Below are 72,089 nucleotides of genomic sequence, written 5' to 3' on the forward strand. Positions count from 1 at the left end.
GACTTTGTCATGCTTGTTATGTGGAGCATGTTCCAAAAAATGCAGCTCCACGTATGGTCTTCAAATTGCAACAGGACTATTTGGAGGTTGAAACAGTTGTGATTTTGTCATTTTGGCCCTCGTGTACCCAGTCTGTGAAACGCAAACAAAAAAGTCTAACACGATATGCTTTTGTAATGAAGATCACTGATGATGAGTAAAGAGAATATACGAGTTCAAGTTTATTCAATATTTTATATCATTCATTATATTATTCAACATTTTATGTCAAGTTTATACAACATCAAGTTTATTCAAGTTCAAGATTTATTTCTTGCACTTATGCGTTTCAGGATACAATGAACGTGCAGGGAGGTCGCAAAAGGCTACATTTATTGTTTTGTGACCTTGCTACAATGGCAATATATATTTTAGGAATGACAATGGTCAGGTACGCTCTCTAAATTTGTAGCACTCAATTTTAGGTTGGAATGAGCAATGAATAGCAACTTCCCCACTGATATTTTCTCATATATGCTAAATTTTAAATTTAATGTGATCGAATATGTGATATAATAATAATATATAAGAACATAATATGTGATAAATGAATGTGATCAACAGTAGATGTAAACAACATGAGTAGCCAGAGAAGTGCATTCTCAATAAATAACTGTCTTCTTATAGCGTATATGTGTATGCCTATTAACTGAAACAATTATCACAGTTCCCTGACAAGTTTTAATTTCTGAGAGTGTACTGTAGAAGCTGCTTAGATCTACAACAGTTCATACAAGGTATTATATACTGTGAATGTCTTTAAAAATCCAATGTGACACATATCCCTTTACTTTCTGGAGGTGCTGTGGTAGTTTGCGGGCATTACGCAGGTCCTGCACCCATTTCTTGAGTATGTCGAGGCAGCTGTGAAGTAACCTGCATTGATGATGATTATTCCAACTTTTATGGTGCATCGACAACAAAGGAAATAATACATCAGAACATTAGTTTGGGTGCAACCAGTTAAAAATGAATATGTTGTTTAATAAATGCATTGGACAAATGTTAAAACATCAGTTTAAAACATGGTTTACGATCCCTGTGTCTTCTAATAATTAAAAAGATTAAAAACTATTCTAAAAAGAATATGGGGAACTCTTCTAAAAAGAATTATAATATCTAATTATTATATTGCTGGGTGAACGAGCCTAAAGTTTAAGGTGTGTTTCTGATGTGAACATGTAAGAAAATATGCAAAACTGAGAGAGGCTAACCACAGTGCGTGCACTGAGGTTGTTCCTTCCTGTAAAGTAGAAACCAGTGGATGAGGAACGTGATACTTACCTGTACACCCAGCCGTATCACACTGCACAGATTATTCACTGGGTAGCCCTCATGACGAAACCTGTATTGAGAGACCACTTTTGCCTTAAAAACTGCTACAAATAGCACGACACGCTACAAATTATTACTATCGTAACAAGCTGACGATACAGCTCAGACACAAAGGCGTTATTCAAGTCGCGCCACACCACCGTTACGTTGGATTCTTTGTCACAAATCAAACCAAGGCACAAAACAATACCAATACATGAAAAAATGTGACAATCGTGGTCTCCTTATGACGTAATACCGAACTTGTGCGCGAAGGTAATTCAAAGAAATGAATGTGGCACTTGCTTCCGCAGAGAACACCGTGTACCATGCTAGCAATGCATGCAAAAAAGCGCTCGAGTGCTCGCACATATATTGATGACAACACTACCTGTGTAGTGTAACATCTTCTTTCAAGTATATTATGCACTCAAACTGTATTTGCCGCCGGGTAAAATGCAAGTGTGCTCGATTGAACGTCGGAAGAGCGATCAAGCAACCTGCATCCAGTGCTCGTTTTGAAAAAAAAAAACACTTCATAATGGTCAAATAAATGTACAGAATGGACGCCTATTTATTCCTTGATGAAGAGTGACTCACCTGTATAAGTTTAGGCCCTGTATCCTTGCCAGTACGGTTGGTACGACCGTAATTGCAAGAAGTTGCCATGATCGCTGCGGCGGCTGTTGTGGGCACCGTAAGATGGCGGCCGGTTTCTTCACGCTCGCGCTCCCTATCCGCGATCCAGCCTTTTACAATCGAGATCAGTGGGCTATCCCCTTTGTATCGGGTGGACTGCGTAGCGCATAGAAATCATAAGGAGAGGCTAGAAGCAAAGGTGGCGCTAGCTCTGCGTCAAAACGAGGGATGCGCCATATTGTGGCGGCCAGTGTTGCCATGTGCCAGTGCTGTCTGCGCGCTGTCCTTGGCAGCTCGGTTTCGATGGTGAATATTGTTACTGTAATCAATTTACGAGGAAATAACTATGCAGTAAGCATAAAATAAACATGAAGTAAGTAATACTGCGGCCTTCCCGTGCTGTAATCACCTGTTCAAGAAAGAAAAGGCGGCCTTGAGTGCAAGGGGAAGCTAGCAGAGTTTCGGTTCCGGAATTGCCGACAGCCGGCCGCGGTTATCGGCTAAAGCTAATTACGCCGAGTGCGACTTGGACGCTCACTGCATCACAAGGAACAATGCGGCTGAAAGAATTAACTGACCAGACATCCTTGACTAGAACGTTAGAACAGGATGAATTAGGAGAAACTCCGACGGAGTAATAAAACGATTGAAAGACTGGTTTGACCCTGGGGATGGTAATTCTGACGTTCCCTCCTTTGTGGGGCAGCCGCGGAGCCGCCACAGCCGAAAAATATTTGTCTTCCCGGAAGAGCCTCGTAAGCGCACAAACAAACATACCGCCTCAGGTGCATTCTGTCGTCGCTAAAGACATGGGGCCCTGACACCATAGAAATCATAAGGATGATTCCTCATGATTTCTGTGCCCGTCACTCTTAGGTTAAACTTTTGGGTGCGACGACTTGTTTTCTTTTCTTTTTACACAATTAATACATATTGAAAAGACAACATATGAAAAGAGGAGTGTCACTGGAATAGCAAAGACAGCAGAAAGATTACATAATGTGAATTGGAATGATTTACGGGTTCGGCGCCCCCGGGGAAGAGGTGGTACCTCACAGCACAAGCTCGCCGAGAATTCTTCGGGGCTCTGACTTCCTTTCTTTTTAATGTAATGGCCTGCTTCCTGGAGATGGGGATTACAGTTTTGAAGTTAGTGCAAGGAAGCTTCCCAGGCCGCAGGATCGTGGTGAATATTGTTCTTCAATGTACACCGGCAATACCCACTATTCCCACTGTTGTTGTCATGTCAGCATTTCTTCATTTGTAATAAGGTGTTTGGTGTTGGCTGGTGGACTTGCGAATCTTGCTGCACTGTATCTGGAGTTTTGCTTCCCGAATTGTGTTTGTGCTTAGGGCACAAGTCATGCCCATGTCATGCGCGCTTCCAAGGTGTCACACAAGACATTCTGCCATATCTGGAGTATCTTTCCATAAGTCAGTGTCATTATTCACTAACATTCCCTAACCCCTTTATTGGAGACATAGAAATAATCAAATCATTGTTTCTATTCATAGGTGATGGGAATTGTTGAGGTGCCATAGGTCGTACTTCTGTCAATATTACAGGCTTCCCCACCGTGACCCCATACTTTTGAGACAGTGGTTTCAAAGTGTATCTGAGCAGTCTTTTCACCCTTCTCAGACTCAAAGGATATGTTCCAAACACTTCGAGCCCTCATGCTTTTACTTTAGCCACAACAAGAAATGGCTGAAGCGAGGTGCTATCCCCACTATTTTCTCCTGGAAACAGGACAGCAGCACGGTAGTATATTAATTTCATTTTGTGATGCAGAAAGTTCAATACACACTTCGGGGTATTGGCAGCGTTTGCAACTGGTCGGGGCCCCATGATGTTCATTCTACACTTGTCCATGAAATATGCAGGAATGACACTCGAACAAGATGTGGTACATTACAATTTATTTCATATGCAAAAAGTGGTATGGCCTTTGAATAACAGGACAGCCTGTTATGAAAGCTCGACAGCCTGAAATCCCTGTCAAGAAAATAATTACTTACACTTGTTTTCTTACTTACTTACATAATTACATCTTGTCAACTCTGGCAGGAGTAGGAAGTAATAATCAAGATTTTTATTATAGTACAAGTAAGTAACAGTTCCAGAAAAGTACCAATGTCAGAGATATGCAATAGCTATGATTGTGGTGTAACTAACGTGCAAGTTCAAAATCAATACCTCAGTTTCAAGCATTATACAGTGAATGCTCTTTTAGTCAAACGTCACATTAGCTGAAACTTATGGTCAACTCAAACACACCATGGTGCACAGGGATATTCACTCTGTTGTAGAGTGCAGTCCACTAGTCGAATTACTGCTTTGCTCAAACAAGAAGTGCTGGATACTGGCTGTTGCAGTTACTAAATGTTTACTGTAGCACACAGTAAAGTGCACCTAAGAAATGGGTATTACAATGAATAAGCAAATACTGAAAACTGTTTAGTTGTACTGTGGTACAAAGCTTTACTATTAATGCTTGGCTCCACACTCTGGCGATACCTTCTTCTGAAGGTGATGAAGCGCTTTCACCTGTTTGCGAGCAGATGACTGCAGTGTCCACAGCCTGTGAAATCAGGATTTAAAAAAATTGTGAAAATGAGAGCGCGCAAGCAACAGATTTGAAAACACAGTCTCAACATGCATATACGTGCGGTGAAATTCCTTCAAGTCAAAATGAATTGAGCAGAAGCCTGTTTTGGTTAATCACATTGTCATGAACAATGTAGATAACTCTACCATAAAGTCCACTACATACATCAAGAACATTTATTGGACCAGTACAGCGCTGAGCACAAACATATCATCTCACTGGTGAAAGTGATCATGAAGCGGTTCCTGCTGTTGAGGCTGCACGAACTATCCCGCAAGATAACAGAGAAATCCCAGAAGGCCTACATCCATGAGCAAGCTGACAAAACAAGTGCTCTTCATGAACCAGTGAGGCGGAGGTCACGACAAGACCAATGAACGAGTTCAACCAGTCATTTTCGTTACATGTGCAAATTCTCATTTAATATGTAGGCGCCAAGCGTCCTACGTTTACTCAAAATTTATGCTACAGCTCGTTGAGTTTCAATAAGTGACGATACATCAGACCTTGCACGACAATATTGAACTTCTGCTCAGAACTGGTAGAAGAAAATAATTGCGTTGCCGTGGTAGTTGAACATATCATAGGGTAAGATTTTATGTACTTTCCATTTCAGATATGTGTAATTTCAACAAATCCGATACGAACGTGCGAATTTCAATGAATCGTGCGATATAGACCGCTTGTATATGATAATTTGATCTCGCTGCTTTCTTGATGAATGCAATGGCCATTGCAATGGTAGTAGTAAGTATTCAACCCAATTTCTACACAGAAAATTCACGGCAAATATTGCGCTTTTTACTTTAAATTTTTTTAAAATTTAAATTTTTAAATACTGCAAAATCTAACTCAATGCAATACTTGCCGTGGATTTTCTAGAAAAAATAACTAAACAGTAAGGGAGCAGACAGAGAGAAATAATTTATTTTAAGATCAAAGACGCCATCTTGAAGAAAGTGGTCAGGAACGGTCGCTGACCATCGCTGGGCAACAGAGCACAGAGGCAGGCTGCAAAGCATCACAGCTGTGGCCACCAGTTCCGGACATCCTGTGACGTCAGCTGTGACGTCATCATGGTGTCTGGGCAGGTTAGGACAGCTCTGGACATGCGAGGAGAAAAACACTCCTAATACAGAGCAAGAGTAAATATGCTAACCATCAATAGCTAACCACAAAAAGAATTAGTTACACAACAAATGACCCCAACACAACAGCAGTCACGGGGAGCAGTGCGATTGCTCCATCCGACAGCCAGGCAGAGAACTGACTCGTAATGGTTTTTTCTCCTGTATAAAGTCACGCATCTGCACCCCCCTAGCGATTACTTTCTCAACTAATTTCATGAGAAAATTATTAAGAATCACGCCAGCACTACTCTCGTTCCCAAGGCAGAAGAATATAGAAAATGGCGGGGATGCATAGACAACAGCAACCAGCGCCCGACGTGCACGGGTATGAAAATCGCAAACAAAGCGGGGATAAAGTTGGCGAAAGAATTAGTTACAAAACACATCAGTCACGAGGAACGCAGAACGATAAGTCCATTCCGTCCGACACTCAGGCGCAGAACTGAATCGTAATGCTTTTTACTCCTCTGTCGGGTACCCCTTTATAAAGTCACGCATCTGTCCCTCTTGCGGTTGATTTCTGACCTAATTTAAACGCAAAATTATTAAGAATTGTTCTAGCACTATTCCCATTCAGGGCAGCACTAGCGTCATCGTCAAAACAAGAATGTTCCTTGTCAAAAAGAAAAAATACAAAGCGTCAACAGAGGAAAGCATGCATGTCGGGGCATGTCAGGAGCGCTATTACACAAGGACAAATCGCACGACGGCTGGGCAACAGAGGAAAGCAAACACTTGAACAGAGTGAAAAGACACTCACCATCATCAGACACGTACACTACATTCCCTCATTGTAAATCCGCTCGTCACAAAATCCACGATTCACCAGTGACGAACCACACATCCGCACCCCATCAGAGGCAGATGGAACCCCACCGAAGCTACGCTCTTCCACTAACGGCCAACGCAATTGCTAGGAACAGAATTAACCCGTCCACACCCGAAAGTGTCCACGAGAGAAGTGAATCCTTGCGCCCCCTGCAGGCTTTGCTCGTGACGTCATCCTATTGTCTCAGGGCTACACTGTTTTTTTCCACTAATGTCCAACCCATCGCCTCTGGACAAGGTCCACCTGAAACAATAGAGCTGCGGTATGACGTCATCATGCAGCTGCGTGGCTCAAGGACGCGTACGCTCTAGACAGGGGACCTGTTATTTATTGAATCACTATCCCAAGATTATTTCCTTTATTCTAGTCTAATACGATTGCATAGGGAACTACTGCAGAAAAACACCATACATGAGAGGTGATTGTAGGAATTAAGCATTTCATTCGCAAAGTCTTACTAAATGAGACTTATGAGTACAGGAAAAAACAAAATAATGGTTCAGCAAAACATGTCCATCGCATCCGAGAGCCAGGCAGCTAATTGAATAATGACGCTTTGTTCCTCCTGAATAAAGTCGCTCACCTGTCCCCCTTGCAGTTACTCTCTGAACTAAATGAATCACAAACTTATTAAGAATCGTTCTAGCTCTACTCCCATTCAAGGCAGCACTATCGACATCGTCAAGAATGTTTCTTTTCAAAAAGAAAAAAAAACTACATATAGAGGGAAAGCATGTCAGAGCAGGTCTGGGCATGTCAGCGCATGTTTGTCAGACAACAAGGGGGAAAAAAGCGAAAAGAAACACTTGAAAAAAGCAGAAAACCAGCATCAAACTATTTCTAAGCACACGCACTCCTCTTATTCAAAAACAGTGCTCATCATAAATCCGTCCAGGACAATCACACCATTTTTCTATTGCTACACTTTTTTCCAGTAACGATCAATGCATTGCTACAGACTGCGTCATCTGACATCAGACATACGTCATCACATCCTGTCTGAAGAAGACAGCGGCAAAGACAAACACTCCTATTATTTATTGAATTGCATGGTTATTTCCTTTGTCCGACTCTTAATGACGTTCACTTTTACAATACAATTCAACAAAAAAGCACCGTGCATGAATCTTGATCTTAGCGATTTTCACCCCAAAGACTCATCATGATCATTAGAACCACAACACCAGTAAACTACCACTGCTCTTTTAAAATAATAAGTGAGACCACTCAACATCATCACCAGGCTTATGTAATACATGACCCTTTCTATGCTCGTATACTCGTTGTCTGAGGCTACATCTGCGAGCATAAAGGCACGAAATCCTGGGGGCAAAGTTCCATTCGCGCACGGCAAAGCACAAGACAGAACGCCTTTACGGGAACAGATATATGATGTGATTGCATTCCCACTATGTTAATGATTTCCTATCTTGCACTGCAGTTTAGAAAAACTACTACAAAACTATAATTTTAGGAGCCTATTAAAATTCTACTTTCTATGGAAACTATAATTGCCCTGTTACTTGGATCGCTATTAATCAAGCGCTCCAGTTTTTTCTCTCTTTCCATTTCAGGCTACCGGGTCTTGTCATGCAGTGAAGCAGACTCACATCCAAAATAATTAATTTACCCTGAGAGTGCCGTGCTTCAGGAATTCCTATCCTGCGCTCAGATGCAAGCGTTTCTGCACGAATACCTATAACAGCTTACTACTTCAACATACTGAGCTCCTAACAACATCTAACAAACAAGCAGAGAAACCCACTTCTCATGAATTCAGCTTTACCATGCGACTTTCTTCTGCGCAAAAGCAGTGATTTGAGGAAAGAGCAGCAAAAGTTGCGCGCACTTGTCCTGGAATTGCTATGGCTTCAAAAACTGAAGCATATGCTAATAAACTAACAAAAAGATACTCATACCTGGTATCAGATAATTCTTGCATAATGCTACATACACAGCCGCATTGTCTCTTCGTAAAGAAAGCACCACCATTTTTACCATTTAACATCTTACCATGACTTATGGTAGCGAGTACAAAATCTGTCCATCTCTTCAATGTAGAGCAATTGTCTCTTCTGTTTTCAAGTGCGCGTCTACACTTAATTAAAAGCATATCTATGCTCATTTTTAATTAAAATTTTATTATCTGGTTCAGAATGCTATAATATCCACCCGTCGAAGAATTATGGAAATTGATTTACAAAACGACATGATGAGCAAGAAAAAACGTGTGCTTTCAATGATTCTGTATTCACGCTGCTTGCTTAGAAATGATTTGTCTGAATTAATTATTGTTTTGACTTTTAGCGTCCTCGATAAACTTGCTCCGGAATTGCCCCGAAACCACAGTGGTGCGTGGTGCTCTACACTGGCGGTGCCCTGGGCGGAGGCATTATCGAACATGAAACTGCACTGCACTGGTTGATCTGATGGATACTAGCATGCGCCACCTAGAGATCTGTGCTCGTTGTGGCTCGTAGGCTGCGTGACCCGTAGCGAGAGGCACCTGGCGAGCGGCACCGATCGAATGCCATGCTGACGATGGCTGTCTGTTGCTACTTGCCCGGCTACACCTGGCTACTTGCCGCTTCCGCCTTCCTCCTGCTTCCTGCAATCGCGATGCTTCTTGGGATTGCACTCTGGCGCTCGGCCGATTTTCTCGGTGTGGGTTCGGGGCAACTCAGTGCTGCACTGAATGGGTGCATTCCTTTAATCGAGGACGTTCAGTGCGCACCAGTGCAGTTTATCGAGGATGGCAAGCCGCACCAGGTCGCACCGGTGCGCACCGGTGCAGTTTATCGAGGACGCTATTTGTTTCAAGTATTCACTCGACTGATATTCTATGAGTTGTGAAGTTACTACCTGAAATAATTATTATCTTCTTTTATTTCAATTGGTTCACTCGATTGACATATAGCGTCCTCGATAAACTGCACCGGTGCGCACCGGTGCGACCTGGTGCGGCTTGCCATCCTCGATAAACTGCACTGGTGCGCACTGAACGTCCTCGATTAAAGGAATGCACCCATTCAGTGCAGCACTGAGTTGCCCCGAACCCACACCGAGAAAATCGGCCGAGCGCCAGAGTGCAATCCCAAGAAGCATCGCGATTGCAGGAAGCAGGAGGAAGGCGGAAGCGGCAAGTAGCCAGGTGTAGCCGGGCAAGTAGCAACAGACAGCCATCGTCAGCATGGCATTCGATCGGTGCCGCTCGCCAGGTGCCTCTCGCTACGGGTCACGCAGCCTACTAGCCACAACGAGCACAGATCTCTAGGTGGCGCATGCTAGTATCCATCAGATCAACCAGTGCAGTGCAGTTTCATGTTCGATAATGCCTCCGCCCAGGGCACCGCCAGTGTAGAGCACCACGCACCACTGTGGTTTCGGGGCAATTCCGGAGCAAGTTTATCGAGGACGCTATTAAGTAAAAATAATCTCTAAGATGGGAATGCCTTATATCTCTTGAGTTGCATTTCACATTTGATATTTCTGTGTGGTTCATCTATAAAGAACTTTCTTTTGCAAGATATTACAAAAATTGATGCAATTAAATTTTTTTCTCGTTTTCGATTGAGTATTTTTGCTATCCTTTAATAATTTAGACTTTCTCTACATGTTCAGTAAAAATATCGCATCTGTACAAACTTAGCCGACTTGTCATCCACTTTGACGAAAGACTTCCGTTTCAAGAAAAGGATACGAAAAGGTAATAATCCCCAGCGAATAATATCGGCATCTATTTGCGCTGCACAATAAAATATATCGCCTTTGAACTATCTTATCTGACCTCTAGAGTGCCCTGTTTGCTGGAGGAAAAGGAATATAGCCCCAAATCCTTTGAGTGATAAAGCATGGGAGTTGCTTCGTTTTGATCATATAGATAGAGACATAAAGTCTCCCGGCTTTGAGCAAAAAGAGTGAAAACCGAGATAAAAACAATGCATATTTTCTATGTCTTGGATACCTCCATCAAGGTTTGTAGCGTTTGTTAGAATGAAAATTGTATTGTGTTCAATTAGATTAAGTCACGAAGATGATTTTATGACGGTTCAATGATAGATTATTTTCCTCTGTTGTTGTTGTTTACGTGGCGCCGCTTAGAGTGTTACTCTGTTCTTCAGTGTTAAGTCTGTGCTATTCACAGTATTAGATTGTAATGTTTCTTGTTTTGATAGATTGTTTCGCTATTATATTTCTGCATGTATCTGTTGTTTACATGTTGGCTAGGAGCTGATGCGATGATTTTATGATAGTTAAATTGATAGATTATTCTCCTCCTCTGTTGTTTTGATTAAGAATATCTTCTTTGATTAAATGTGGTGTTATAGATTTTATTTCCTCTTGTCTTCGTGTCGTTCTTGTTGTTCGTGTCCCATGGTCTTCCAGGGTCTCTTCTGTTCACAATTAATTACATACATGTATCGAAACTTGTAATTAAAATCCTGCTATTGCAATGATGGTGGTGATGATTGTTGATATTAAAATGTACTTTTTCCAGATTATCCAATGTGGCCTCAGTATTGTATGTATTATTAAAAGTAGAATATGATAATACAGGAGATTTTCTTTCAGATTATTGGGGTCCACTGCTGCTGCAGCCGCTGCAACGTATGTATTATTGAAAGTAGAATATTAAATGAGATTCTCTTTCAGATTATCGTTGGTATAATGGAAGTATGATTGTTGATATTAAAATGTGTCTTTTTCAGATTATCCACTGTGGCCGCAGTATTGAATGTATTATTGAATGCGAATGTAGTTTCCTATAATAGTAAGTAATCTTTGAGGTCGTGGGTGCGGGCCTTCGTAATTGAACAATTGGTAAGCAGTGTGATGAATGTTGATATTATGTTTTCTTTCAGAATCTGATGACTTGAAATATTAATAGCGAATAAATTATGTATATTCGTTACACGTACTGTCCTGCGTTTTGTTTGTTCTATTTCAGGTCGTGAAGGTTTTTCGCTGGGTTTTTCTCATTCACCTGATTGGCATCACAATTGGCAGCACTATTGGCATTACAACTGGCAAAATTCCTGGCATTATTGACTTTCATAAATATATTTTCAATTGTACTTTTCTGTATGGCTATCCTCTGCATGTCTATACTTGGATGTAAACCGCCTACCACACGACTGTTGTAGCGAAAAAATATGAATGAAGTCAGTCCAGGTTGAAAAATGTGCGAGGGTAAGCGCACGCAAGCCCTCCCCCAGCCAGTAAGCGCGCGGACAACCCTTCGCACACGCGCGATAAGCGGGAAAACGTTCGCGAACGAAGTCGGCCCAGGGTGAAAAATGCACAACGATAAGGTCACGCTCAGCCCTTCGGCCCGCTGGTATGCACCCGGACAGCCCCTCACCTGCGCGCCACCCACCGCGCGCCGGGAAAAATTCGCGAGAGAAGTCAGCCCAGGTTGAAAAAATGTCTGACGGTAAACGAATGCACAACAGAACTTACCTATTGTTCTTGAAGTTACGCACATCTATTAGAACTTTGCAATTAAAACTCCACTATGGTGCTCACGTATAATAATGTGAGACTTTTTATAATAAAACTTGTAATTTTGATTGTAATCATATTGATTAAAAATATCTTCTTTGATTAAAATGTGCTACCCCATTTTAAGTCTGATTAATTGAAAACTTGCGTGATTACCATTAATAAAAATATTGTGTATGATGTGTGACACCCCTTGAATGCTATAGCATCATACATGTAATAAGTATAACCTTTGTTACATGTATCGTATTGTGTTTTTCTGCTTCAGGTTTTTTGCTGGGTTTTTCACCTTCACACTGAGTCACAACATAATTCCCGACACTAATGACTTCATTAAATATATTTTCACTTGTACTTTTTTGTATTCCTTTGCATGTCTATACTTGCATGTAAACCGCCTACTGCACATCTATTGTAGCGGGGAAAAATTTGCGATTGAAGTCGGCACAGATGGAAAAAATGACGAAAGAAGTCGGCCCAGGCTGAAGAATGTGCGAGGGTAAGCGCGCACGCAGCCCTCCGGCCACCGATAAGCGCGCGAGCAGCCCTTCACCCGGGAGCCGCCTGTCGGGCACGGGAAAAAACCGCGAAAAAAGTCGGAGCAGACGCGACGGTGGCGCTGCCCTGGCGGCAATGTCGTCAAATGGACACCTATGAATACTACTATGGACGAAACTGGATTTTTCTTCAAGCTGGGCCCAAGAAATACACCGGCAACAAATCCTGCAGCAGGGACCAAGCGCATCAAAGACCCTATTACTGTTGCGTTCTTGATGAACGCAAGTGGCGCTGACAAACGGAAACCCATCATCATCGGGAAAGCAGCGCGACCCAGATCATTCGGAAAGGTATTTGGTCCAAGCATGTATTGCCACTACTATCACAACAAGAAGGCGTGGATGACGAGCAGCATCTTTAACGACGTCCTTGCTACTTTTGGCGACACTGTTCAGAAGGAAAAGAACAACAACAACAACTACATGAATGATTATGGGATGAGGTGATTCACCGCAACAGTTGCGGTACCATACCTCAGTGAGGAAAAGAACGCGCGCTGTTGATTGTGGACAACGCTGGGTGCCACATAGTGGATCGATAAAGCTATAGAAACCTGAAAGTTGAAGTCCTGCCGGCGAACACTGCGGCTAGGCTTCAGCCCCTTGATCATTACGTTGGTTCCGCGTCTTCCTCGGGTGATGACTTGGATGATGAATTTCGACTGTATATACGGTGGTTTCGGCGCAATATCATCGGGCGCGGCCATGACGCACCCACAGTGCTGTAACGGCGACCGGGTGACGTCAGGCAAAATAGCTCCTCTCGAGGGAACTGCGGTATTGGTTGCGGCGCATATCAGTGGGCGCGGCTATGACGCCCCCACACTGCCGTAATGGTTGCAGCGCATATCAGTGGGCGCGGTCATGACGCCCCCACTCTGCTATAATGGCAACCAGGTGACGTCAAGCAAGATGGCTGCTCTCCAGGAAACTGCCGTATAGACCTACACGTGAAATTCGATAATAGAATACGTCTAACGGCGCCGAGTTTGTTTTGCGAATATTTGTTTAAACCACTTTTGTTGCGTGCTAATCTAGAGAAGAGTTGTTAGAACAGGCATTTGTTGGGTTGGCCACGACAGCTTCGGGGCCCCCAAATTTATTGCTTCCAGATGTTTTGTCAGACGCGTTGAAGGGTCAGTCCGAGTGTACGTCCTCGACCCCTGCGGCGAGACTAGGCATTGCATTTTCGGGTCGTTCGGGCCGTTTACCCAGACTTTTGGAGGGTTAAGAGTAAATTATCGTTTTTACGTAAAGGTGCCAGCCGTGTTTTGTGACGGAGGCGTGGTGGCCATTTTCCCGCCCAAGAAAAGAGGGATGCTCCGTGGAGTGACTTGTGGGAACCCCATTTAACGAGGTTTTATAAGGGATGGTTGGATGAGATTGAGAGACTCGTCCCGTGGTTGGCCTGGAAGACGAGAGAATGTAAGCGCAAAGGGGTTAGCCGCGGTTTCCTGCCGGGGCAGTTTGGGAAGAGCGGCGGCGGCGGCAATAGAAGTAACGGTAGGACTCGACGATCGGTATGAAGTGTCAAGTGCAGGTTGCTGCACAGGCAGTTATTTTATTTTTGTGACATGTGCAACTGTTGTGTGGTGTGACGTCGAGGAAAACCCCAGAAGACACCCCGCCGACAAGAAGACATCTCAGGCCTCTTCGAAGAATCTTCAGACTTCCTCACTCCTATAGCTAAGTGATTTCGACGAGACTGACGAAAACAATTGTTTAGTTACGTAGCCTGTGTGGTAATTTTGAGTTTAAGAATTTGTGCAACTTGTTAGGTAGCTGTGTGGAATTTTACTGTTGGATGAAGATTTGTTTAGCGTAAACGGGAGTAGTCTATTCATCACGAGATGGCAACCTATGTTTTGAGTGAAAGTGAATATGTTGTTGATTTTAGGTCTGTGTATGAGTCCAATCGTTCAGCCGCTGACCGTAATCCTCTTGACCCGCTGAGTCCGAATCTTGATTAGCCACTGAGTTCCAGACTTTACCTAACATTGCCCTGTCGCCCGTGACACAACACAAGATTTTACACATCAATGTCGTCTTTCGTTTGTGTGTGTTTTCTTTTGTGTGTGTGTGGGGGGGAGGGGGGATTGCGGTTTCAATAGGCCTAACGCCAGCGACGAACCATGTCAATTTCGCGCAAATAATGATAGCCGAGCGAAAGTTGATGATGATCATGAAGATTGCATGATGACATATAATCACAGAATAAAATTAAAGCAGGAAGGAACTGCTTGCCGTAGTCGGCCCCGCTAAAGCAGAGTCACAACCATTGCAGGGGGCATGCGTCTTCGGCTGACGTCACAAGGAACAGTGCCGACATTTGTCTTAAAGCGTCTGAGGAAAGCTCTGGGAAAACACCCAGATGCACAGCCTGCGCCCGGATTCAACTCGGGTCACCTCCCAGCCTCGCCGATGAATGCCATCATCATAGCCACTAGAGCTGGTGCCATGTCTCAGCACCTGGTGGTGGTGGTGGTGGTGGTGATAGGGCTTGCCGTTGTCGGCCTCACGTACGTGGGCAACGTCACGACTCACGCCCTGGGGGAATGTGCGTCCTGGGCCGACTTCTAAGGGAACTGTGCCGACATATATGTCTGAAAGCGTCTGAGGAAAGCGTCTGGGTTTTCCTCAGCACCTGCCTGTCCCAACGATGACCCTGCATACTTCTGGCGTCCGCCACTCATATCGCGACACATCATTGTCTTCACCATTCACGAACCGAACCGCATCAACTATGAGCAAAGCGAAAAGAAGTCCAAATATCATCAACAGCAACAACAGAACTGCGCGTGAGTTGCAGCAGTTTGGTCTAGAAGGGTCCCAGCGTCTCTGGAGCTGATCATCCATGGACGACACTTCTAATTTGCTGCGGCCAACACCGACCCCAAGACCGGCAGTCAGGTTAAAGGGACCTCTGAACAGGACGGATTATGCCGCGGTCTCATTTTGCGTATCGATGACTTTGGCAACCGTTCTCTTCGGATTCCCGAGGGTCGTGGATTGGATCGCAACTCTGCGAAGGGGTCATCTGGAAAAGGCCTTGTTATGGCACAGGTATTATAGTAATGGTTAAAGACGCCAATGTGTGCATCGAAGACCGTTCACGGTTCATTAATTCCTTCATCTCAACAGCCCGTACTACCAAGGCTCACTGCTAAACGTTCACCGTCAACTAGTGGACAACTTCCCACGGCGGCGGTACGATCTCATCCGAGAGATCATTCGCTCTCTGGACAGAAACGCGGATCCATGCAATGACTTTTTTGATTTCGTGTGCGGTAGATGGACCTCAGCGCACCCAGGCATGGTCAGCGAATTCACCAGGTTACAGGGAGAACTCATCGCTGCGGCCGTTTACAAGATGGTGCGCGGAAAACGAAGTGAGTGATGTCGTCTTCGACATTAGTTAACATTGACACGAACGTTATCTGCTGCACGAGGGTGTACGTGTTAACTCTGGAAGCCAGTTTCTTAGGCTAGCCTCTTCCCTCCCCAGTTATCAGCAAGCCGTGAAGTTTCCGAATGGTCGCAAAGTTTGAATATAGTTTTGAGTACTTAGTGATACTAAGGAGACTGCGAGGAATATGCGAAAAGGATAGTCGACCTCCACAATTGCATCGTTCTGTATCACGTAATTTCACTACAGACAGCAGTGGTCATAAAACATAAAGGCCCCTAGCTTTAACAGCGACGTAAGAACAGATACCACACTCTAAAATCGGTACCCTATAACGTACCTTATATCGAGCTGTACCTGGTAAATATCAGGTACATCAGTGCTTTTCCGCAGTCGCTTTAAGAGGTACTGGGCGTGACAAAGGATCTCGCTTTGTATGTATAAGGTACAAGCATATTTATGGGGTACACGGTCAGTTTACGAGGTACCGTGTCTTGTACCGTATAAAGCAGTACCTCGTATCGTAAAATCGTATTGTGCTTTCCACTGTTTTCAGCACTTCTTGCGTTCAAGTAACGCCCCAAAGGGTTCGATGCAGTCAGATAATGCATGTACATCGCACGGACTTGGAGATAAAGATTAGCTGTTGATTTACAACATGATTGTTTCATTCACGGCAGATGATAAAACGTTCCTGTCTGTGTCGTCAGCTAAAGAGCCTCGACCGTGGTACTTTTGATTAAATTGTCTGCGCTGTTTCAAGTATATTAGGAACACAGGTTAGACAGTGAGGAAGGAAAATGCCGTTCTGTATAGGCTAGGTTTATTGCTTATTGGGTATTTACATCGATAAAACAGAGATCTCTCCGCGTGTTCGTGAAGGAGGCAGGTTTTCTTCTTGCCAACATGAAAACTAAAAGAAAAAACATTCCGGAACAGATGAGCTGTCGACAAACCGACAAGCCACACCTTCCAGTGGTTTCATGAGGTCAGGCGGGTCAGTTTCTTATATTTTCTTTATCTTGCCTGATATCTAGCGAATCGAAACTTTGATACCTACGGAAGGAACATGCGTTATAAGTGCAGCCGCGTCCGTGTGTGAAGGTTATTTGTGATCAGGAAGCCGCCGTCTTCGCACGGTTAAGTTGACCGGTTAAGGGACATGAAGAGGCCGGGAAGGTGTACCTGGTGGTAAGTTGCTCTTTAACGTTGTTCATTTTCGCTACAACTGCGTGCATGTAGGGTGAGCTTTGGGTAGCCTACCTTGCCAGAGTGCGTATGCGATTGCATTGGGGGTTCTAACAACCTAGAAGCGTTCCACGTCAGTGTATTATTTCAGGCTTGTCTAGCGCTGCAGGTTATCGTCCCAGTTGTAGCTCTGAAGTATTTTCCGATGTAGATACAGTGGCGCGTACACTTGCCTTAACCAGCGGAGCGCGTGTCATCGGGCGCTGATAGACAGCTGGAAACGAGATCAGGATGATCTACAATCCTGTTGAAGGGAGGGTCGGTACGCACAACGGAGATGCCGAAACGCGACCTCATCCGCTGTGCGTACCGACCCTCCCTTCAAGGGGATAATGGATCATCCCAACCTCGCTTCCAGCTGCGTCTCAGCGTCCAATTACACGCGCTCCACTGGTGAAGACAAGTCTGCGCGCCAATGTACCTCCCGTCAGTATAACGATCAATACTACCCCGTGGCATGGCCACCTCCAATAGATCCTTTCGAATCCAGCTCTCCGAGTAAGGAATAAAATTAATTCTATACTGGAGAGAAATCTGATCACCTTTACACATTGCTTTGCTGGAAAACCAGGCACCAGCAAGAGTAGCCAGTCAGCAAAACACACATGGGCCAGAATGACGTCTTCACTTAACGGCGTAGCGATGTAGTTTGTTAACACTAATTATTCATACGATCGAAATAAATCAAGCGAAGTGATCGGTTTTGCTATTCTGTTACTGCTCAAGCCGACAGTGGTAGGTTTATCTTTAATATTTAAACTTTATTTGTTTCTCAGCTGATACTGGATTCGACGTCAAATTCCGCAAAATGTTTAACCAGCTGTGGTGGTGATGACCAACATCCTGGCGGCTTTTTCGGCCATGAAGGAAAAGAATCGCCGACGTTCGTCGATGTGTGTTCTTACGTAAAAAAAAAACAAAACAAAAAACGAAGTATGACCTGATATTAACGGTATGTGGACTGCTTCCTTTGTTTGAGACAAATCTTTTGGGGGGCACAAACACGAACTACGAGGGTGGTTCCATAAGTTTCCGGCCCGAGGTAGAAAATGCGCGCGAATTTGAAAATGCTCTTAAGGACGGGTGGCGCCATCTGTTGGAGGGCCGGAGCACCACCCTCAACCCTCTCCATGCTTTTGTCAGTTGGAGAGCGCCATTTCAAACAGCCAGAGTGCACTCTTCAATTAAAATGGAAAAAATCGAGTACCGCGCTGTGATAAAATTCTTGACAAAAGAGGGACTTTCACCTAAAGAAATTAAAGCGCAACTGGACAACGTGTACAGGGAAGCCTCTCCGTCGTACACAAAGGTAAAGGACTGGGCTAAGCAGTTTCGACTGGGCTAAGCAGTTTCGACTGGGGCGAGAGTCCACTGAAGATGATCCACGCGATGGTCGTCCAGTGGAAGTGGTGACACAAGAAAATTTGTCTCTTGTCGAGTAGGAAGTGCTGAGCGACAGGCGTCCGAAGGTGAAGGAAATCTCAGAAAGGCTGGGGCTTTCCAAAACAACCGTTTTTCGCATCATTGGCGAGGGCCGTCACATGAAAAACGTCAGTGCGAGATGGGTGCCACGACTTCTCTCGTCAGTTCAAAAGCAACGGCGCGTCGTCTGTGCCAAAGAGTTCTTGGAGCTTGTCAAGAGAACGAAGAAATATTGAAGTCAATTGTCACAGGGGATGAGACTATGGTGCTCTACTATGATCCCCTTTCGAAAAAGGAGTCGATGGAATGGCGCAAACCAGGAGAAGCGCCCCCAAGAAAAGCCAAGGTCACACAATCCACAAAGATCATGGCAACAATATTTTGGGATTGTCACGGGATCCTCCTGATCGACTTCAAAGAGAGGAACACCACAGTGAGTGCGACTTATTATGCTTCACTCCTGCACCGACTGCGAGACGCCATCAAGGAAAAGAGGCGCGACAGGTTGAGTCGAGGTGTCCGGTTGCTCCAGGACAATGCCCTCGTCCACACGGCTTCTGTTGCCAAGGCTGCACTGAAGGAGTGCGGCTTCGAAGAAATCCACCACCCACCCTACAGTCCAGACTTGGCACCGAGTGACTACTTCCTGTTCTCAAGCTTGAAGAGGGATCTCAGAGGACGGAGATTTCAAAACGATAGTGAGGTGCAAGAGGCAGTTATCCAGCATTTTGCGGACAAAACTTCGGACTATTTTTTCAAGGGTATAAGAATGCTGGTTGAAAGGTGTCAAAAGTGCATCGAAGTTAAGGGTGACTATGTCGAAAAGTGATACACTTGTTTCGTCTCTATGACTATTAAAAGTTGGTCGGGCCGGAAACTTATGGAACCACCCTCGTAATTGCGGCGTTCCTCTCCAGGCCGTCCCCGAAGAGGTGGTGTCTCCACGACCGGAACTCTTTTTCGGGCAGGAGAGCCTTGTTTGAGGCTGTGCAGCTGAAACCGTCGGGCATGCTTATATGAGGTTGTGCTGCTCTGCTGCTTGACAGTTTACTACGTAAAAAACTTGACATACCCAACTGCCTTTGGCCAGTTGTTAGGCCTGCTGCAAATATATGTCGTGGGCGACAACGAATTCCCAAAGCCGTATAGAAAGACTGCTTTCGCAGCTGCTGAAATCGCTTAAGGTCAAATAAAGAGCGAATCAGTATTCAGATCGCCTTTTGTCTTTGTTCCGCATGTGCTTGCAACACGTTGGTCGCCTTCGCGTATGTTACAGATGCACACTTCTGCGAGTGTGTATTATCACTACCGATACCAACGCATAAGCACACAATACATGATGCGCGTCGTGCATTTTAGTGTGCGTGCTATATGTCACGTGCGGATTATGTCACCATAAACATGTTCCTCTCTGTTGTGTGTGGACTGTATACTTCTTAGACAACTGTATCCCCTAGACGGGCGTACCTGTTAGACGCGCGTACCTCTTAGACCGATGTACCTCTTAAGCGGGCGTACCTGTTAGACGGCAGTACCTCTTAGACGGGCGTACCTGTTAGACGGCAGTACCTCTTAGACGGGCGTACCTATTAGACGGCAGTACCTCTTAGACGGTTGTACCCTTTAGACGACGGTACCTCTAAAATGGCTGTACCTGTTAGACGGCAGTACCTCTTACACGGCTGTACCTCTTATACGGCAGTACCTTAAAAATGCTGTACCTTTTAGGCGCTTTCGTACCGCATAAAATAAAGGGTACATTTTTGCAAAAATGTACCTTAAGGGTTTTTTAACAGGTACAGATTTTAGAGTGCACAAACTGTTAAAGCGAGAGGAAGAAACCAATACACGCATTTTCACATAATGTAGAAGATTTTACGAAACAACGCTGAGCTATTTTTCGCCCCTTACCAAAGGAGAAATTGTGATTTCGGGATTCATTCTGTTGCATTCGCCTCGGACGCAGTCTTTCTACGTAGTATATGTGCCAGTTCATCCCCGTACGAGTGTAACTGGATTCCTCTAAGAGCCATCAGCCAAGAGCCACCAATTAATCGACAATAGCGAAAGAGAACAGTTTGTCACGTATCGTAACATCTTGCACGAATAAATGTTTGTAAAGTTTTAGTTCCCGCTGAACTATGCAGGTGAAGCACGCTTCAAAGGGACGGCTGGTCGTAACTTCAATATCAAAATGGTATTTGTTAGTGACATTAATGGTTCTCATCTCACTGTTTTCAGTCTTTTTCAGGGAATCGCAAGCCGCTAACTTTTCCCTTCGCTGTTCCCCACAATAAACATATTTCCCACACCCTCCAGTATTTGTTGCAAAACGTCGTTAAAGGGACCATGAAAGGATATTTGACAAGCCCACGATCATTTTTAATCTGTTCCCCTGTACTAAAGCATTCACTCTGTGAAATATGAAGTTGAAAATCGTTCAAATAGCGAAGATATTCTGTATTAACCACGGGCGTGAACGGTAGCTGCTACGGCCCGCCTCCAAGGCGAACTGGCCGTGACATCATACACAGAACATGTTGCCGATTCGTGGACGGGCTTTTGCGAGCAAACTGCAAACTTTGCAAACAAGCTTGCATACTTCGCCGTGAATACTTCGCCATTTTAATTTGACCTGGAGACAAGATTGTATCTAACCGTTGACACAGAATCCTACGAAAAATGTAATATAGCCGTTGGCTTTCAGCATGGTTACCGGAGCACGTTTTCCTCTTTGAACTTCTTCGTCAGAACATACCTTCGTCCGTGACATTTTAAGAGCTGCTGAGTACCGAACGATCTATAGACTCTGTGTGTGTCGCATAATCTCTTCCTCCATTGCTGACAATTTGCCTTTCGCCATATTTCAAGTGATTTCGACGGCAGATATACGACGTCGTTGTTGTCCAAACGGAAACCATGCACCCACATGGTCCCGCGGGGTGTGTCCTCCTCGGCGGGTTGGCTGAGAGAAGGATGGCGAAGACGTAAGCCCGCTTCGAAGGCATATATCCAGCGGTCATGCCTCGCTATTTTTGCCTGGTAACTGCGTCCCCGTTGTACTGAATACGGTTAAAAGCCGATGTGTGTACGTTAGTGAGGAATCATGAGAGCGGTTTCCTGTAGAGTATTCGGAATTTGCGAAAATCATTTGGTTCCTTTAATGATAGCGTTGTTGCAGTTCGAACTTGCAGTTCGAAAATGTGTCAGACTTCAAACCTGCCGTCTTTGGTTGTGAACATGTGAACTATAGCGCTAGAGCACTGGTCTGCGAAAGCAAAAATGCTTCAGTACCTATCTCAGTACTTCAGTAAAAACTCAGTACCTATCGGTTACGTGTTTCATAGCAATTGTCCTCTGGCAAACAGAAAAACAGTTGCTGAACTTGTCAATAAAGTTAACCTTGAAAATAGCTAACAGCCTACAAGCTAACTGTACGTCTCTGTGGCTCAAAAGGATACTAAGTGGCAGAAGTGTTCAAATGGTTCATTTTTGTTGACCAGAGCGTCGTTCGTTGATGTCTGCATCCGACTTGGCTGGTGAAGCCGTCCGCAGCTGCCTCCTGATACACATCAAGAAACACGAAGACGACAGCGCATTCCGACACTTACTCGAGTCTCTCAATTTCAACTGGCCCAACGTTAGAGAAGGGCTGAAGCTCGACCTTCTCGATGTGGCAGTTGCAACAGCGCTCGACTGGGGCATCCCAACTCTATTTGACCTCGAGGTATGCCTCCCATCTTGTAACCATTGTATTGCAAGGATCCGTAGTTCTCTGGCTATATAGATTTCTGTGCGGACAACTTTGTCACACGCATCTTTATCAACACGACTAGTTCAGGAACACCGAAACGGTTTTCCTGTATCTTAGAGACATCTCCCCACATCACCCAGCTATACTGCTGTGTGAGAATTCCAATGCACCGCCTGTAAGGGCAGGGTAACCTTCCTATGCGCTTCCGGCTAGTTGAATTAATTCGATAGCCACTCTACGGAACTGGCTGCCTCCTCCGTGCTGCTTCCGATAAGAATCGGAATTCGGAACGAAGATTCAATTCGTAGTGCACCGTTGTTTATTGGCAAACACTACGCATTACATTAATACCGTAAATTTCCTTGCTTCTCGCGCTCAGGTGGCGACAGACTTACGCTCCGACAACTCCAACATCTTGCGGTTAAGCGTCAGCTCCATCTTATCGACGTGGGTGTCACGTTGGTACACGAATGCCACCGACGCGTTCGGTATTTTCCGTCTGCCCGGTTACCTGGACCCGGACATGGACTACAAGGTTCTCGTCAACAAAGTCATTGAGCCCACCATCCAGGCACTCCTACGTTTACTACCTGGTCACATTGAGGGGAATGCGAAGCCTGCCTACATCAGAGTTAAAGGTACCGTAAAAAAACAAAAAGAAACGAACGTGTAGTGGGAAATATATTGTATTCCCTGAAGACTTACTGCATGTTGTAGAGTTGGATGTACTGAAGCGCCTTGCATTTTCCGGAAATCTGAGACGTGTGTGTAATCCAAGAGAGCAAATTTGATTGCTTGTTGGTAGTGCATCATACAACGGCAAAGCGCGAAGAGGGGACAAAGATTGACAGAAAGACGACGTGCGCTACCAGTGCTAAAGCATTCAGGCCATTCAGGCCATGTGTGTGTGTGTGTCATTCAGGCCACGGAAGACACACAAATGAGGTAATGTTGAGAACGGAGGAAAGCAAGAAGGAAGTCTTCATCCTTCCTATAAAGTCCCGCCGTGGCCCGTGTTTCAGGGGTACAATAATCCCGCTTGCTTTCCTGTGCCCCGCTTTTAATTATGTCTATTACGTTACCACACTTGTGAATCTTCCTCCACTATTTCCAAGTCAATTTCAACTATTCCTCCACGCGACGACGTCTCGTGTTTTAGAACATTGTGCTCACAATCTCTCGGCTATCCTGTCTTAAAATGAGCAGGCATATGAGGAAAGTAGCCTGTCTGAATGATGTTTGTTTCTGCGTCCAGATATAACGAGGGTGTCACGGCGGTACATAACAACAGATCGTTTTACGTGGACAGTGAACAAGCACCTGCCGAAGAATGTGAGTCTCAAGATGGACAACGAAATCCATCTCCTGGACTACAATTTTTTCTGGTACGCCTCTGAGTTAGGCCACGCACCGTATACGAAGCGGTGCAACAGCATGAGTAACACATTGAGTATTCTTTTTTTTTTCTTTACGTCAGGAGAGATAAGCCTTCAAAAATAATCCCCACAGACTCTCTGGTATGTCGTATATGGAGATAAACATGCTTCCTCACGAGTGTCAGGATTTATTTGTGAGCCTGAAACGAAAGTCTCAGTGCCAACGAATTTGTGTGTAAAAATATGTGAATTGAAGCTGGGGTATCCACAATATATTCATCTGACATCCGATGAGAGTATATGCGTCAATTTTCCGAACAACACAAAAGCTTTTGATGCATGCAATCCCCCCCCCCCACCCCACCAAAAAAAAAAAAAAAAATACGTACACAAACACAGCCGCGCTCGTTCACTCTCGACTCGCCCCGCGGGGTGTAACGAGGAGGAGAAGGACAACCAATGACGGTATAACATCAGCAAGGTCAGTCGAGGTCAGCGCCTGCCTTTTTCTTTTTGTGTGTGAGGGCTTTCTCTCTTTGTTCCATCGGCGGGGGGGGGGGGGCGGATTAGGGATTGAAAGGGTGACCGTGGGCATGGAGGATCTCATTGTGCCGCCGGAGTTTCCCTGTGAGTGTGCAATGCTTCTTCAGTGCTCTGAACAGCTGACAAGCAGACGACATGTCTCTGAAGCAATCAGCGAGCGCAGACGGTGTGCCGTCAGCACAAGGCCACAGGCTGGTACTGGTCTCCACCACCGTTGCGCAAGGTCGCTTTCTGCGGCTGTTCAGCTGTTCAGTTTGTGCGAAAATTATGATTTTGTGGGGGTGAACTACTTCTCATGGTGCATTTTACTGACCTACTTAGCAGTTCTACAGAAAGAAAGCAGGGTGTGCTACAACGTACGTGCATGCTTTAGGCTCCCCTACGGTTAACCTTGGGAATACGGACGCGTTTGTCATGAAAAAATGGCTAAGAAGCAAGCGAGCTGGTGAAGATGATGCATGATGTCGTAGTGTCGTCCCTTCGTGTTCCCTCGCCTCGGGGTTTTTACATTATGCAGCGTTTGTCATGTTCCTAAAGATTCGCTAGACAGGATCAAATTTACGAGGGACATTCAAGTCAAACCGGGACTTTTCATTTTTCGCAAAAGTAAAATGAACTTACATGCGAGAAATTTATTTTTCAACGTAATCTCCAGCTGCACTAATGCACTTGTCCCAGCGTTTCACGAGGGCTTGGATGCCACCAGCGTAGAAATCCTTACCGACGCGTAGCAGCCATGATCGGACCGCATTCTTGACCTCGTCGTCGCAGCTGAAGTGGCGGCCCCCAAGGAACGCCTTCAGTGGCCCGAAGAGATGAAAATCGCTGGGGGCGAGGTCTGTACTGTAAGGGGGATGTGGCAGCAACTCCCAGCCAAGTTCCTGTAAGGTGCGTGTCGTGAGATGCGCGATATGCGGGCGTGCATTGTCGTGTAGGAGGAGGACTCCTTTGGTGATGACGCCCGGTTTCGGAAACTGGATGTGTTCATGAATGATTGGGTTCAACGTTCCCACGGAAAGATCCGTCTTTCGAGCCAGTTCGAGACATGTTATCCGTCGGTCCTTGAGGATTAGGCGCTCCACAAGTTGGATGTTCTCAGGAACTCTGACACTGGGCTCTGAGCCGCCCCGGCCGGGATCGTCCTGCACTGATGTACGGCCGTCTCGGAACCGTTTGCACCACTCAAACGCTTTGCTGCGGTAACTGTATCGTGGCCATACTCAGCCTGAAGTCTTCTGTGAATTTCAGATGACTTTACGCCTTCATTCACGAGAAACTTCATGACAATCCGCTGTTCCATGTGCGCGCTCAGCTCGTTGTCTGCCATCTTGTCTAGCACGTGTCTTCTGTTTTGCACAAACTTTGGACTAGAGCCCTGCGCGGATGAGATTTTTGGCATCCGCATCCGACCCGCATCCGCGCACACGTTATCCGCGTCCGATCCGCATCCGCAGCATACACAACAGTTTACATCCGCATCCGATCCGCTGAACAAAACGCACCAACCGCATCCGATCCGCAAGATCCGCACGTTTGGAATGACGCGTAAATACCGCATGTTGGTGTCATTTCGGATGCCTCCGTGCTCTCACGGAAGGACTCTCGACGACAAGCAAAGTAAAACCTTTCAACAATCGTTCAAGAAACGCGATATGGAGAGACTTCTGGAGCGCGTGGAACACTACCTCGCCGGTGCTCGCGTGGTTCGAGACGCCAAAATGCCTCCTCTCCAGTCTTGGCCGTGCACGGTACGAGCTCCGGTGGCGCAGCGGTAACGCGTGCGCTTGGAGACTGGGAGGTCCGCGGTTCGAATCCGCGGGCCGGCTGTGCCGTCTGGGGTTTTTCCTGGGTTTCCCTCAGATGTGTAATAGGCGTATGCCGGCACAGTTCCCCTGAAGTCGGCTCATGGACGCAGCTATCCTCCCCCCGAGCGGATTCCGCTCGGTCTTCCACTTCACCCTTTCCTCTCCCCCTCTCCACCACCTTTCCCTTCCCGAGAAACATGCCGCCTAATCAGGCAGGCAGACCTCTCGGGTTCCTCCCAACGACACTCCTCCTCCTCCTCCTCCTCTTCCTCCTCCTCGCCGTGCACGGTCAAAGGTGTACCCGAGCATGCGCTCGCTGTCGGCGCGCAATTGCTGGTGGAAAGCTTGCAGCACGCGGTATATCCGCATCCGATCCGCTACCGATCCGCTGCTTTCGCATTCGCATCCGACGTCGAGCCTTCCGCATCCGATCCGCACACCGCAGAAAGTGCTAAATTTTCATCCGAATCCGCAACTATCTTGCGGATATCCGCTTCCATCCGCGGATGGTGCAGGGCTCTACTTGGACCACTACGGGGTGAACGCGGAGGTCTGTCGCATGTGAAAATGATGAAAAAAAAAGTAGCGGGAGTCATTTGTACACTCAGGAGACAGAAAGTCCCGGTTTGACTTTAACGCCCCTCGTATAACGTCCCCCTTCGTGACTCCTATTTATCTCCTCAGTTACAAATTGCACACATAATTGTTACGGCAACTGTTCGTACCATATGACTGTGTGATGCATCGACCGCAGAGCTCCGCGAACTGCCGAACCAGAAGTATTTTTCGCGATTTTTAACTGGTTATCTCAACACTTTCGGTGCGACAGCCAAGGTGTTCTAAACATTTGCTTATATATTTTTAAAATGTTATTTTCTTAAGGCACATCGGCGAATACATCAACAAGTTCGAGTCTGAGCATCGACAAAGCGACGTGGCTGTTCTCATCGGTTGGGTTTTGGCTAGTCATATGGCTCCAGCGCTGACCTATCGCGTGTATAGCGAAACCCCATATGGCTTCTCATTGGTGAGTTGGTGCATTGCCGAATTTTCGTTGGATGAATGATGGAGAGAAAGGACCATGAACACCGACAAACAAAATGTCCCGATGGGTGGAACCAGGATCGGCAAGCGCTCCGCGAGAGAACGACAAACTCTTGTGAGGTAACAACTCCAACTGTACAAATCTTGTAAAGTTCATATGCTAGCAACGCAAGGAAACAGGATACGAACAACAGATCCTTTGCTTTAAGGATCGGTTGTGTACCCAGCAACGGTTGTGTGTCTCCTGATGTCCCCATTAGCGCCGTGACGTCGGCCTCGGCAACTGCGGCCCGCTCGCGCTGTTAGACGCTATGGAAGCTCCCCGAACCTCGGAATTCTGTTATCTATGTTGGCGGGCGTCGTTTTCGGTTTGCGTTTGGTATGCATGCGTACGTTGCAACCTACTTACCAGTCTAAGTACTAGTCTACCTCCCAATATTTGGTGCTCCGTCTGCAAAAATGGCCTCTTAGGTGCAGCTGGGCACAAATGGCTGAGCACTTCCAAGACTAGATACCACGAGTTTTTGTGCTCTTTGTAGCAGCTGTCATGTCAATTTCACATGCTTATTTTACCGCGCTTTTAAAGCATAATATGAAACTTGTTTTGGTTATTCATTTTTCTACGTTTCAGAAACTGTTCCGCAACATCTCGTTTACGCCATATCAAGAGTCAATTGTTCTCATAACGGTTCTTTTAGGCTTTGTCCACAAAATTACTAGCACCATATCTCCAGAGCTCGCTCATGACATAATATTGTCACGTAGGCTACATTCAGCTGTATATCCCTGGTGGCCGAAATGGCCCCTTATCCTTTGACCTGGTTCATGACTGAAGACTACGTTGTTCCTCAAAACTGGAACAAGACGAAGCGCATTCTGGAGGACGTACGTGCCGCGATGGCTGATTCATTTGGATGGATGGACGACGCGAGCAGATGGTCTGCCCTGCAGAGACTCAAGCTCATTCGGCAGATCGTCGCCTACCCAGATACAGTGTCCACAAAGAGCGGACTGGACGGCCGATACGGATACTTGGTACGGCCCGTTCTTTATGTGGCTAAAACGTGGGGCTGGCGTGAGCCGTTAGGCGAGTTTGATCAGAACGGGTAGGCTGCAGGAACAAATTTCGAGCAGTGGATCACTGGGACACGGAGCATGTTCACCAAAACAGTTCTTTGTAGGACCAGTCGTCCTCCCCCTTTGCCCTAAAGATGTGGACGCTAAAGGATGGTAACCGTGGTCTGCTGATGTTATAGCCTCTCTGCTGCTTGTGCCAGTCCAAAAGAATTCGAAACTTCGCTGGTACATAAATATACGTCATACACAGACGTACAAATAGAGGTGCTCCGCCGTATGTTAAGTTAACGGCCTATAGAACATACATACGCCCCATACTAGAGTACGCCGCAGTTGTATGGGATCCGTCCGGAAATAGACACATTGACATGCTCGAACGTGTTGATTATCCGCTAGGTTCATTTACTCAAAATACAAATATTCAGACTCAGTTTCGCCATTGTTGCAACGGGCACACCTAGAGTCATTGCAGGTCAGGAGAAAAATACTTTTTGTTGAAATGTTTTTATTGAAATTGAAATTGTTGAAATTTTTTTACCTAATTTGTAATAACCTTCTCGGTATCGATCCCAAAACGTACCTTTCCCCACCTGCCCGCCAGTCAGCAAGACTCAACCACAACACAGCATTCCTTCCTTATTGTGTATCTTGTGATACGTTTAAATATTATTTCTTTTGCCGAACAATAGAAGAGTGGAACAGGTTGCCGTCCAATACTGTATCCATTGATTCTGTAATAGGATTTGTTAATACCGTTCACACGCTGCTCGCATAGGACTGGTTTTGCGTATCTTGTAATATGTTTAGTCTTTCTTTCCTTGTTTTCTTCTTTTTTAACGTCATTGCTAGTTGTGTATTATTGTGCGTACTTTTGATTATTGTGATGACACCTGCTTGGGCCCGAACTGGGCTCGCAGTATTGCTAAATAAAAAAAATACGGAGTGACGCAGTGGTCGTTCTTGATGCGAGCACAGCTAGTGTTAAATTATGCTAGAAATAATAATCGTTGGACGCTACTGGTTCACATACAGTTTTATGTCTGCACGGCTTCTGCACAGCACAACACAATTCATGGTCCGTTCGGGCTGTCATACTTGAAGACTAAGCAAGTCAGCCGCACAGTTCGGAATGCCCAGCTCAGTCGCCCTGCCATTCCTCGCCAGGAAGATGATTGGCTAGCCGTCCCCCTGGTCAACGCCATGTTCGTCCCTTTCTACCACGTTGTCATAATTCCTACCACTATCATGTTACCGCCATTCCTGGTAAGTATGCTCTCATTGACCATTAGGTTGGACCATTTGGGTCTGTTGGACCAAAGCAGCAATAATAAATTCGCGTCACTCTTGTTCATTCGGTGGCGTCATGTACCACATCCCCCAAAATTTACCATTACGCCGGAAAGTGTCACTTGTAATAACGCTTGGGGATTATTGCTATTAGAATTTCTTTGGCCTTTCTCGGTCAAGATCCCATGGCTGGCTGATCTCATGTCGCTGACCACTAGATGGCAGAAAATCCGATTTGCAAAAGGGAAGGCGCTGACATAAAATTAAAATATCAGCTTGTTCCTCGACTGAAGCCACATGTGAGCCCGATGAAGCACACGAGGAACTGGTCGTGCCTTTGTCACGCGGTCATTCAGATTGCACTTCTCAATGACCTGCAATATTTACGAGTATTACTTTTCAACCACACGCGTCAACCAATCACTGTCTTTACACTTGTTGCTGGCTACATAATCAGGCTCACCATATTTCAAAGGACACGAAGGGCCTTCCTGACCGCACGTCAAGTGTCACATGCATTCACAGAACATACAAGGTATATTTAAACAGGTAGCGCAACTCCCATAGGCCCCTGTGTCTTCAGAATGACGCCATGATTGAGACAGTCAGCGCCATCCATCCGTTGCGCGGACTACTACGATTGTAAATAAATGACGTCAGAGATGACGTCACTAGCATGAATAATAATTAGTGCATAATTAGCCATGCACGTTTACATTGGCCCACTTCACTTGCTCTGTATTCCCTTTTCCGCGCCCAGTCAACAATACCAGACGAGAACACAGAAAAATAAAGCATATCAGGTTTAATGAATCATATCAATTCCAAATACATACGGTTATCACAGATTTTGACAACTCCAAACAGAAAGGCATCGTGATGACCATACAGAAATTACGAAGGCTCACATAAGGCCCATTTCTCACCCAGAGCTATACGTACACCTAACATTTGCATTTATTCAATAAGTGGCCGTTATAGGTCAATTGCAACAAAACACGACATCGTTGGTGCACAGTTGGTTCCTGCTAACACTCACACTATCATGGCCGCTCGTCCCATGACGAAATCTTTTTTTTTTCGCGGGCCCAGCAATAGGGGATGCATTGTATTCACCTGTTCACACGTGTTAATCTTGGTCTACAGCACGGAGATGTGAACGTCGCTTCCTGTTTGACCCAAAGAGTGTACGAACTCCGTATAACAATGCATGGACACACGGTACGGATACAGAGACGCACGGATAAACACCCCTAACTGTGGCACATGCGCAAAGGAGCAGGATGCGGAAATGTACTGAGTGGTAGATGATCTCGTATATGTGCATGAGCGGGCAACAGAAAGTTTTTTCTACATTGAAATTATGAATAACCTATTAGTACACACACAAGCGACGCCCATGTTGCAAAGTTTTTCTGTTTACAACCGTACCTCTACTGTCAACACCCAGGATCGCTCGCGCCTCTTGCTGGTGGCCTTGCCGATGGGTCTGATTTGGTATTTTCGCTAGTTTTCGCTACCAGTTTAGATATACCTTGGAACATACACGCATACACAGAACATACACGCATACACAGATAAAGGGCGTTTCACCTAATGTATTAAACAATCGTATGGAACACTCTACTTCTCCGAAAACATGAAGTCACCGCTATTTATCACGGAAAGCCTTTATCATGACTTCCGATCGCTTTTATCTATTTTAAGTGGCGAGAATTTTTTTTTTTTTTGCCAAGCCAACCCCAAGGTTACTTTACCGAGTTACCCTTAATCCCATCTCAATTACAAAATACATTCCCCACTATAATGGTAATAGCCGCGAAAAAAGATTATCTCCCTGCTGGTGCAACGAAGAGCAATGCGATAGCAACAGCTGAACTTCCAAAAAGTTGCGGAAATAATTTTAAATTGTGCGTGATGGTTTGCAGATAAGTGTCAAATGTAGGAGCACACGCAATGAGTCTTGATGTAATGCTGGAGAGGATAACGCGCTGTGAGGTGTGGCGTGAAGAAAACCTTCTTTGGCCGCACGCATAACCATCTGGCAAAGTAGTTGCCCGCTGTGAAAGGGAAGGAATCACAAGCCCGCAGTTGGTCCTTAATGATGGTCCTTCAAATCACTCGTCCTTTCAAAGTTGGAATGTGCAACCTCCGTATAAGAGTCCAACCTCCTCTCGAACACAATAGAAACATTACAAAATAGGGCTGTCCGATGCATATTCGGTAATTAAAACCGCCCGGCCGTGTCGCTGCTATGAAACATAACCTCAATCTGCCTCTGCTTTCCACTGCTTTGCTCCACAGAATTTATTATCATAATAATTACTTTAGATAATCGTTAATCCAAAAGCCTACATACATCTAACTTGTAAGTAGGTGGACAGGTTTGAGCATATTTGAGTGGTTGCGGTGAGGTAGGTCCAGATGAAAACTGGAATCCGAAGTGGATCCATTTGCATGCCAAGTGGTTTCAAACTGGTTTTACCCAGACTCCAGTTGAACTGGATGTGCCTACCATTTGGTTCCACTTGACTGCCAACTGGTTTCAAACTGGTTTTACCCAGGCTCCAGTTTGAACTGGATGTACTTCCATCTGGTTTCACCCAGGCTCCAGTTGAACTCGATGTGCCTTCCATCTAGTTCTAGAGTGAGAAATGGATGTGGTACTTTCATTTTGCTGGCAAGTGGACTTATCTCAGGTCCACTAATTTTGACGCATGCCCTAGAAATATGCAAATATTCACCGGAGTGAATTGAAACCGCCCTGCATTCCTTGCAGGTGCATATACAGCTGCTCAAGTAATACGTGCAGATACGTGCACCTGACCCTTTTGCAAGACAAATGATACAAGGGCGACCGCTTCTTTCAGCCAGGTTTTAATACATTAACAAACAGCGTGAAAACTACAGTCTTATGTAGTCACTGTCTGTCGGCATTGTGAAAACAATCAATTTACCAAGTCCTTCAAAATGGTTCGAGTAAACACTTCTCGGCGGCGTTCCCACCAACAGGCAGTGGCTGCATGTCTCGTCCTACCTCACCGCAACCGCTCAAGTACATATATTTAAGCTCGTACCGATAACCCGCAGAAAGTGGGCAATCCCTCAAGGGCGAAACGCATTGGACGTTTTCTCAGCGTCAAAACGTCGCGCGTATGCGATGGCCTTGCACACGCGGCGAAGAAACGCCAGCGAGGCGACCACCCGAAACGCATGAGACGCGTACGGAGCGAGTGACGCGCGCCACTGTTGCTATATTCGTCGACCACAAATATCTGTTAGAACGTGCAGATGCTCTTCTTTCCTGTTGTTCCTGCGTTCCTTCATTCCAGATACCATTAAAATGTTCACGTAAATTTAGTGTGATGAATAATGTCCCAAAAATTTATGCGAGCTGCTCATACGCCACCTTGTCTGCCGCACGACGGCCATGGTTCCGTCTACTTCTCGGAAAACGCGCCCAGACGCGCGCGAATATCTGTAGTCGACAGATTCCGGCGTACGCCCTCCGCCCGCGTTGAAAAACTGGTTTTTAAGAGGTCACACGCACGCTGAGCGCGCGCGTGTCCTGAAAACGTCGGAAAAACGCTCCATGCGTTTAGCCCTTCATGCTCAACAAGGTCATTTCACGATGCATTTCTGCCTCGTAAAACGTCGCTGGAGTGGAACCGCCTCACCCGGTGCCATTGCCTCCATTACCGACGCCCAGTGCTGCATACGCTACCAAAACAGAGTAACGCAATACCGCTACCCGCTACTCCGCAAAAAAGTAGCGCAATACTAGCGTCGTTAAAAACTTGAAAAAGTAACGCAATAGCGCTACCGCTACCAATTAAAAGTAGCGTAAGTACTATACACTCTTAGAAATGAACTTCACCGCATAGCACGCTCCTAGCCAACCATCATCTCGAATGATATCGTTATCTGACCTGATTTGTTGAAAACGGGAAGCGTACACCTTTTTTGTGACAATTATGAACAGCATAAGTGTCACAAAAAAGGCGTACGCCCCCCGTTTTCAACAAATCAGGGTAGATAACGATATCATTCGAGATGATGGTTTGCTAGGAGCGTGCTATGCGGTGAAGTTCATTTTTAAGAGTGTACCGCTATTTTTCCGCTACGAGATGCCTACGATAATAGTGAGTTTTAGTGCATCGTACGCTATCACCTTTGCATACGTAAGAGGTAGCGGAGTGGTTATTCCTTACGTACGCAAAGGCGATAACGTACGATGCGCTAAAACTCCCTAATGTTTTTCCTACAGAAGGGTATGGACCCTTCTCTAGACAACACGTTATCGTAGGCATCTCGTTGCCGAATGTGCAAAAAAGATGGTGCAGTATTTAGGCAGCATCAAGGACGTCGTTACTTACAAGATATATTATTTGACCTTGAGTTTGCAATGATAGTTCGAGATATCCACTAATCCCAACCTGAAACTTCCGCCTGCTTACTAAGCGACGGAGTGAGCAGTTTTCTTTGTGGTCAAGTGGTGCAACTGACATCATACCCTCTTTAGTTCTTTTGAAGCCCAGACCTTCTAACTAGGAAGACTCCCAAATTGCAATAACGAACACCGCGACTTTATTCAATGCTTACAGGTAGCGTTAAACAACAAACTAAAAAAAAGGTTCCCTCGCGCCTTCGCGCATATCTTCCTTCTTCCTCGGACCGGAGCCTACGTATTCTTCCTTTTCCTTATTACCCCCCCTCCCCCCCGAAGAAACCAATTTCTTCACTCCGAACTGTAGACTTGAAACTTGAGACGGTCTTCAAACCTCAAGCCTATACAGTAAATTTTCCGGGCGCACGAGCGTGGATTTGTTGGGCAACTGAACCTCGAATAAACGCGCTCTTTTGTCTTTTCCCGGAAAGCTTCGGACGATACGTCCTGTTGGCCAGCACTGTCTCGGACTGTTTCCGTTTCGTATGATTACTATATTATCCACGTGAAGTTGTCGTCCCTGTGATTTGGCGGAAAAGTTTCTCAACTCCGTAAGGTACTCCTTGTACCATCGTTCCCAAAGGCAACTTGACGTCCGTTGCTGCCAAAACCTTTGCAGATTAGTTTGCTGTGTTTTCTGGCAAACTTTCTGTAGTGCAGTCCGGGATGGTCACGAGTCTCTTTCCTGCAAGACATTCAGCGAGTGAGAACGGCTGTCCGCTTTCGTTTTCATACACGAAGGTGATCGGCCGCGAATTGAGGACTGCTTCTATTTCTGTGATGATAGTGTTGAGTTCCACTTCGTTCAAACACTTAGCGCCGATCGTCTTCTTCAGTGCTACTTTCACTGGCCTTATCAAACTCTCATAAAACCCTCCCCACCAGGGAGCGTATGGAGCATTGTAACGCCACTGAATTCTCCAATCCGCAAGTGTCTCCTTTGTCGTAGCGCTGCTAACAACGTCTCAGTTTCTTCAATTCTTTATTACTCTTCTGAAAAGTTTTGTCGCTGTACACGATCCTTGGAATTCCCCGTCGCGCAATGAATTTTCTTAAAGCAAATAAAAAGGTAGACGTAGCCATGTCTTGTACTAATTCCAGATGTAGCGCTCTGGTAGTGGCACATACGAATATGACGAAGTACAGTTGCTTCGTCGACCTTTGCATCTTCACCACAAGCGGTCCTGCAAAATCTACACCAACCACTTTGAAAGGTTCCGATTTCGTTACTCTAGGTGAAGGCAGAGGAGCTGCTTCTTGCTGGGAACTTCTAGCGTTAAATCGCTGGCATACCACGCATCGCCTTAGAATCTTTTTCACTGTCTGTCTGCCTTTGTACTACCCAATATCTTTCACGTCAGTGTACAAGCGTGTCCCGCACTCCAGCATGCAGCAAATCACAGTGGTACTGCCTTATGAGCATTTCGGAATAGTGGTTTTTCTTTGGCAGAACTACTGAATGCCTGTGTGTGTAGGGTAAATCACTTTCCTATAGACGGCCTGAGTCATCGATAAAGAGCCTGTTTCCTTGAAGCGTGGACTTCGCAGGTAGCGGCTTCCCGCTTTGAATCGCAGAAATTTCTTCTGCAAAGGCCCTTCTTTGTAGTACAACCTTTGTACAATAGTCTTCTGCTCGTTGGAGCTCCTTTGCTGTGAGAGATCCACGTTCCTGAGTTGCTTTCTGGAGTTTATCCACGAAGCGCCGGATCCAGGCCACCACATGATGTAGCTTCTTTGCTGAACTGTATTTTTCCATGTCAACCACATCACAAACTGTTGCTGGGTGTACCTGTAACGTGACTACTAATGCCTTTTCCTCCAACTCTTCTTTCTCAAAGTCTTCGACCTCTGTAGTCCATACAGTCCAGTTTTCTTCACTGCTTAGAATCCAACGTGGTCCTCTCCCCCACAGATCAGCGTTCATAAGTTTCCTCGTCGGGATGCCTTTTGTTAACATATCGGCAGGATTTTCCTTAGTGCAGCAGTGCCTCCAGTCACCTCCCGGTGTTAATGTCTGAATCTCCAGCACCCTGTTATGAACAAACTGTTTCCAACGCTGAGCTTCTCCACGTATCCAGCAAAGAGCAATCTTCGAGTCTGTCCAAAAGTGAAGTCGACATGAACTGACTTCAAGTTTCTTCGTCAAGTAAGACGCAAGTATTGCTCCTACTAGGCATGCCATCAATTCCAGACGAGTAATCGATAGTTCTTTCAAAGGCGCAAGCAGCTTTGGCCATCAAGAATGCTGCACTTTTCTCACGTAACGAGTTTTCCATAACTGTATACGCAACTGCTCCATACGCCGTGGGACTAGCGTCGCAAAATATGTGAATTTCACTATGCACGACGTTTGTCTCTTGGTTGACTCCATAGTATCTCGGTATCGTTATATCTTCCAGGTACTGTAGCCACTGATTCCACCTCCGTTGGGTATTAGAGGGCAGCGGAGTGTCCCATCCAACGTTCATCTTCCATATTTGTTGGAAGATATAGCTCTTCCTTCAACGCTAAAAGGTGTCAGCATCCCTAGCGGATCGTAGACACGTGCTGTCATTTGTAGCACTGATCGCTATGTGTCACTCCGGGCTTGCCGGAGACTCCACAGATCGTTCTCAGAAAACGTTAAGATGTCCTCTTCTGGTGCCCATGTCAGTCCTAGGACACTCTGCGTCTCTTTCGCATCTCCTAAATTTCTTCCTTTTAAGTCAGCCTGCAAGAACTTTCGTACGTCAATGTCGTTCGATGCCCACTTGTGTAGTTTCATGCGCGCCCTGCTTAGAATCTCCGTCGCTTCTTTTGCGATCTTCTTTGCTTCATCTACGTCCCCGGCTCCAATCACCAGATCGTCGACATACATGTGCCTGCCAAGGCGCTACGCTGTGTCTGGATATTCATCCTTCATCTTCTCAAAATGGTAGCGTAATGTTGCCGCAAGTAAAAACGGACTCGCTGTCGTGCCGAGGGGCAGCCTCATCATGCGCCAACATTCCATCTGAGGTAACGGGGTTCCACTTTTCGGCTTTGTTGCATACCAGAGATAACGGAGGGCATCCCTGTCATCTTCCTTCACCTGTTGATTTGTAAGAAGGCTTCTTCTACGTCTGCTACCAAAACAATCTTATTGAGTGTGAAATTCAGCAGAAACTCGACTACGTCAGGGTTCAAATTTGGTCCAGATTCTAGACACTCATTCAGTGACTTCGCATTGCCATAGCTTGATGAGCAATCGAACACCACTCTCAATTTAGTTGTACTGCTAGACTTCCTGAAGCCAGCTTTATGTGACATGTAGCAAACCTTTTGGCCTTCCGTCAACGACACCTTTTCCCATGCCGCTCTCACTGTACATTCTAATTGTTTGATCGTATCTCTCCATCATCTTCGTTTCTGATAAGCCTCTCTGTCAATTGACCAAGCCTCTTGAGAGCAACTTCCTGGTTGTTTCCCAGATTGCTCGTCGTCTTATATGGAAGTGAAACTTCATATCGTCCATCTTTCTGTTCTACCGTCTCCCTAAAAAGTTGTAGAACCGAGTCTTCCGCATCGCTGTCCTTTTCAGCGGCTATTCCAATGGCTTCGAGTACTCAGAACTGTCCGAGCGATGAACATTTGCCTCCATCCACGATGATCCATGAACGATCCACCTCGTCCCACTGACAGTCTGAATACCAACGCCTGGTTACAATGCTGGCTGTTACCACTTTCAGCTGTGGTTCCGTACACCGTCCACCCAAGACGGGTTTCTACAGCTCGTAAACTACTACTCAGCCTCAAGACTTTCCCTGTGACCAGATCCCAGTAGTGATCTGCCCCTACGAGAATTTGTACTTGCTGTCTACTCTCTCTGCAAAACAGATGTTCAACGGAAACGTTCTTCTCTCTCATGCTGTCTATGATTGCTGGTCCTGGCGTAGGTGTCCTTTGTGTACTGATCACGTCTGTCACGAGTACCTCTATCTTGTATTCTTTGTCAGAGCTCATACTCTGTAGCTTCAGAGAAACACGTCGAAAAGTCCTTTCCGCTCCTTGTCCTCCGAACACACCGATCCTCAATTTCTCTTTGCCCACAGTTCTGCATCTCAGTTTCTCTGCGACTTCTTCGGTCACAAAGGATCGTTGACTCCCTGTGTCGAATATAATCTCACTTAGATTTGCCCAATTCTCCTTTGCACCACGCAACGGTTGTCTGCAGCACCGTCACGGAATCTAGTGTGTCTCCTAACCCTAGGCTCATTTGCATAGAACCGTCTGAGGTTTTATCCTGAGTAGACAACTTGTCAGCTTTCGGGTTGCATACCGACGAAGCGTGTCTCTCTTGGCACTTCATGCACTGTAGTTTCCGCCAACATCTCTTCGAGATATGGTTTGCTCCGGTACATCTGAAGCATCTACCAGTTTCTTGCAGTTTCTGTAATTTTTCGTCAATCGGAATGTCTGCAGTGCAGTCTTCAGGCAAATGTTCCCGTGCCTTACAGAAACAACATTCCGAGGACTCGACTGTACTGTCGTGTGAAGCAGCACAGACGCTGAGGACGGTCTTTTTGGTTTCCTTGTATACTTTCTCTTGTCCTCGTTCTTCTGAGATGGCTGTGATGTTGCAGGAACTGTACCATGGGCAACGAGCAATCTCTCCCGGCTCTCAGCTTCTACTCGCAGAAACTTCATCAAGTTCTTCACCTTTGTTACGTGTTGCGTTCCCGAAAGCCCTGAATCCATTCTACCGTCTCCTCGGTCATTTCTGTTCCTTATTGCAGCTTCATCCTCCGCTTCCAGCTCCTTTCTGTTGAAATCGATAACTAGCTCCTGAGGTACGAGTCGAAGCATGAGGGAGTACAGCATTGATGAAAAAGACTCCTCAGGTACCCCGAGTGTTGTCAGCGCTCTGACATGCGCTGCCAGCTCGTCGTGAAGCTTCCTGAGGCCTCTGGTATTTTGCTGTGATCTCACAGGCTGCGAGTCTATCAGTCTGGTCATGTGGTCCTCTGTTTGCTGAGACTCATTTCCAAACCGACATTTGAGAATTTCAAGGGCGTGTCCGTAGCATCTTTCCGTTGGGGGCAATCCGGAAATGGCCGACGCTGCTTCGCCAGTGAGCGCTGCTCTTAAATAATTGAGCCTGTCGCACGCAGACAATTTCGCGTTCTCGTGTACAACCTATCGGAATTGCTCCCAGAACGCCGTCCAGTTCTTTCTTTGCCCGTTGAACTTGATGAGGTCCAATTTTGGCAGTTTAACCTCAACGCTTGGTATCCTTGTACCTTCCATGGGTCTCGTTTCTGAACGAAGTCCATCTGTGCCAATTTCCGAAGAGCTTATACTTCCTAGTCTGAACTGCAATCTTGCCAACACCGCCGTGGCTCGATCAATATATTCAAAGCTCGCCTGTTGTTCCTCTTCCACTTCTTCCGCAGAGCACAGAAGCTCCAATTCGGTGTCCACCCTCTCTAAGCTCTCCATATATGCTTCTTCACTCGAGCAGACACTACTTCTATGTCTGCCTCACGCAGATTAACCTCTAGCTTTTCTATCTTTTCCGTAGCCTCGTCGCTAGCCCGAGAAAGAGCGCTGCGTGACCCTTGGCGTTGACGCTTTAGGCCTTCTTTGCGTTCTATTTTCCTCTCGTAGGCCTAAGCAGTTGCACGATGTTCCACTGTAGGTAGTCTCCTATAGCGGTAGTCTCTTCCCGGGTTTCGGCACCAATTCTTCTTGTAGTTCTTTTGAAGCCCAGGCCTTCTCAATAGGAAGACTCACAAATTGCAATAACGAACACCGCGACTTTATTCAATGCTTACAGGGGCTCAATCTTGATGTGCACATAGCGATCGTTATAGCTATTTTTCAAAATTTGCGCGTTCATCCGTCACGCGCATTTGCCGTCAACCGGGGAGCACGAGCGTTTAGCGAGCGTTACGGGATAGCGAAAAGTTCAAAATCTAGCCCCAGGTAGCAGTCAAACACCAAACTAAAAAAAAAAAAGGTCCGTCGCGCATATCTTCCTTCTTCCTCGGACCGGAGCCTACGTATTCTTCCTTTTCCTTCATAAGCGAACTCTCATCGAGTCATCAATAGGCAGTTTTAGCAAACCGTTGGTAAAGTTATCGTGTCTATCGGAACCAATCGCAGTCGACTGTAACTCAGAATCTTATCCACTGATTGGTTCCGGCTGATACGGTTCGACACAAGCCACGCTATCAACGGTTTCCTAAAACTCTAATAACTAGCTACAAAGTGGCAAAAAGATCAAACGAAAGACTTAATGTTTGCTAATGCTTTCGCCATCAGAACCACATTACTCGGTCCTTCTAAAACCCTGCTTGTCGCACTTGTTAGAACTTTGTGAGGTGCCCAGACTACATACAAGGGCGGAGCCATTTCCTGCCTGCTGACGTCGATCAGTGATAGTAACGCGCACTTCCTGGCAGTCCCATTTCGTCTAATGAGATGACACGACAATCCTATTTCGCCTAATGCAGGTACCCCTCTTGCTCTTTTAATCCTAAAAATCGCATTAGGCGAAATGGGAATAGGCGAAGTGGGACGAAACCCTGCCAAGAGTGGCTTCACTCGCGGTGGCGGCACATATATAGGCGTTGCAGGATTGCATGTACATTCTGTTCTCGCGGTTTCTTCGCGTTGGCAATACTACGCTCCCGTGCCAGGATTTAGCAACCGAAATGCATACTTTTGCCATTGAAGGAGCAATGAAGGTCCCTTTGTTATTTTCGTTCATCTTTTTCTTTTCTCTTGCGGCGTATTGCGTATTGCGCAACAAATGACGTGCTCTTACGCAAGAAGGATAATCTCAGCCAGGTCCCAGCTGGCCTTTCTTTAGCGTACAGGTCTTTGATGTGCACTCTCTCCCATCAACAACTTCCGGGGGCTCCAGTGGTGCGCGCGTGACGTGACCTGCAAGAAGAGGTTTATCCAGACCCTCCCCCAACACTCCCCCAAAATGTTTGCCAATATCCCCCAAAAGATTTTCATGTGTTCTACTGTTACAATGTTAATGTTAGTTACAATGTAACCACAGTTTTTTGCATCCCCGTAAATTGAATTGCGAAATGATGATGCACCGTACAGCAAAAATATTGTGCACGGTAGTTCTCTTTAGACTGCTTAGTGAATGGTGCTTTGTAGTAATGCTAAAGATTTGTGTGGTGCTTAAGGTGACCGACCTTCCTGTGGCAAGCTATGGTGGACTCGGTCACGTGTTAGCGCACGAGCTGAGTCACGCCTTCGACACTGGCGGATCAATCGCGGACGCGGACGGGCTCCAGCGCGAGTGGTACACGACCAAGACACGTTCCAGCATCCAGGACAATGAGAAATGCCTCAGGGCACTCTACAAGGTACCGGGAAACGAATCATGGAGCACCAAAAATGAGGACTTCGCCGATTCTCTTGGAATGAAGGTGAAGTTTAGAAGGAAATGATCCAACGCGATCAGCAGTGTCCAGCCACAATTTCTTCAGCTTGTAGCTTTACTTGACACGCATTTTAGTCTCTGTGCCAGTCTTCATCACTGACAAGTACATGAAACTTCAAAGCTGTTGAAAAAACTGAAAGCTCCCAAGAAAAAGCTGCGCTACACTTGAGAGCTCCAAAGCCCCAAAGACCGTTGAGCAGAGCCTGCGCCACCTAGATACAGAACGCCTGCTTATTGCGTCCTCTCCCTCCTTCGCTACGTGAACGTATAGAGTGAGAATTCGTCTGCTACCGCGATTCGCCGTTCTGCGAATTCAAGAGATCTCAAATGATCGCACCTAACTTGGAACCTGTAGACAAAAAGAGCAACGCGCTTTCCAGAATATCAGCTTGAGCAAGATATGAGACCGTTTAGCGCTTTATTTCAAAGTGGTCCCATTTAGTTAGGGCGTTCAATCACTACTCACAGACGAAAGTGGGTCGTCTCCATGGCTACGATCGCTGCAATCACGTTCGTGATTGGCTACGGCCGTTGAAAACACGATCCCGATTGGCTGACTCTTAGTTGTTACGTCGCGTCGACGAGTGAACACGCTTTCTCTATCTAGGTAGTGTTGGCAGATCGCGATCTGCTACGGGATTGTTATAGAGTACCTCCCTCCACCCTGGAAATTGCATGCTGCAGCTTCACCTCAAAGTGGTTTCAAGGATTGTGTACATTACTCATGTGTTATTCGTTCGTTGTATCTTCGAATGAACGTCATATCTACCGAAATTTGGGGTACAAGGCTAATTCAAACGAAGACCAGAACGTTCTGCGACGCTAGTTACATGCTCCTATGAACATTCACGCATATTCCAGCTATTCCTAGAATTAAATTTTACAAATCGCTATTTCATTACTAGGCCTACATTTTACGCTTATATTATCAACCAACGACAGCCACCTTTCTGGGCTATGTAGCGAGCGCCATTGCGGAAAGCAGGTAAACCAAGTTCGACAAAAGTTTTCTATGGAAGCATCGTGAACCTTTCAGGCCTTGTGGTTATATAGATGGACGCGTATGTATGATGTTAGATTTGGGGTACATGGGACAACATTTAAAATTACCAGCTGCTACAACTGCAAAATGCACCACAGAATCCCTTGTACTTTACAGTAAGCTGCCTTACGTCGACACAGGAAGGGAAACAAAGAAAACGAAGGCAGTGTCTTTCAGTGTGCATCCGTGCAGACTACATGAAAGTATCCATGTACTACCAATGCAGGGATTGTAAACTTGTATGCAAACAATGAACAATTCTTCTGCCCCCCCGCCCCCCCCACACAAATATAACTGCGTTATAATAGGTGCTCCGAAAATATTGTATCTTGCAGGTAGCTACCCGTGCCCTGGAACGCCGCTTTGAGACTGATGCGTTTTCGGGAGTAGAAGCTTTCAGCAACATGCAACTTTTTTTTGTTAGTTCGTGCTTCAAATGGTGCGGAGCCGACGCAGAAGAAGGCCCACAAGATACGCATTCGGGCACGCGACGCCGTTGCAATGCCCCATTACATGGACAAGACAAATTCCTTAAAGCGTTTAATTGTGGTCCCTATGCTCGTATGAGGCCCACAAAACCGTGTCATTTTGCCTCATAACGTAGATTATATGTAATATAAATTGATGTTATAACGGGTGGCGCAAGAGCAACAATGGTCGAATTGATGCAAGTAACGACTGCCTAAGACATATGTTAAGGTCATGGTTATGGCTGTTCGAAATAAGCAAATAAAAGCTATGCGCGTATAGAAATACCCTGCGGGACCATTGGTAAATAAAATCTCACTCACTGCGGATTTCTTGTTCTATGTGTACTTTTCGAATACTGGATCGCAACCCGCAGGTCTTCCATATACTACAAGGATCCTCATTTCCCCACATACAGGTAAGCCCCACACAGCTCTGCCTGGAGGTTAATGTCTGGAATCGCAACCCAACCACGCGCAGTGGGCTTTTCCTACAGCTACAGCCAAGTTACTGAAGACCGATTTTCCCAATGCAGAGAAACGAGGGTGATATCCTTGTGGTGAAATTCAATGCTGCATTTTGAACCATTCCAACTGGCTGGACCATGGCTGGATTCCATTGTCGATGTTAAAATAATCGGATCTCTCTGATAAGGAGGGAGATACGGCAGCTGAGTGTCTACTGATCATCCACGGCAGTGCATGCATAATACGAACCCTTTTACAGCGTCAGCCGTATAGTGAAGCCGTATACACTCCCGAGATAGCGTCGGCGTCGTCGGCATTCGCATGTCTGCACAAAACTCTTATCGCATGTGCGCTCAGCGCTGTGAGTTAGGAGGAGAATCATCCCGCCAGTTTACAACAGCTATCGATGGAACGAGAGATAAAAACCGAAGTACGTCAGCAAAGCTTGCCGATGGCGCGGGAAATGTCGCGCGGCGCTTCATCGTGTATGTACTTGCGCCTTACCGCTCGCACCAGCTTCTCGTCCCCCCCCCTAAATGTATAACTACGCGCAGTGAAAAATGTCCAGGATGAGCAGCATATAGAACGGACTCCTCCTGTGTCAACCATTTCTCACGACGGTAATCTCGTAAATTATCTCTTGCTTTCGTCGGCCTCGGCCAACGAATAACCGCGAATTTTATGTTTGTTTAGAGCCGCGAAAAGTGGTTCAGCAAGGTCAAACTGTGCCGAGAACACCGTCATAGGAGGGAGGCGTTTAATTACATAACAGTGAAAGATAGCAAAGGGCAGCTACAGGTCATGGAGAAAGCAGATTTCCTTGTCCGACAGATGAATGAATTGTACGAATTAGCTTCCTGTCAGTGAACCAACTGACATTCTCCTCCCATCTATACTGAGATATGTTGATCCAAAGATTGGTTTTCGGATGCCACAAAACACGTCTCGCCAAGATGGTGCATTAACTCATCGAATGTGACTCAATGTGGCATTTACAGCTCAGTGACATTACCACTTGAGGCAAGTTGACTCTCTCAAATGCTGTCATTGCGGTGCTGTAGAAGACCTAGAACATATTCTTCGTCATTGCCTAGTAATTGCAGCAGTAAGCACTGACCACGACTATCCCTAAGCACACAGGGAATGTGGACACCATTAAATTAGCAATTCGAGCTAATGAGGACCCCCACAGTAATTGGGACTATCCAGAGAGTCACCACACTAATTGGGGAGCATCTAACTCGTGTCCACACCACCCTGCATGCTTCCGGATACTCGTGGTCATAAAAAGAAAAAATAGAAGTGGAGTGGAGATGAACAATTTATTCGAAAATCAGCGATGCCGTCTCGAAGAAGCCGCTCCGACTCGGCCGACTCGGCCGACATAGGCCGAGTGACCAGCGACTGCCATGTTGCTTGTTGGTAGTTGCAGATATCGACGACAGGTGGCCATTTGTGTTGCAAGGCATCACACCAGATGGCGTCACCGTCATAGCTATATGCGAGAAAGACAGGGAACAACAAAATACTAGCGGCGGGTAAAAATTGCAGACACCGCTAAACAAGTCTAAACATGCGAAAGCGCGTACAAAACACACAAAAAAAAGGCCTAACTGCTACTCCAAATGCTAAACGTGTGACAGCACGGAGAAAAGGCTCAAGGAGATTGATTAGGCCTAACCGCACAACAGCTAACACAAGATGACAACCACAAAATGTTAGGCGCACACCGCTAAACATGCGACAACACGGAGAAAACGCTTAGGACGCACAACGCTACAAAACTCAACGGCATGGAAGTCAGTGCCAAACAAGTCCAGTCATGCGCGGAAAAGGCCTAACCGCTACGGCAGATGCTAAACATGCGACAGCACGGAGAAAAGGCTTAACACCAACGCAGTAAAAATGCGCAAACATCGCGAATAACCGCTATAGCAAATTACTCACCTCTCCCCCGCGGCGACGGAGCGTCGGCATCCGTCGACAGCCGAGTCTCAACTGACGCGGCTTGGCCTCGGCGACGGCGGAGGGACCGACCGCACGCCGTCACTCCACGAGAGCCAGCGGTCGATTGACGCAAGCGCCGCTCTACGGGCAGGCCTCCAGAGCTCCAGCCGCCGGTTCTAAAGCGAAATGCACCGCCTCCAAAATATTGTCGCCATCGGCGCAGCTGATCTGAAGATCTCTGATTGGCTGCGCATTATACAGGGTGTCCACGCTAAGTGTGAACAGATTTTTTAAAAATATATATAACACTTTTTCCAAGATGAAATCAATTGCAATATAGCGTATGCTAAAGGCACTCCCTAGCAGGGCATTAGCAAAGTCCAAAGGCAATGTCTTAATTAACTTTCATTAATTAACTTTTTAATTATAAAAGCTACAAAGTTGTCCCAATGAGAACATCTGTTCCTTTCGGTCACCTGATATCGTAGCCGTTTTCAGAACAAAAATCCGTTCGATAGATCGCCCGTAAAAAATTTTTCCTTTATTTTGTTCATTGCGCTTCTTAGAAGACGCGTCTTTCTTTCACCCCCAATGTGAGAGGGAGAAAGAGCACACTATCGCCTCACGCTTCCTGGAAAAAGATTAAAAGGAAACAGAAAATGCAACCCAAGATAAGGCCAGATCCGATAGAGTCACCCGATACATTTGTTTTTGTTTTGTTTCCGCAAGTTAAAGCTCATCTTCGACGCATGAGGCGGCACTGTGCTCCTTCCCCCTCTCTCGTTGGGGATGAAGGAAATACGCGTCTTCTAAGAAGCGCAATGAACAAAATAAAGAGAAAAATGGCGTTCCTTCACGAATTTTTGCGGGCGATCTATCGAACGGATCTTTGTTCTGAAAACGGCTACGATATCAGGTGACCGAAAGGAACAGATGTTCTCATTGGGACAACTTTGTAGCTTTTATAATTAAAAAGTTAATTAATGAAAGTTAATTAAGACATTGCCTTTGGACTTTGCTAATGCCCTGCTAGGGAGTGCCCTTCAGCATATGCTATATTGCAATTGATTTCATCTTGGAAAAAGTGTTATATATATTTAAAAAAAATCTGTTCACGCTTAGCGTGGACACCCTGTATGTGTAAATATTTGGATGCTCATTGGTCTCCGAGAACTGGCGTCAGTTTCCTTCGCGCTGATTGGGCGAGAGTCATTTGATTGAGGCGCGAGTATCCGAACGGTCGGTCGAACGAAGGAGAAAGAGAAACGACGGAGGAGACATCATGTCTGTCCAGCACGCGTGTTCCCTCGGACTACAACCGTTGTGCTCGCAGACGCTAGCGGGTAGTTTAGAGTGCTTTAGATTTAGATTGTGGCGAACTGCTAATGTGAGAACGGAATGGCACATCCACTGACCATCACAACAGCGGGAAGACGAACATGACAGGGAATCCCTGCACCTCCAAGGGACGCAGAAATCGTTACAGAGGAAGTCTGCACTCTTTCCGGTGTCCCGTAGGTGAACGGTAAGACAAGCTTGGTTACTTTTTGTGACCGAAGGAAGTAATGCAGGTTTATCACGTTTAGTGTATTATGTACAACATTTACGAGTCACTCGGTACGTTAGCGGCGTTTCACAGTGCAGTGCATTGCCGTAACTTGTGGGTTTCGTAATATGCCGACGGCGAAACTACTGTTTCGTAATATGCTGCTAATCAAATTATGTGTGGTTATGCAAGTTGCCCCTCATGCACGTCGCAGCAGTTCATTCAGTGTGATCTACGAACATTTGTGACAAGTGTGCCTTGGTGTTTCCAATACGAAATCAACATCGACTGCCTATCGTAACAGTGATTTTCGTGCAGAGTTACGGATCATCAATATATTTTTTGTTTTGTTTTAGTGCTCCCGCAGCCACCGGCAACAACGACGCACATGGCCCAGCTGTTTCTGGGTGTGCGAACTGCGATTGGCTTCTCAACTGCCCTTCGATGTTGAATCATCTAAACTCCAGTGAAGCCTGTTACAAGACATGAAAAGATATGTACTGTAACTTTTTCGAAGCAGTTCCCGAGAACAAATAAACTTGCTTTGTCATACACCATCGCTGTTTGATTGTTTGCTTTGGGACAACATGATCGTTGCTCTACAGCAAGCGCCGAAGAAAAACGGACGAGGCTGGGGGTAGGGGGGACGAGAGGAGAGACGAAAAACCCGAGGAGAGGAGGGGAAGGAGGTTCGGAAAGGAGGACGGTCTGCGCATGCGCACTTGACCCGAGCTTTTTTTCCGCGCTGCTTGTCTGGGACGCTGTGAGTGGCTCCTGCAGATCACGTGGTTTGGGCGGTCACCATTTTCCCTGGACCATGGACCTGGACGTCAATGGGAGCTTCCGGCGGATGATAGCTCCCCGCATTCGCGGCAGTAGAAAAATAATTCCACGTCATAGTCACGTGGTATTACTTCGTCAGGCATCATGACGAATGCACCTGCAAGCGGGGTCGCAGCGTCCCGGCGATGTTGGTTGAACACGAAGATCAAAGAGCAAGTGTGTTGTGTATTCGCGGGTTTGTTCGTGCGTATAGTGACTCTGGCCGTGTACTGTTCCCCGATATAGTATCAGCCTACGAACATTCTAGCCGGTTCGGAACTGGAATGGTGTGGTAAGCTGACGCCTGAGGAACACTTTCGAGCGCTGTCGCATTGTCAAATACAGTGACTATGAAGACAGGATTCGTAACGAAACAAGTATTTCCCGTGACTGTGTGACCTTCGGTGCACCGCCTGCATGAGATGAAGATGCTCATTTGTGAAATTGCACGCACTCGTGGCTCTCACTCGCTTCCAGAAATAGACTGTGTATGTGTTCTGCAAGTTCGAACTTGGTTTTGTTGCAGTCTATTCAACGAACGAAACGTCCTGTGCGCACGGTGAATATATGAGTCAAACATTTGAGTCTATACGTTGCATCAATAAATGTGTATTTAGCCTGTCAAAAATGTCTTAGTTATTTTGGAATAACGGGCGCCAGGCATGAAAACCAGTAGAAGTCAATGGTAGCCAGGACCGGCCGAAAGGCGAGCCAAACGGAGAGGCTGCTCATTGGCTGGCTGCTAGGCAGTACGACTCATTTTTATGCATTGTATGCCCAGTGTTTTCTGAATTCCCTATCGAAAATGTGTCTAAGAGACCCCCCAAAATTTCCTGAGAGGTCTGAGAGGACCTTTCAAGAAATCTTGAAAGGTCTGGTAGGATCTTTCAGGCAGCACAGTGGGGTCTGGGAGGACCTTTTAGAGAAAATCTGGAAGACGTTGTAGAATCATTCATGTAGCCCTGAGGGGTTTGGGGGGACCTCTCGGACAGCTTTGCGACAGTGCGCTTTGGAAAATAGTTCGCAAGATTTCACATGTTTGTGAATTATTCCTCCAAGGAACACGTGCCGTAATAACCTTGTATTGCTGTTCCCCCTTGAAGCTATTGTTCTTGCAATCCGTGCATTATTGCACTGCACGTAAGTGGAAGCGTTTCGGCCAGTCGCCAGGGTTGAATCAGTCTGTTTTGAAACGTTGAAGTGTGAGGACGTCGGCCGCGGATCTCATGTAATTTGCGTTTTGTCTTCGGGATTCTAACGGTGTTTGGGGTATGTAGACGATGTCTCAAATAAGCTTTTGTGAGTGACAGGCATTCCTGTTCACTTTACGCTTTTACCACTGTTCGCAGACACGCATTATGAGCGCCGATAGGAAGATTACCAACCACGTTACGTTACCAACGGCGCTTTGTGCCAAACGGTATGTTATATATTTCGATGCCTACACACTGACTTACACTGACATTTTGAAATTTTATTTCTTACAGATGAATCTCTACGAAGTGACAGGTGGTGAGAACTGGAGAACCATTCCCACTCTCGGGGTCGTGCTCGGCCGTCCGGCCCGTGAAGGAACGCTGTGCCAACTCAATAACAAAACAAATGTTTATTTCATACCTTCAACTAAGTTACAGCCGTCGTTCCGGTCAACGTCCCGTCTCCTCTAACCCCGCCGCGCTCCCTTTTTAACCCGCTTCCTGTCCTCCTCCCCCGGACTCCTCCTCGCCACTCCATGGCAGCTGCGCCCTCTCACAACAGCATTCTCGTGCTGGCCAACCGGTGGCGCCCCTACAGGTCTCCACATCCCCCCCCTACACAAACCCAGACCAAGTAGTATCTACAGTTGTTCTTCGGGGTCAAGTTCGATGAGGAAGTCATCTTCAGGGCGAGGGGGCGGGGCTGGCGCTACCTCGTCACGCAGCAGCTCAGGACGCAGACGACGCAGCGTCGCAACCGCAGAGGCAACGTCGACGGCTTCGGGTCGTGCTTGCGCAGTACGGGACCGGTGGAGGTCGCTGCGTCTGTGGGTGGCGCGGTGAAGTTCTGGAACTTGGCAGACGGGGCACAAGAGCCGCTGCTCGTCCGGGGAAAGTGGCTGCAACGGGTCGGCAGGGTTCCTCTCTGAGAGTGTTAGTCCCCGGAAAGGCAGGGGGGTTGTGGCGGGGTCGACGGTCCTGAGTGGCGTGGCTGAGACGACCACTTTGAATGCGAGGCCCACCACACGGGGTATCCCTGGTGCACTACCGTCCAAGTAGCGGCCGATCTCTGTCGTGAACCGGGGGACCTGGATCGTGGCTGGTCCGTCGTACCCGAAGCCCTGGACCAAGAACGGGATCCCCTGGCCCCCTTGTCTTGCTGTCGACGACGTTGCATATTGAACCTAAAAAAACAAAGGGAACAGCAGCAAGAGGGAAAACTCCACATTGCGAGCGCCTGAAAAGCACTCCCCGAATATAAAAGTAGAAGACCGCGTAACGGCAATCACACTAAACAGTACTATAACGTGAGCACCTGGACATGGTGACCGTAATAGGGAGTTAGCGGAAATCCACTAGCTAAATAGCAGTGTCCGCATGTTTAAGGCAAAGATGGGCCAATCTTTTACCTCTGGTGATCAACCTCTGTCCGAATGCAAAGGGATCAAATGCTCGGGGGACTAACGAGACATTGCAATCATGCTCGACATTATTTAGACCAGCTGAAAGCCGGCAGTCAACCGAGAAGGCACCTGCTGACCTGCGTAATGCGGTCCTAACGCCAGTTTTTTGGCGAAGCGGAGCTTTGGGTAAGGAAGTCATCGCAAGCATTACGATCTTCCCACGCCATCGCATCAAGGCTAGGAGCATGATTTGCTCATTCCAACCAGCTAAAAGCCGGCACTCAATCTAGCAGACACGAGATTCAGTAGAAAGATATCGTGAAACTACGATCTTTCCACGCTATCGCTTCAGAGCTATGCAAGCGACATGCTCGAAGATATGGGCGAAAGCGGGGGTGTGGCACTGGCGGGAATAGCCCGTGCAACGCATCGTCTATCACTGCAACCTGCTGGATGCACGTGACTACGACATCAATTTCGAATCCCATTTCGGTCTGATAGGCCGTCTGGTTATATAAGTCTGATAACGACTTATCGTCTGCGTGCCCCTGAAAGGAAAGCACCAGAATTCAAGTCGTAACGGCGCGTGCAGCTATGCTTACGGTGGCGAAACCAACCTAGCATCGAAGCACTGCGTCCTTAGCGTTCACAGCTCGGTTGCACGTTGCTAATGGACTCTACCGATAAATGCAGCGTCAAATTACTGCCCTGCAGGCACCGCAACAGAGACGTCCTGCGGGGAAGGCACTGCAGACACCATAACCCCGTAGACTTGACGGCATGAGAGAACGGATTACCGTCTAAGAGGCCTCCATCCGACCAAAGCGACCAATCGGTGAGGCATCTCCACGGGGGCGGGACTCATACCCATAGCTGTGAGGAGCATGCTGGGCGCCAGGCAGGCTCTGGACAGCTAGTGAAACGACTGCAAAACTCACAATAAACACCATGAAGAACCACGATACCGGAATAAACAAAAAGAAACCCTCGATACTAATCCCCTACCTGACAATTTTGAACGTAACCCGCTACCCCCATTAGCTAATAAGCATTAGTTTAAGCAACACACTGCGTTCCGAACACGGCCGGGCGTACGGGGAAGTTCAACAACACAGGGCGTTACCCACCCGTTCCGGTGGTGCGGCAGGCATGAGACTCGAATGATAAGGAAATTCAAAAAAATACCACGGTTTTCCGGCTAACATATTGCCAAGATAGGGAAGCGAACCGCCACCGGGACAACAGCACGGCGCTGTTTAAACCGTCCCAAAAAGGATACAATTATAAAGGAAACAAAGCTCACCCTGGCCCTCCGCCACCGAACGTACGAGCATATCCCTAGAAGCGTTGGGCGCCAGTTGTGAGAACCATTCCCACTCTCGGGGTCGTGCTCGGCCGTCCGGCCCGTGAAGGAACGCTGTGCCAACTCAATAACAAAACAAAGGTTTATTTCATACCTTCAACTAAGTTACAGCCGTCGTTCCGGTCAACGTCCCGTCTCCCGTCTCCTCTAACCCCTCCGCGCTCCCTTTTTAACGCGCTTCCTGTCCTTCTCCCCCGGACTCCTCCTCGCCACTCCCTGGCAGCGGCGCCCTCTCACAACAGCACTCTCGTGCTGGCCAACCGGTGGCGCCCCTACAGGTCTCTACAGAACCTAAGGTGGCGAGAACCCTCGCCAGTTAGTTGGCGTCTTACGCAAGCAAGAGAAACTAGACGGTGCATCACGAGTCCCTAAGTATACGTAAAACAGACGAACTTGATCAACGAGAAGTAGAGTTCCTCAAGAAAATTTTAATCGCCGTTGTACGGACATTGCGAATATGTGTCCCATGAGTTCACGCTTTGTGGAATACGACAGTATGTGCTGATGATGACTTGTATGCTTTCGTAGACATGTATGTGCTAAATCTAGTTTCTGTTGCTGCTATTTACCGTTTCGTGTAGTTTCTTGCGAGCGATCCTTCAACAAATATTAGATATTCACAATTCTGCAAGACATTTGAAATAACTGTTAGATAATCTGATAGCAGTGCGCATGCTTTGAGTGTATTTGTACAATCGAAGGAACTCAATATATGTGGAGTTTTGTGACATGTACTTGTCTGTATCTATCTCTGGTGTATCATAGCACTGTATAATTGTACCGCTCCGACGACAGGAGACGGCAAGACGGTGAAATTGAACATTGATGTTCCGATGTCAGATCTGGGCATTAGCTTCTGAGAGGTCCTGCCAATCTGAGAGGTCCTCTCAATCTCATAACACATTAGACCTGAGGGGTCTTTTCACTAGGGTTATCTCAAACTATGGGCTCTATGGGGAGCTGTGGGCGCCTGCCACGGGTGCTACGCATGCGCGCGCACTTGGCCTTCGGGAGAGAAAAATGACTTGCGATGCGCATGCGCGAACAGAGACGTCACGTGTCGCTCTTCGTCGCCGCATTGTCGTCTGCTCGCTTCGCGTGCGCATGTGCTAGCAGACAGCGGTGTGCTTGAGGATGGATTTGTGGTAGTGGTGAAGCCAGTGAAGCAGCTTTGCTGAATCCGTTCAAGCTCCTCGCTGGACGTCCGTCGATGTGTACCAAGTGAGGGAACGTTTCAGTACCGCCTGCGAGTAGCATGTTCGGTTCAAAAGGTGAGGGCGTCTGCACAAAATCGTTCCATGTGCCGCTCTGCTACTGCAGATTGCAACAAATGCAAGTCCACTTTTTCTCAGCTGCACTCTCTTAGCCCAGGCCCATGCAACAGCAGCACCAGGTAAATGTATACAACTTCCAAGCGAATTAGGACGCACGACTGCAATTCTAAACGGAGGTAAGTACGTCTCATGCTCTGTTTCACTAATGCACACATACGATTCGCGTTCAACGCTTTTATTTAACAGGTGTTGCAACAAATGATGCCATGGCATAAACCGGCAGTCTGGCGTGTAATGTACACCCATATTGCCGAGTTCGACTAGTTCGTGTGGCGTGCTCGGAATAACTACTGTATCACCTGTTCCATCTCAACACCGAAGCCGGTAAATAAGAAGAAATATCGTGGTTCCGACTAATATCAGTCATCTTTAGCTGTGCTTAATTTTTCCTATTATTTTGTACTTGTGTTTTTACTCAGAACTCTCATGCTCCATTTTTAACCTGGGCAACGAAACTACGAAACACGTGCCAATTGTTTTAAAACTGAGGGTATTGCTAATTTTTTCTGATCTCATATTTTCAGGCATGGAGAGAAGCAATGCAGAAGGAAACCAAGAGTCATTTTACTAAAGTCACAGGGGCAAAAAGATTGAAAGATGGAGGTTTAAAGTGTTATTATATTTGTGACTGATCAGGCGCTTTTACAGAGAGGACACATCAAAGGAAATGTTCCATAAAATCATAAGGTTCTGTCAGGCGTGGGGACACCTGCCTTCCTGATGTGTCTGCAACGGTCCAAACTGGCAAGGTCTCATTGGTCTTCTAAGCTTCCTACTACGCATTTGACTTCTTTGAGCTGTGCCACACCCCACTGACAAAAACAGAGGAAGATGCAATAGAGGTGGCCAGTGCAGGCCCATGTAAAACACCTTGTTGTACTGGAATGTATTTTATTTATTTTTTTTACCTTCAAGAAACTATTTTTATATATAAGGGAAACTATGCAACTGTGTAGCACTCAGCTTTCTATGCAGCTCAGTGTTCGAGGTGCGCTGGATACCACATTGCAAAGGATTTAATTCACTTCACTACAAGGCAGTATTTGTACACCACCATGAGGGACTATAATATATGTTACAGTGAGAAGAAAGACGACGACAATCAAAGCAGTGTTGCCCTGTTGGTCAGTTCTAACAGAGCCCAAACAAGCAGTCCAGTGTTTTCCCTCGCACACAGACGCAAGAAGGATGATCCCATACTCTCTTTCAATGAGGAAATACTGACTTGTTGCAAGGAGGAGGACTTGTTGAGGATTTCTTGCTAGTTCTCATGACAGGCATGCAAAAACATGCCTGTTAAGGCATTTGGGCACCAAGAAAAGTATGCGTAGATTGTACACATGGCAGCACAGGTGGGTCATTCTATGAGATAGTTGTGTACTTCCACTAAGTGCATTTTGGTAAAAAGCATCTGTTGCAGCTTAAGAAAACACTATCAGTCACGGTGGCAGACACGGGAATTCAGAAGATCATACTTTGCGTGAAAATAATTGGCGCAATCACTAATGTCGGAATGTTCGTGTGCCTTGCCTCAGCAACTGAGTTCCAATGTATGCTTGATTGCATATTTAGCATTTGTGACATGAGAGGCAAAAGTCCGGAAGATATTGCAAATCTATATTGTAGATCTACTCAGTATACACCAGTTAGATCACGCAACTTGGTTGGTTCATTTTATCAAGCTTTGTTTCACACCTCAAGGAAATGTAGCTCTTCAGTAACCTCAGTGAGCGAAAAATGCAGTTCAAGTCCAGTTTTGTATACTTTTACTGGTCTCGTTGATCGTTAACAATACATCGTTCCAAAATACAACATAAATTCCAGCTGAACAGCATATCAATGAGCCTGTTGGCTTGCACTTCATTGGAGCGGCCCTCTGTTGGCTAGCAGGAAGATAGTGAACAAGAAACGGGTGACGAGCTGTTCTATGCACCCCTCAGTGTGTGTGTCTGATTCGGTTGGCTGCTAGGGTGTCGCTCGAATGAAGGAATGCGACACCCTGATGTTCCGTACACTTTTGTCTCAAGCTGTACAAATATTGATGCATAGACGGTGTGAAGAAAGCAATAGCAGCAGGGCAGTTTTCAGAAGCAGTTTTGCAACCAGATTCCACGAGCGTGCCAAGCAGCAAGAAGTACACCCAGCCAGAGTATTTCTGTTGAATTCATGTTTAAGGACTTTCATACCTACATCATTTACCCATGAATGCAGCATTGTCATGTGACAACACATGACAGTCCATTAATGCTTTGAACATGCATTGAGCTTTATGCCTCTGGTTGGGCGTGAAACAATGAATCTTTCAGCCAGCATATCATTTTCCAAATTGCAAAACATTAGAAACAGTTTATCAACATGGCTCATGTCTTGTGCCATCTCCAACTGATAGGAGAGTATTACCAGACTTGCATCCATGAATCCGTCTTAACAATAACCCATTTTTCACCATACCCCCCAAAAATCCTTAACGTCGCTAACAATGTTCTTAGGATCAGGCCACATGAACTCACTCGGGTACCATCTGTATACAGGGTGTTCAAAATTAAGCTTTCACGAGCGCTACGCAAACACAGCGATGACAGGAAACCGGATGATAACTTTACGCTACTTGTGTAAGAAACAGGTGCTGCTAATTATGTAGCACCTGTTTCTTACTCAAGGAACAGAAAAAGTAGCACCAGTTTTCTTTTGTTCACCTATTTATAAAGTGCTAGTGAAAGTTTTGAACACCCTGTAGTTTCTGGGCGTTGTGCTCCGTGAAAATATCTAGTGGCAACATCATATTCACTTTGTTAAAACGAGAACTGCATCTGGTCTTGCTAAGCTCAGATGCTGTTCACATTCCGTGTGCTACGCCCTTATCCACTCACGTATCAGTTATGGCCTCACATACAGGGTATCCCAGAAAACGTGTCATTGAATTATCATAAAAAAACTACGCCACCTAGAATCATGCGGTCAACAACATTTGTTCTTATTATGTTTTTGCCACCTCCTAATGCGAATGTCATGTATTCCAAGTTTAATTATGTAAATATTTGCGAACTGAACTCGGAAATTTGCCAAGTAAAGGTCACTTTTTTACCCCACCAATGTGAAGAGCGTGGCGAATTCACTCAGATTCGTGATAATTCACAGTGATACTCACGAGCTATCCCATCGGAAAAAATAGCCGAATATCATGCTTTTCGGAGCACCGGACCATAGCGCGCGATGACATTTTGAGCGCAATCGCTCGCAGTGCGACGAAAGGAGGTTCCGAAGCCAGCCCACAGAGTGATAGTAGAAAAAGTAAAATTTCCTAAAATTGGGAGAGGGAAAGCATTATCCCAGCGAAAGTCGGACGTGATAAGCCGTGCCTGTTTTATCTCTTTCTGCGATGTCGGGGAGGGCTGGGTTTCCAACCTCCTTTCGTCGGACTGACAAAGATTGCGCTGAAAAATTCATCGTGCGCTATTCTGTGCGACCTCCGTAGAGCATGATGTTCGGCTATTTTTTCCGATGGGATAGCTTCTGGATATCCCTGTCAATTATCATTAATTTGACTTAATTAGACACGCTCTTCACATTGGTGGGGTAAAAAAGTGACCTTTACTAGGCAAATTTACGACTTAAGCTCGCAAAAATTTACATAATTAAATTTACGTTACACGACATTCACACGAGGAGGTGGCAAAAACCCAGTAAGAACAAATGCCATTGACCGCATGACTCTAGGTCGTGTAGTTTTTTTTTATTATAATTCAATGACACGTTTTCTGGGACACCCTGTATACCTTCAAGCCCTTCTCCTGACCCAGAAGCGGGCACTGCACATTATTCTCTTTTTAGATCCTGATGAGTCTCTCTCATTTGCCTTCCCCCTTTTCCGCATCCCCAATGTTCACTTCAATTAGCCATGCACAATTATACCACACCCTTCTCTCAGGCATGAGCACAATTAATTCTGGTTTCCTACTTACCACACTAATTTCGGTCCAGTCTTCCTTTCGTCCTTGGGTAGTCAAATTTGGAACGACATCCCAGTACTCTTGTTACCAGTATTTCTCACCAGTATTTACCTATTTCTCAAACCTCTATACCAGTATTTCTCAAACTTTTTCAGTACGTGACCCCTTTGAATAGCACTAAACCTACCATGACCCCCCCCCTTTACCCCACCTTCCGAAAATTTACTTCTTTTCAATGACGCAGATACATTTATATTGTAATGTATTTAAAGGGACCGAAAAGTGAAAAATAACCCCCATATTCTTGCCCACTGTCGTGCACAACATCGTTGTTTGATAAGATACAGAAAGCATTACTTCTCAATTCGGCATATTTTTTACGTATAAATATTTTGAAGATTGCCGGAACATGGACGGTGCTGCCAGCGAACGGCGAAAAAGAGCAACTTGGGTTTCGGGTCCAGGGCTCCCAGGGATTGGTCAACCCATACCACGTGAGAGCTAATTTTGTACAGAACAAAGCTGACGCACATTATCTTACAGCTAAACGCCATTTTAAAAATGACGCTCACTTCCATAGCTTTTACGTTAATAAAGCATTCAGCTACTTCGCCGCTACGAGCTACGATTCGGCGCGCCATCTGCAAGGCTGTCTGTGTTATCGTATTGTTTACGTCGTGGGTGGTCGTGTTGGTCGCGCGAAGAGAAGTGAATGACATGTTCGTCGTGGTTTTGTCAATTATTCGAGAGACCTACATATGCCTGGTGTAGTTTTGGTGTTCGGGGATGCAAAAATCATGTTTGTTCACCATCGGCGGCGGGCGTTTTCTACCACAAGATTCAACACGAGAGTGCGCGAAAGCGAATGTGGTTCGAAACACTCGGTTATTAGATGTAGCAGTCGTGTCGTGTGTGCTGTTCTCATTTTGCTGCCGATGACTACGAAGATGCCGTAGAAGGCGAATTGCGGAGACGCCCGAAGCACACTGATGCTCAGTACCCAGTGATTTTGCTTCACCGAGGTGACGAGTTCAACACAACGTCTTAGGTATGTACAGGCGTCACACATGTATAAATTATAATATAGTGATGACGTATTCCATTTCACTTATGTTATCCTACTTGTCCCGTACTCAACATTGTCAACATCAACAAATTTAATTTTAGGGGCCTTCCAGTGTTGAAGTGGCGCAAGACTGCTTCGTGTGTGTGTGATCCAGGCACTCAAGTTGACATGACAGAGATAGCTGAAAGCAGGTATGCAAAATCCACAGATGGAAGCACTAGATTTGTTACGTGTTGCAGACTTTGCAACATTTTTTTAGTCTTTGGACAGGTGCAGAACATTAGTATGACGTCAACAAGGGGAGAAGAAACCGATCAGAACTACTAGCTTGTTTGAAGGGTATAAGAATACTTCCTGTTGAGATGTAATTATGACTTTATGACTAAGGAACGCTAATTAATTTTCTAGAGATGCATCCTCTACACTGGAATGCCCAGTGAAACAGCAAACGTTCGTTGTCCTTGAAGCCCCACTACTGGAATTGTTCAATGTGTGTCAGAGCTGCAGTGAGCCATGCAAGGTTACCACATCATATTGGTCCTAAATTTGCAGAGTTCCCCTATCTAGGACGCAACTGTCATTTCTCTTTATTGCTTTTCCGAACCTACCTTCTCAGAGATTAATGTGGTTTACCATACACTGCATGGCACTGCCTTTCTCTATACTCATGCTTTCGGTTTCTTGTTCTGTTGAATAAATCTTCACTTGAGTTTACAGCCATCACGCTGTCTACTGTGTTTGCCCCTCATCAATACTGATGTGCTGTGACGGTATAGCACATCAACATGCAAACAACCTACCAAACAACCTTGCCTAGTCCTACTTTTGGATGGAAACTACACAATGTGGTAACATCCACATATATAAAGTTTTATTCGACGGAGATTTGCTGTTTTTGTACAACCTTCATTGTACATTTTTGTCTCACTTAGCATGCCTGAAGAAATGTTCTGATCGTCATCAAGATGACAGGTCATTGTTCGATCTGCAGCATTATTGTTCCTGTAATCTTTTCACCAACAGAGAATACAAAAGTGAACAAATGGTAAAATATAACTAGCTCGTTAAATTCAAAAGGGACAGACAAAACTGTTTATACTTCTCTTGTTTATTTTGTTGCAGGTTTTACAACTCTATCAAGTACGTCTAAACATCAGAGGGCAGGAAGTCCTACTCTGTTCCCTAAATCCCTGGACAATAAAAAAGAAACATATAGTTTGAGTTGTGACAAAATGTTGCTTCTGCTCTTATATTATATTTCAATTAAATGTTACGATGCATTTGTAGTGTACACTGAAGCCAGTTTCAATTTGCAGGGCTGTCAAAAGTACTTTACAAAAGTACATCTCAATTACAGTAACAGAGAACTTATGCAATAAATTATTTAGCCATTTTGGAGTACTATGCACACCAATGGTGCATGGTTAACTTTGAACCCAGATCAAGGGTTAATAATACTTGAAGTCAGCCCTCAAGTCCTTCTTTACAAATGTTAGTTGGTGACGTGATAATGAATCAGTTACAAGTACTCCGTTTTGCAAAACAGAGTTACGTGTTAAATCCCAATCTTGGTTCAATTATTAGTTGACATTTGGAAACGTGGTCACTAAGAAAGTATACTAAAAGGTTATGAACACAGTTCAGCTGAATGACACTGATGAAAATGATCTTACCTACTCCTCACATATACAATTGCGACATGAGTATAACCTACAAATACATCTATGCCCACAGGTTATTTAACCCTCCAGGAACAAACTAGTAATTATAATATGCTGTGACAGCAAACAAAAAGCAATGAGAAAAGCTTGCAGCAAACAAGAAATGAAAATCTGCTGATAACATTCCTACAGGTCAACGCACTGATGGGAAAGCATCCCTAATAGCATGCATGACGCAGATCGAGATCCAGTGGAGTACTTTCTATTGTGTTTTCTCGGAGCACCCCATATCCTTCTTGTGAATGGCCGACAGGTGGTATAACGGAATTTCCTGCAGAAATAAGGGTTTTCCGTCCAGTTTGCCGTTCAAGTAGCGCGTGAAGACCACACGGCGCTGCCGTGTATGTTGCCATGCTCTTCGGTTTCTCGGATGTATGTAAAAGACACTTGCAGTACTTCGGTGTCAAGGCACAGTATTTCGAAATATTCGTTAGTTCTGATGCAATCGTCTGTCTGCTTTTCACACGCATTCTCTACCTCTCGGCAGCAAAAACCGTAGTATCCATCCGTAGTATCCGTCGGTTTGCATTTCACACATGAACACCTGCACGACGAAAAACCAGCGCTTGTTTCGGCTTACACAAGTGCTTCTCCCTGATACATGGAAATTTCACAAAGCAGTCCATGTTCACGGCACGGTGAGCTACTGCTGAGGACGAATGTGACTCCGATTGATCTCTGGACGAGGAATCTTCTGCTGCGAAGATCACACTTTCCAGCACGCTAACGCACGAACAACAGTTCTGTGTGAGCGACAGTTCGAATGTGAAATTCATGCGCACTCATGTTCAAGAGGCTCGACATTCTCGACGTAGAAAGTGGTCACAAATGCCCATGCCATTTTCGTTTTCGCCGGATTAGCGCCCGGAAGTGCGCGTATTCAGGTTCAGGTTCAGGTTGTGCCTTTCCCCTTTAAATCGGGGCAGGTCTCCTCAATGGATCCACTGGCACTAAAAAATAAACACAATAAAATAGGGCACTGGTCAGTTTTGGTATGGTGGTCGTCGATGGGCTTGACGCAGGAGGGTTCTTGTCTGTTTCTCCCAGTTTGTGAGGTGGCGCTTCGTTCCTTCGATTACATGCGTCCTCGACAGATGGCGCGGGGTCATGCAATTGTTGACAGACTGCACGGTTTCCTACTAGGTCCCTGGACATGCAATTATGGAAAATTCGATTACAGAAAAACTACAGCGACTTCAGCGGAGTTCTTTGATATTCGAACTTTTGAAGGTTCAAGCTTTTCGCTGAACATAAAGTTTCGATAGGTTTATATTCACTTTTCGGTCCCTTTAAAAGACATCAGCCACAGATAGAGCTACCAAAATGCTCATTGATGTTTTTTTTAACAAGGATTGATTTAATCATGCATCTTGAGAAGGATGTATTTGCATTCTTGATACAAGCAAATCAATGCGTTGGTCTGTGTCTGTGTGACTGAAGGCATATCGCATGTCTGCTTGGACCCTCCATGACCCCCAGAAAAAGGCTCATGGCCAGTCAAGGCTCATTTGGGGGTTATGACCCGCAGTTTGACAAACACTGCTCTACGCGTTAATTCCAACAATAATCTTGTATCCTTCAAAAACGCGAACAAACAGGACTTTTCTGCTGATACGTAGGGTTACATGCAATTACTTTTTGATTATTTGTATGTCCCTGCTGTGTATCTTTGTATCTTTGTTATTTGTTTCTTATGCTTGATATGTGTTTTTGGTATTTCTGTTCCCACCAAATTGTGTAGACATTTGCATTGACTGTGTCTTGGACTGTTCAACAGGGCTTGCCCTCTCAGTCCTCGTATCAGTAATCAGTATACACTGTCATGGAATAACAATACAAGTCTGAAAAAAAAACCGGAGACACGCATGTCTGACTGATTCTTTTAACAATATCTTCACAAATGCTTGATGAATGTTAGTTCATGTAACCAGTCCTCTGTTTGTGTGGCATAGGATATGCACCTTGAAGATGATGATGTGCACAGAAACGAGCTGTAGCAACAGGCCGAGGAAGTTTAGATCATGTGGTGAACCTATGAGTTTGTTATTGCATTGAATGGACAATGCCGCTCAGAGGTAAAACTTATTCATGTTGACTACTGCTTCAAAGTTGAACTATATATTTTTCATGCCTTGCACTTGTCTTTATGTCCCAGAAGTCAGCCAAATGACTTTCCTTTGCAAGAGCAGCCTTTTGGGAAGAAATAGGCCGCACAATCTCCAATTGAAACTCTGACCTTACCGAGCAATGTTTGTTAGCTGTTGGGGTTGTATAATCTACAGCTTGGGACAAAAGTTTACTGAACACCATGGTGTCATATTCCTCCATCGCAGTGACACCCTAGCATCAAACAAGAGCGGACACACATACTGAGAGATAGATAGTCATCAGTTTCTTGTTCAATCTCTTGGTGGTAATTGGCAGCCCTAGTAAAAAAAAAACATCCTGGATCCACTGTGGAACCAGCCCGGAAAAGCCATCCCAGGCTGGAGCTGGGCTGGTCAAGGCTGTTTCCATGCTGGATCTAGTGCTGTTTGAATTTCCATTCTGAAACCATCCAACTTCCATTCGGAAACCATGGTTCCGTGCTGGAGCCGAGCTGGAAATGGGATGATCCAGCGAGTACGCTGGATTGTGCGAGATTTTTCGCTGCGAACGCTGTGAAGATAACGTTGGCTTATATATACGGCAAAAAAAAGCCGAAATTAATTAATAAAATGTGTGCAAATAATTTATGCCAAGTATAATAAAATAAATAAATAAAAGAAAAATAAACAAATAAAATAAATAAACAAATACCCCAAAGTGTGCAAGGTTATTTATTTATTTATGTAAATACCTCAAAGAGCCCTTAGGGCGATACAAGAGGGCGATACGTACAATACATGCAACATTATTACATGAAACAGCACAAACACTGCACAAAATAGTTAAGGTAATAACAAAATTCACACACGTACAAGACATGAGATAATGCTTCCCCACTAAATGTGTAGATATGATGCCAAGTTTCTACGGAAAGTTTGATGGTTAGGCGAGGTGACTAAGGACTGAGGAAGGTCATTCCAATCGGCAATCGTATGTGAAAAAAAAAAGAATACAAAAAGTGGGAAGTGTGACAAGTGACTGATTCTACCTTACACGGGTGGTCTAATCCGCCTGAGATGTAAGGTGCGGCTCTGATGAAAGATGGCCGTATAGATGGGCTGGAATAAAATTTGTGAAAAAGCGAAAGACGGAAGAAGCTTCTGCGAGTTACGAGAGGCGACAGAGAAGACTTAGGTGATGGAAGGCTAGAAGGATAGGAATAGTCTGAAAGGATGAAACGAGTGGCGCGGTTTTGAACTGACTCAAGAAGGCTGATGAGGTTAGCATGGTGCGGATCCCAGGCGCTTGACGCATATTCAAGTAGTATTGGATCAGCTCAAGTATCCGGAAACTCACACAGTCATTTGGACACCATTAATTAGCAATTAGAGCAATTTGGAACCCCCACAGTAATTAGGATAATTCAGGGAGTCATTACACTATATTGGGGAGCATCTAAGACGTGTCCAGACCACTGTGTGAGTTGCCGGCTACTTGAGCTGATAAAAAATTAAAAAATAGGCAGAAAATAAAATAAAAAGATAGAAATAGAGTGGAGAGAAACAATTTATTCGAAACGCCAACACGTGCCGTGACGAAGAAACGGCTCTGGAGTGACCAGCGCTTGTTTGCGTCGGGTAGTTGAAGAGATCGACGACAGGTGGCCACTTAGTTGCAAGGCATCACACCAGATGGCGCCACCATCATAGCTCTATGTGGGCAAAACAGAGAACAACAAGATACAAGTGGCGGGTAAAAAATGGCAACACTGCTGAACAAGTCTAGGCATGCAAAAGAAAAGGTCTAACCGCTACTGCTAAACAGAAAACAGTACACATCGGGGAAAAGGCAATCGCTTAGGCCAAACCACAGCGCCTCAACACTATACACCTAACACAAGGTGGGAACACGGAGAAAAGACTTGGTCACTGCTGAACAAGTCTAAACGTGCGAGAAAAGGCTTAACACGAGTGCAGTCAAACATCGGCAAATCACTCGTTGGTCATCGCTAAACACGGGGGGCAAGGCAAACATGCGAGAAAAGGAGCGCGGCAAATCACTCACCTTTTCCCTCGCGGCGACTGCTCATCAGCCAGCCAGAAATTCAGCGAGCGCGGGGACTGCGGAGCAACCGAGCACACGTCTGCTCTCCGCGATAGCCAGCCAGAAACTGACTGAGGCGACGCGCTGCGGCAGCTACGCATACGCGCGCTCCTAGCGCCCTCTGCTCCACCCGACCGCGCATGCGCGCGCGCTCTTACCGCCCTCTGCGCGCTCCTACCGCCACCTGCGAGAGGCTAAGAGAGAAGAGCATTCCTGCGCCCTCTTCTTGCGTTGCTCATTGGTCGTGACGTCATCCCATTGTCTCAGGGCTACCCTGGTGTTTTTTTTTCACACAGTCGACACAACTGGACAAGGTCAATCTGCAATGAAGCCATGGCATGACGTCATCATGCAGGTGCGTGGCTCAAGGACGCGTGCGCTCTAGACAGGGGACCTATTATTTATTGAATTACTATCCCAAGATTACGTAAGTACGGCCTTAAGTAATTAAGTACGGCCTTGAGATTTTCGAATTGTTCGAATGTAAGAACCTAGGAGATTACACGCGTCTCTACGTCACGCTCGACACCTGTCAGCTGTGCGACATCATGCTGTATTTCAGAAAGATTGCGCTAGAGACGGATGGGATAGATATCTTACGCACCGTGTCCCTCGCCAGTTATGCGTGGAGTAGCGCTTTGAAGCTCACCAATGTCAAACTCGAGCTCATAAGCGACCAAGAGATGTACGAAACGATTGAGAAGGGAATCAGGGGAGGCATTTGTAACAGCTTCCACAGATACTGTCGGGCTAATCACGAGGGGTGCGACGATTACGACTCCCAGCAAGAAAAGACTTTTATCCAGTACCTCGACGTGAACAGTTTGTACCCCTACGGGATGACTTTTCATCTCCCTACAGGGGGCTTTGAGTGGGTCGATCCTCTGAGGTGGAGCGAGATCGATTTTCTCAACATTCCTCACGATTCGGAAGTGGGTTATGTCTACGTGGTAGACTTGCCGTATCCGGAAGAACTGCACGCACTCACCAGGGATTTTTCCCTAGCACCCGAACACAGGTGCGTGGACGAGAACGAACTGTCCCCCTACCAGCGACACGTGAAAGATGCATTGGCGCTGAACGCCCCTTCCACAACGAAACTCTTGCTGACGTGCTACGACAAAGAACGCTACGTCGTTCATTATGCATTGCTCGCTCTGTACGTGTGGTTGGGCATGAAAATAAAACGTGTTCACAGCATCCTCTCGTTCCGCCAAGACAATTTTTTGCGAGCCTTCGTGCAGAGAAACGTCGCGTTGAGGAATGCCGCTAACACGAAATTCGAGCGTCTTCTGTACAAAACCACGTCGAACAGTACGTTCGGTAAATCGATACAAAATGTGAGATGTATAAAGAGGTATGCTATAGCCTATTACAAAGGAAGCGCACTCCGAAAAGCTAGCTCTGTCGACAGTCAGCATTTCCACATTCTGAGTGACAAGTGCATCTTGTACGAGATGAAACAGTGTTGTATCAAATGCACGCACCCCGTTTGCGTGGGCTTTGCCATTTTAGAGATATCCAAAGTCTGGATGTACAGCTTCATCTACGAGTCACTGTTCTCTCGCTTGACGTGTCAAGTGCAATTGATCTATAGTGATATGGACAGCACATTTTTTGCTCTCACGTGTGAAAGCCTGGAAGAGCAGCTGATGAAAATCAAGAACGACTTAGACCTGTCCTCCTATCCAGTGGACCACCCACTTTTCAACGACGAGCACGCGAACCAGATGGGGTACTTCAAAGACGAGACGGGAGGTGGTGTTATTCAGGAAGTCGTAGCCATCCGAGCGAAAATGTACAGCATTCTCTTGGCTGGGTCACACAAACAGATCACGAGAGCGAAAGGAGTTAAGAAGGACGTGGTGAGGAAACATTTATTGCATGAAGTGTACCGAGATTCTCTGTTCAATGAAAAGGCGGTCTCTCAGAAGCAGTGCACCATCCAGAGTATAAAGCAAACGATGTACACCATTTCGAGACTCAAGAAGAGCTTGGTCCCCTACGACGACAAGCGCTATCTCGTGGATGCCGTACACTATTTCCCTTACGGAAGCTGCGAATACGGTAAGCTTTCCTAGTGTTTTGACGCGTATAGGATTACGATAGTGCTCTCTCGGAAGAGAGCCCGAGAGCGTCGTCGTCAGGCATCGAGTAACCGCGGAACAAAGAGCTGCACGCACATGTAATCGAGAATAAAAGTTCTAGTCGAGACATGCTTCTCTCTCTCTCTCTCTCTCGCAGGCAGGAGAAGTACGGGTCATCGTGGCAGTGTGGTAGCGGAATGGGGGTACTAAAAGAATGACCATTCCGTCATTGTGCTGGTGCAGTGACCCGCGCAATGACGACGCTGCGATGAAGATTCCCCATATCCTTTCTGTTGAGGCAAGGCGGGGAGGGTGCAGGCATCTATCGACCAACTCTTTTGTATGTATTCAATAAACATGTTTCAGTGAAAGAAAACACAGAGTCTCGTCAAAGTTATTTGGACTGTTTAATGCGTTGCATGTCAATAACCAATCGGCATTTCAATAAATCAGTGACAAAGTTGGCGATGTAGACTGCTTGCAAATGTCGCTGCTTCTGTAGGGCGTGCTTAATATGAGCGATGGCACAAGCGAGAAGGTCCACGATGTCTGCAGCGATGTAGTTGAATTCTGCGTTGGACAAGCTCACAAATTTGCTCATCAGTCCCAGGGGTCCGACGCATCATCCGACGCAAATCCGACGCACCATCTCCTGCAGCGGCCCCGGCGAGATCTCTCGTATATTGCCAAAGCCTACCATGTCTATCACGTAGCGAAAAGCAGTCGTGACGAGCTCGTTATGGGGACTTTCGCTGCTGAAACATTCCTTCTCCACTTCTTCCCAAGAAGCGTGGGTGCGGGAACAATTTTGTAATGAGTGGTAGCTGTACATCTTCACGTAGTGATGACGCGAGCGCGGTGCGCGCTGCCTTTATACAGATAAACGCGTGCGCGCAAAGAAAGGAGAGTGAAACCGAAACTCAGAAGCCACCCGTCGCCCCTAAGGGAGCGCGCGCAGCGGAGAGCCGAAACCGAAAACACCCGTGGGCGGCGCAGAGGCCGCTAGGAGCGCGCGCGCATCCATAGCTGCCGCGTCGCGTCGCCTCAGTCAGTTTCTCTCTGGCTGTCGCGGAAAGCAGACGTGCGCTCCCCGCGCTCGCTCAGTTTCTGGTGGGTTGTCGCGGAGAGCAGACGTATGCTCCGCGCTCGCTCAGTTTCTGCCTGGCTGATGAGCAGTCGCCGCGGGGGAAAAGGTGAGTGATTTGACGCGCTCCTTTTCTCGCATGTTTGCCGTGTTTAGCGGCGACCAACGAGTGATTTGACCGCGCTCGTGTTAAGCCTTTTCTCGCATGTTTAGACTTGTTTTGCGGTGACCAAGCCTTTTGTTCGTGTTGACGCATGTTTAGCGATGTGTGCCCAGTGGTTCCTGCCTTGTGTTAGCCACATAGTGTCGTGACGCTGTGGTTAGGCCTAGTCGATCGCCCCCCGTAAGCCTTTTTCCCCGATGTGTACTGTTTTCTCCGTGCTGTTTTAGCAGTAGCGGTTAGACCTTTTCTCTCGCATGCCTAGACTTGTTTAGCAGTGCTGCCATTTTTACCTGCCGCTAGTATCTTGTTCTCTGTGTTTCTCGTCTAGAGCTATGATGGTGGTGCCATCTGGTGTGATGCCTTGCAACTAAGTGGCCACCTGTCGGCGATCTTCGCAACTGCTGGGTGCCAACTACAACATGGCGGGCGCTCGTCACTCGGGTGTTGCGGAGCGGCTTCTTCGCCGCGGCATCGTTGATTTTTGAATAAATTGTTTCTCTCCACTCTATTTTTATCTTTTTATTTTATTTTCTATCTATCTTTTTATTTTTTATCAGCTCAAGTAGCCGGCAACTCACACAGCAGAGCGGCGCCCCAGTCAGTTTCTCTCCGGCTGTCGCAGAAAGCAGACGTGCGCTCCCCGCGCTCGCTCAGTTTCTGGCTGGTTGTCACGGAGAGCAGTCGCATCGGTCTGCGCTCCTGCTGTGGTGAGGTGATTCGTTGTGTAACTAATGCTTTCGTCAACTTTGTTCCCGCTTTGTTTGCGATTTTCGTGCCCGTGCACGTCGGGTGCTGGTTGCTGTTGTCGGGGCATCCCCGGCATTTTCTATCATCTTCTGCCTTGGGAACGGGAGTAGCGCTGGCGTGATTCTTAATAATTTTGTTGTGAGATTAGTTAAGAAAGTAACCGCTAGGGGATGCAGCTGCCGGGCTTTATACAGGAGAAAAAAAACCATTACGAGTCAGTTCTCTGCCTGCCTCTCGGATGGAGCAGTCGCATCGTTCTGCGCTCCTGTTCTGGTGGGGTGTAACTAATTGTTTTTTCTTGTTAGCTATTGATGGTTTGCATACTCTTGCTTTCCCAGCCTCTGTATTACGAGTGTTTTTCTCCTTGCATGTCCAGAGCTGTCCTAACTTGCCCAGACATGCCATGATGACGTCACAGCTGACGTCACAGGATGTGCGGAACTGGTGCTGCGATGCTTTGCAACCTGCCTCTGTGCTCCGTCGCCGGCCGCTTTCTTCAAGATGACGTCGTTGATCTTCAACGAAACTCCTTCTCTCCACTCTATTTCTATCTTTTCATTTTATTTTCTACCTATTTTTTATTTTTGATCAGCTCAAGTAGCCGGAAACTCACACAGTGGTCTGGAAGTGTCTTAGATGATCCCCAATTAGTGTAATGACTCCCTGAATGATCCTAATTACTGTGGGGTCCCAAATTGCTCTAATTGCTAATTAATGGCGTCCAGGCGACTGTGTGAGTTTCCGGATACTTGAGCTGATCCCATACTACTTATTCAATCACCCTTTTCGCCTTACTGCGGGCTTTTTTGTATCTACGTAGCCACGCGCATGTCGAAACGCTACAGCTTGAAAAATTGTGTATCCATGTTTTCCTGTAACCTCGAAGAGAATGACGAACGAATAAAACGTCTCCTCGTGAGCGAACTCGTTTCGTAAAAATAGTCTATTTATTTTTTCACGACATACACAAGACGCTTGCGAGACGATCTTCCAACGTGCTGACCCGACGCTCATCGTCGCCGGTCACCGTGACGTCGAGGGATGTGTGGAGAAGCCAGTAGCGACGGACGATAGGACGGTTGAAACCCGCGTTGAAGAGACACGGGTCGACTGTCTCTCCTCGTCTATACTTCTCCAGCAGCTCGAGCTTGTAATCTACGAAACGCTTCATTTTCTTTGCAATCTTCCCACTGACGTTGAACAGACGTAAGGGTATCGTCTTGAGAATCGAGCGAAAGTCTCCCTCGCAGCTATCGCCGTGAATATAATCGCGTAATCGCAGCAAGTCCCGATACATTCGCGTTTGTACAAAGGTTGCGAACCTCTGCTCGGGCGTCATGACTGAGACGGAATGAGAGTAGGCAACCTTTTTTTATTTCTCGTTACACATGAATTAGGCTCCAGCTTTGGTTTCGTACCCGGGAAGACAGCCCAAATACGGACGAAGGCTCGAGTCTAACCAATGGCTGGGGTTTCTCGACCAGAGTCCACCACAGCGACAGGTAGTCAGTTGATCGCCGATTCGCAAAAAGAAGGTCTTCGGAGGAGGCTTGAAGGTTAGGACCAGGGGTAGATCTCCCGTCAGTAGCCATTCGTAATCTGCAACGAAAGGAGCGTGAGAAACACGTGTTTTTATATCTCAAACACACATGTACAATCTTCTTCAGTCACAGAGTGACACTGATGGTCCATCTTATCCATCTTCCTTCAATAGTCGAAGTCCTTCGCAACGTACGTCGAACGGTACCGTCCGACAGCCGAGAAACGGGCGAATCAATCGGTCCGTCCAATGCTTTTGCTCTGAAAAAAATGTGAACGATTATAGAACGTATTAAAAAAGAACGAGGAAGCGTACCTTTGGACCACAATCCACCGCAATTGGTGCAGAAGAAGCGGGCGCTGCCAATCTCCCGAAATATGTGAGGCGGGAAAAAACCGACTTCACGCGCAGCAAAAGTGTTGTACACTGGAAACGAAACTCTTCAAACATTTCAACGATGATGACGTCATGGGTATTACTTGAATTACGAGAATGACGATCGAACGTTCGCATCGACATTTATGGTAAAGCTTTTCCTCTGACTCTCTATGACGTCATTGAACGTGCTTGGGCATGTTAAGACGACGTGTTTGAACATGTTTGGACGTGTTCAGACATGGGCGACGAACCGTCGAAGTCGCCCCTGGACACACTAGTTCCTCCCTCCCTCTCTATGACGTCATTGAACATGTTTGAACATGTTTGGACGTGTTTGAACATGATGTGACGTGTGTAGACATGAACCCCGCAATACGAAAAACGTCTCGCAGTACGAATTAGACTTGTGGTTAGAGTGTCGCGCCCAGTGTAGAAGGATCCTGGGTTCGAATCCCACACTGGGTCTTATCGTCGTGATATACAAGTCGACCCAAAGTGCTAGCTAGAAATTAGTGTAATGTTTTATTCAACGTCGATGGTATCATTGTCATATGCGATATCGCAAAAAGGCGCGAAAGACGGAAGGCGGGGTGGTCAAAGTACAGACGATACCGTCGCAATGCGAGGAGGAGGAGAGCGGTGTAGCGACTATAAAAGGTGCTCTGGCTCTACGACGATTGACAGGAAGCCCACGAGGGGCATTCATCCATCCACGACGCGAGGCGTTTCGTGGAGCAAAATGTAAGTTGACCGTCTCTGCTGTGAGAGTGTATTCTATGTATGGCATTGTTTTTCAAGAAGCGGTAGCCGCTGTCACCGCATGATACTGAACACACACAGGAACTCATCCCATCCTCTCTCATCATCAATCTCAAGCGTTCCTCAACTAAATGGAAAAGTGAGCATTGTTTCGTGAGGGGTAATCTCGTACTGTTTTTTTTTACCGCAGTGCCGCGCTGTCTCGTATGTCAGTACGATCCCATCGATGCAATGCTTATGACCGTAGAAAGAGAGCACGAAGCTAGAATAGAGAATCTCAGTAACAGCCCAGTCGTCCTTTCAGATGACGATGGCGACAGAGTCAGTAGTCCGCCTTTCGTAATACCTGAAACGGACGACGACGACGACGAACCCCTAGATGGGCACGACAATGCAGACGAATTGCTCATGTGGGAAGGGGATCAGTCGTAAGCAGATTTCATACCTCTGTCTGGTAGGATGAATCACCAGATGCAACCCCAGAATTTCGAAACGAAGCTGAGCCTGTCCAGGGTCGTAGAATTGTTGAATTGCGAGAACACGTCGTAGAGAATCATCCCTCCGTCATGGAGAGACGATTCCTTCCTTTCTTTGTCACAGATGAGGCATTTGACGGAACGGCTACTAGGTACACACTTCTCTGTTCCCCGCACCACGACAACCTGCCTCTGCGCTCCGTCGCCAGCGACGATCAGCGGCCGTTCCGGGCCGCTTTCTTCAAGATGACGTCGTTGATCTTCAACTAAACTCCTTCTCTCCACTCTATTTCTATCTTTTCATTTTATTTTCTACCTATTTTTTTATTTTTGATCACCTCAAGTAGCCGGAAACTCACACAGTGGTCTGGACGTGTCTTAGATGATCCCCAATTAGTGTAATGACTCCCTGAATGATCCTAATTACTGTGGGGGGTCCCAAATTGCTCTAATTGCTAATTAATGGCGTCCAGGCGACTGTGTGAGTTTCCGGATACTTGAGCTGATCCCATACTACTTGAATACACTTGTCGTTATACTCGTCCACTACAGGTAAAGTCCTTCGAAGGCTTGCTTCGATGGGGGGAAGTCCGTAGCTGTCGAAAAACACGGCAGACCCGTCGTAGTTTTTCAAGTAGAGCACCCAGTGCTGCCCGCGCCTTCTTCGCTCTTCCGTATTGATGATTAAATAGCCGGGCTTGCGTAAAACGAAGGCTTCGTCGGAAGCGCAAATGCCTCTCAGCATGGAGGAAGCGAGGGGGTTCAGGGACACGAGTTCCAAGATGTCGCTCTTGTACATCTTTTCTATGGGAAGGTGACCGTACGCTCCTTGTAGACGCACATGAGCTAGGGACACTCGGAAATCAAGAGGACGGTGACCGCGTG

General features: G+C 46.3%; 1 protein-coding gene across 3 annotated transcripts; it reads left to right on the plus strand.

Annotated features, from left to right (window-relative positions):
* Positions 1-15,420: 15,420 nt before the first annotated feature.
* Positions 15,421-43,293, plus strand: LOC135387267 (endothelin-converting enzyme 2-like). Of its 3 annotated transcripts, XM_064616549.1 has the most exons (10): positions 15,421-15,682; positions 15,761-16,008; positions 22,199-22,422; positions 22,829-23,087; positions 23,705-23,834; positions 27,056-27,200; positions 27,983-28,252; positions 29,354-29,557; positions 41,195-41,440; positions 42,832-43,293. In XM_064616549.1, exons 1-10 carry the CDS (start codon positions 15,474-15,476, stop codon positions 43,093-43,095), a joined length of 2,199 nt encoding a protein of 732 aa, XP_064472619.1. In that variant the 5' UTR covers positions 15,421-15,473; the 3' UTR covers positions 43,096-43,293. The 3 variants fall into 3 exon arrangements, with proteins under 3 accessions (XP_064472619.1, XP_064472620.1, XP_064472621.1); XM_064616550.1 differs by lacking the exon at positions 27,983-28,252 and having other exon boundaries at positions 29,327-29,557; XM_064616551.1 differs by lacking the exon at positions 27,983-28,252.
* The last annotated feature ends 28,796 nt before the right edge of the window (positions 43,294-72,089 follow it).

Source organism: Ornithodoros turicata, chromosome 3, assembly GCF_037126465.1.
Source record: "Ornithodoros turicata isolate Travis chromosome 3, ASM3712646v1, whole genome shotgun sequence".
Taxonomy (NCBI): Eukaryota; Metazoa; Arthropoda; class Arachnida; order Ixodida; family Argasidae; genus Ornithodoros; species Ornithodoros turicata.

Excerpts from the sequence above, each read along its gene's own strand:
- LOC135387267 (XM_064616549.1), top strand. The coding sequence starts at position 15,474 with ATGGACGACACTTCTAATTTGCTGCGGCCAACACCGACCCCAAGACCG. Across the intron at positions 16,009-22,198 it reads GATGGTGCGCGGAAAACGAA|AGCGTCGTTCGTTGATGTCT; the intron begins GTGAGTGATGTC and ends TTTGTTGACCAG. Across the intron at positions 22,423-22,828 it reads CAACTCTATTTGACCTCGAG|GTGGCGACAGACTTACGCTC; the intron begins GTATGCCTCCCA and ends TCTCGCGCTCAG.